The 72,089-nt window shown below is 37.5% G+C and overlaps 4 protein-coding genes across 4 annotated transcripts; all 4 read left to right on the top strand.

The window, feature by feature from the left end:
- Positions 1 to 17,415: 17,415 nt before the first annotated feature.
- LOC110301567 (olfactory receptor 8B3-like) lies at positions 17,416 to 18,393 on the top strand. The gene has a single exon (XM_021172075.1). It carries the CDS (start codon positions 17,416 to 17,418, stop codon positions 18,391 to 18,393), a length of 978 nt encoding a protein of 325 aa, XP_021027734.1.
- A 7,159-nt stretch (positions 18,394 to 25,552) lies between these two features.
- LOC110301834 (olfactory receptor 8B3-like) lies at positions 25,553 to 26,506 on the top strand. The gene has a single exon (XM_021172506.3). The coding sequence runs from the start codon at positions 25,577 to 25,579 to the stop codon at positions 26,504 to 26,506; it is 930 nt and encodes a 309-aa protein (XP_021028165.1). The 5' UTR covers positions 25,553 to 25,576.
- A 10,443-nt stretch (positions 26,507 to 36,949) lies between these two features.
- LOC110301848 (olfactory receptor 8B3-like) lies at positions 36,950 to 37,906 on the top strand. Its single transcript, XM_021172525.1, has one exon. It carries the CDS (start codon positions 36,974 to 36,976, stop codon positions 37,904 to 37,906), a length of 933 nt encoding a protein of 310 aa, XP_021028184.1. The 5' UTR covers positions 36,950 to 36,973.
- Positions 37,907 to 50,312: 12,406 nt separating this feature from the next.
- Positions 50,313 to 51,245, top strand: LOC110301343 (olfactory receptor 8B8-like). Its single transcript, XM_021171793.2, has one exon. It carries the CDS (start codon positions 50,313 to 50,315, stop codon positions 51,243 to 51,245), a length of 933 nt encoding a protein of 310 aa, XP_021027452.1.
- Positions 51,246 to 72,089: the final 20,844 nt, after the last annotated feature.

Below are 72,089 nucleotides of genomic sequence, written 5' to 3'. Positions count from 1 at the left end.
AAGGAAAAGGACAGGGAGGAGAGAGCTCTGGCAGGTTACTGAAGGGAGAAAAGAGTCTGGCTAGCTCAGGCAGCGACTTTGGCAGGCAACTTGGTTTGGCTGCTGGCTGAGAATGCAGGGAGGTCTCCCAGTGGGAGGTTAGACATGTGGGTCATTAGAGAAAGACTTGCTCCATTGCTCTAGCATTGTAGGTCCTGATGAGCAGAGATGGTCCATGGTTTTAAGGCATTTATTGTAGAAAGGCAGAGAAAAGGAAAGAGTGGGGAAGGAGGGGTTGGCCATGGCAGAGTCCGGGGAAGAGAATAGGGAGAGAGGGAGCAAGAGGGCAAGAGAGAAGCAAGCAAGTAAGAGAGCAAGGAGGGAGCAAGCAGCTCCTTTTATAGTGGGTTGGATCATCACAACTGTTGCTAGGTAACTGTGTGGAGGCGCACATCTGGCTATTTCCAGGTAACTGTGGGGGTGGAGTCCAGACAGAGTACCAGGAGCTTGGAGCATTTTCTATGTGACTGATGACCACACACCTCTTTTCAGGGGGCTGTGAAAGGCTGTAGCCAGGGACCCAGGAGATGTGGCCAAACACCTTCCATTCCTTATAGTCACAGGGGTGCCAGGCCTCTGCTCAACTGGGGACTAGGCTGTCTCTTTACAGCTTACCACCCCACAGGGTCACCCTCGTTTTCCACTCCATTCATTCTTCCCTAATTCAACCGTAGGTGTCCTTGATGTCAGTCCTATGGTTGAGTGAAACTACCTGCATCTGTCTCAGACAGCTGCTGGTTGGGCCTCTCAGAGGACAGCCATACTAGGCTATTGTCTATAAGCACACATAAAATCAGTAATAGTGTCAGGACTTGGTGTCTCCCCATGGAGTGGATCCACAATTAGGCTGAACACTGGACCACCTTTTCCTCAGTCTCTTCTCCACTTCTGTCCCTGCAGTTCTTTACACAGGAACATTTCTGGGTCAGAAATTTTGACTGTGGGTTGGTAACATCATCCCTCCTCTTGAGGTTTTGTCTACTAGAGGTGGTGTCTCCAAGTTCCCTCTCCCCATTTTGGGGCATTTCATGTAAGGTTACTCCTATTGAGTCCCGAGAGTCTATCAGCTCTCAGGTTTCTGTTACTTTCTAGAGGGTCTATCCAACTCCCACCTTCTGAGGCTGCATATTTCCATTCACTCTGCTAGCCCTCTGGGCTTCTATCCTATCCCTCCCCCTCATACCTGCTCCTGCTCCCCTTTTACACCTCTCTACCCTCTCATGTGCAGATCCCTCCCTCTCACTGCCATCCATAAGTATTTATCCCCCTAATGAGTGTGACTGAAGCAGCCTCAATTGGGGCTTCTGATTACTAAATTTCTTAAATTCCGTGGTTTGTATCCTAGGTATTTTGTACTTTTTGGCTAATCGTTCACTTGTTAGTACATACCATATATGTCCCTTTGCGTCTGGAATACCTCACTCAGGATGATATACTTTATAGTTCCATCCATTTGCCTGCAAAATTCATGATGTCCTTGTTCTTAATGGCTGAATAGTATTTCATTGTGCAAGTAAGCCCCATTTCCTGTATCCAGTCTTCATTTGAGTAACATATGGGTTTTTTTTAGCTTCTGGCTATAACAAATAAGGATGCCATGAACATTGTAGAATACTTGTCTATGGTGAGGCATCTTTTGGGTTTATGCCCAAGAGTGGAATAGCTGGATCTTCTGATAGAACTATTTCCAATTTTCTGAGGAGCCACCACATTTATTACAAGAATGGTTGTACCAGTTTGTACTCCCACCAGCAATGGAGGATTGTGGCTCTTTCTCCATATCCTAGCCAGTATGTGGTGTCACCTACACTTTTGATCTTATCCATTGTGATTGGTGTAAGGTAGAATGTCAGGGTTGTTTTAATTTGCATTTTCATGATGACTAAGGACTTTGAACACTTCTGTAAGTGCTTCTTGGCCATTTGAGATTTCTCTGCAGTGGAATTCTCTGTTTAGCTCTGTACTCCATTTTTTAAAATTGGGCTATTGGGTTTTTGGAAGTTAGATTCTTGAGTTCTTTATATATTTTGTATATTAGCCCTCTATCGGGTTTGGATCTGTGAAGATTTTTTTTGTTGTTGTTGTTCCATTCGGTAGGTTGCCAGTTTGTCTTATTGGCTGTGTCTTTTGCCTTACAAAAACTTTTCAGTTTCATGAGATCCCATTTATCAATTCTTGATCCTAGAGCCCGAGCCATTGGAGTTCTGTTTAGGAAATTTCAACACACCTGGCCCCTGCCCTGTGCCATTAATTTTGAAGATCTTTCTCACTTTCTCCTCTATTCAATTCAGTATATCTGGCATTATGTTGAGGTTCTTGATTTACATGGACTTGAGCTTTGTGCATTGATAACTATGGATCTATTTTCATTTTTCTACATACAGACAGCCAGTTAGACCAGGACCATTTATTGAAAATACTTTCTTTGTCCCATTGTATAATTTTGATTTCTTTGTCAAAGATCAAGTTTCCATAAGTGTGTTGGCTTATTTCTTAGGTCTTCAATTCTATTCCATTGATGAACCTGTGTGTTTCTATACCCATATCATGCAGGTTTTTTTTGTTTTTTTTGTTTGTTTAGTTTTTTTTTTTTTAAATCACTATTGATCTATAGTATAACCTGGGGTCAGGGACGGGGTTTCCCCAGAATTTCTTTTATTGTTAAAATTTGTGTTCAGTATCCTGTGTTTTTTGTTTTTCCATATGAAATAGAGAATTGCTCTATACATGTCTATGAAGACTTGTGTTGGAATCTTGATGGGAATTGTGCAAAATCTGTACATTGCTTTTGGTAGAATGGTTACCTTTACTATCTTAATCCAACTGCTTCATGAGCATGTGAGATCTTTTCATCTTCTGAGGTCTTCAATTTCTTTTTTACGGGATTTGAAGCTCTTGTACACATCTTTCACTTGCTTAGTAAGTGTCACACCAAGATATTTTATACTATTTGTGACTATTGTGAAGGGTTTTGTACCTCTAATCCATTTTCAGCCTGCTTATTATTTTATAATGGAAGGCTATGGATTTGTTTAGTTGATTTTATATCCAGCCAGTTTGCTGAAGTTGACTATCAGCTGTAGTAGTTCTCTGGTAGATATTTTTGGTCCCGCTTATATAAACTATCATATAATTCACAAATAGTTACACCTTGACTTCTTCTTTGCCAACTGATATATCCCCCCATCTACTTTTGTCGTCTTATTGCTGCAGCTAGAACTATGAGTACCATATTGAATAGATAGGGGAAGAGTGGTCATTCTTGCCTTGATCCTGATTTTAGTGGGATTGCTTCAAGTATTTCTCCTTTTAATTTGATATTGGCTGTTGGTTTGCTGTATATTGCTTTTATTGTGTTTATATAAGTGCCTTAAATTCCTGCTCTCTCTAGTACTTTCAACATGAAGTTGTGTTGTATTTTGTCAAATCCTTTATAGATCTAATGAGATGGTCATGTTATTTTTTTTTTCATTGAGTTTGTTTATATAGTGGATTAAGTTAATGGATTTTCATATATTGACCTATCCCTGGGATGAAGCCTGCTTGAATGATGGTTTTGTTGTGTTCAATGATTCAGTTTGCAAGAATTTTATTGAGTATTTTTGCATCGATATTCATAAACAAAATTCCTTTGACTTTCTCTTTCTTTGTTGAGTCTTTGTGTGATTTAGGTTTCAGAGTAAAGTTGGCTTCATAGAATGAATTAGGTAGGATTCCTTCTGGTTCTATTGTATGGATAGTTTTAGGATTGTTGGTATTAGCTCTAGTTTGAAGGTCTGGTAGAACTCTGCACTAAAGCCATCTAACCCTTGGCTTTTTGGTTGAGAGTTTTTCTCCTCCTCCTCCTCCTCCTCCTCCTCCTTCTTCTTCTTCTCCTTCTTCGAATATTTTAGGTATTTACTTGTTCTTGATTTAACTTTGCTACAGAGTATTTGTCTAAAAAGTTATACATTTCATCTAGAGTTTTCAGTTTTGTTGAGTAAAGGCCTTTGAACAAAGATTTGATGATCTTTTTAAAATTTCCTCAGTTTCTCTTGTCAAGTCTCCCTTTCCATTTCTGATTTTGTTAATTTGGCCATTGCCTCTGTGTCTTTTAGTTAGTTTGGCTAAAAGTTTACATATCTTGTTAATTTTCTCAAAGAACAAGCTCCTAGATTTGTTGATTCTTTGTACAATTCTCTTTGTTTCTTATTGGTTGATGTCAGCTCTGAGTTGATCATTTCTTGCCTTGGGTGTATTTGCTTCGTTTTGTTCTATTGCTTTTAAATATATTGTTAAATTGCCAATGTTAGATCTCTCCCATTTCTTTATGAGTGAACTTATTGCTACGAGTTTTCTTCTCAGGACTGCTTTCATTGTGTCCCATAAATTTGGGAATGCTGTGTCTTCTTTTTTCATCGAATTCCAGAATGTCTTTAATTTCTTTCTTTCTTTTTTCCCTGACAAAGATATCAATTAGTAGAGAGTTATTCAGTTTCCATGAGTATGTGGGCTTTCTGTTATTTTTGTTGCTATTGAAGTCTAGCCTAAGTCTATGATGATGTGATAGGATGCAAGAGATTATTTCAATCTTCTTGTTATCTGTTGAGACTTGTTTTGTAATTGATTATATGGTAAGTTTTTGAGAAGGTACTATGAGGTGCTGAGAAAAAGGTATATTCTTTTGCTATAGGGTGAAATATTCTCTCTCTCTCTCTCTCTCTCTCTCTCTCTATATATATATATATATATATATATATATATATATATATATATATTCCATTTGGTTCACAAGTCTTAGTTTTACTGTGTCTCTGTTTGGTTTCTGTTTCAATGATTTGTTCATTGTTGATAGTGGGGTGTTGAAGTATCCCACTATTATTGTGTGAAGTTTAATGTGTTTTCTAAGCTTTAGTAAAGTTTCTTTTATGAATATGGGTACCCTTGCATTTTAGGCATAGATTTTCAAATTGAGACTTTATCTTGGTGGATATTTCCTTTGATGAAGATGAAGTATCCTTTCTCATCTCCTTTGATATCTTTTGTTTCAAGAGTTATTTTATTGGATATTAGAAGGGCAACTCCAGCTTGTTTTTTGGGACCACTTTCTTGGAAAACTTTTTCCAGCTTTTTACTCTGAGATAGTGTCTGTCTTTGCCATTGAGGTATGTTTCTTGTATACATCAAAATGTTGGATCCTGTTTGTGTATGTTTTTTTATTGAAGAATTGAGTCCATTGATGATAAGAGATATTAAAAGCAGATGATTATTAGTTCCTGTTATGTTTATTGTTGAAGAAGGTATTATGTATGTTTGATTCTCTCCTTTTGGGTTTGTTGTGAGATCACTAATTTCTTTTTATCTTTCATATAGTTTTTCTTCTTCTCATGGAGTTTTTGTCTAGAATTCTCTGTAGGACTGGATTCCTAGATATTGTTTAAATCTGGCTTTGTTCTGGAATATTTTGGTTTCTCCATCTAAGATTATCGAGAGTTTTGCTTTGTACAGTAGCCTGGGCTGGCATTTGTGTTCTCTTTGGGTCTGCATGACATCTGTACAGTATGTTCTGGCTTTTATATTCTCTTTTGAGAATTCTGGTGTAATTCTGATAGATCATATTACTTGACCATTTTCCCTTACAGCTTTTAATATTCTTTTTTGTTCTTTACATTTAGTGCTTTGATTATTTCATGACAGAAGGATTTTCTTGGTGCAATATATTTAATGTTCTGTAGGCTTCTTGTACTTTTATAGACATCTCTTTCTTCAGGTTGTGGAAGTTTTATTCTATAATTTTGTTGAAGGTGTTTTCTCACCCTTTGAGCTGGGAATTTTCACTCTCTTATACTCCTATTATTCTTAGGTTTGGTCTTCTCATTATGCTCTGGTGTTCCTGGATACTTTGGGTTAGGACTTTATTATGCTTTGTACTTTTTTTTTTTGACCCTTGTGCCAACATTTTCTATGGCATCTTCTATGCCTGAGATTCTCTCTTCTATTTCTTGCATTCTGTAGGTCATGATTGTTTTTGATGGTGATGAGATTCTCATGGTTGATGATAGCTCCTGACCTCTTCTTTAGGTTTTTACTTTTCAGGGGTGCCTCTATTTGCAATTTCTTTATTGTTTCTGTTCCTATTCTTAGGCCTTGGATGGATTTGTTCAATTCCTTCATCTATTATAATGTGTCTTCATGTATTTATTTGAGGAATTTATTTGTTTTCTTTTTAAGGGCTTCTACATATTTAACTATGTTTTACTGTATTTATTTGAGTGATTCTCTCTCTATATATATATAGAGAGAGATAGATATAGATATAGATATAGATATAGATAGATATAGATAGATATAGATAGATATAGATATAGATATAGATATAGATATAGATATAGATATAGATATAGATATAGATATAGATATAGATATAGATGATATAGATATATATGGATGTAGATGTAGATAGAGACAGAGATAGAGATATGTATCCTGCATAGAATAGAGTTCTCTATTATGAAATGGGATTTTAGGTCAGCATCATGCTTTTCATTTATGTTAGGATATCCGGGATTTACTGTGGTGGGAGAGCTGGTTCTCATGGTGTCAAACTATATTGGCTTCTGTGGCTTATGATTTTATGCTTGCTTCTTGCCAACTGGGTATCTCTGGGTTTAGCAGGCCTGAGTGTCTCTGGCTGGAGCTTGTCTCCTGTGTACCTGGGTTTCTGTAGATATCCTCTGAGATCTGTGGCCATAGATGCAGCAGATCTTTCGGGAGACCTGCAGGCTGTGGGATGTTGAGAGGTGCAGACCTGTAAATCTGTCCCAGTGGAGATGCAGACAGGAGTGGAAATATGGTTCGAGAGAAGGGGATGGATATTGTGTCTGCTGGGCTCCTCAAGGGTCTCAGCTGATCTACTTATTTTGGAAGGTGTCTTACCTGCTGCCCTGGCTGTAGACCTGCAGATTTGCATTGTTGAGAGAGGGGGGCAAACATGCCAATTTGACCTGGTGCAGGTGCTACCTTGATTGCTTTAATAAAACATTTAAGCTTATCTGTATTCTTTGGTGATTTTTTGTTGATTGAGCTATTGTTACTTTAAAAATTTGAATATTTTACAGATTGAATCATATTTATACTAATGGACTGTTATAAATCCTTCCTTGATCATCTTCAGCTAGCACCATAGCAACTGTGCTTCTGTGTGGATTTTTCTATCATGACATATATACTATGTCTACCTGAACATCTCTTTCTAGATTGAATCATTCTGAGGAACAGGGACTCAGCATCATGTGTTTCTCTATTCTCCACAGCCAGAAGCCATTTCTTCCTCTTCTACAAGTGTTTTAATGCCAAATAACACCAATATCTAAGTAATCTCTTAAAGCTTTATCACTATTTAAGTAGTGTCAAGATGCTTTTGTCAAAACATATTAAAATGAGTGTTCAAGAGCAGTATTTATAATTCTAGAGCTAATATTAAATGCCTCCTGGGTTCCTAGAACTAATTAACCAGGTAAAATAAAAATAAAACCAAAATCTACATAAGCTTCAGCAATCTTATCATTTCTATGAGTCATTACTAGATTGCTTTTTAAATAAATCTTATTTGAACCGAACTGAATAAACATAGAGGTCACTGTGCAAGGTGAAATGTGAAATATATATCAATAAACAGAGAAACACTGAATGATTTTACTTGTAAACAATAACTCGAGCAAGCAAGCAAAGAGATTTGCTTGGTTCAAGTAGAGAACAGGATAATGTTTACCACATGATGAGAGATATGGACAGTAAATAGTTTTTCAATGAGTGAAATTATGTAATAGTGCTGAATGAATAACTTACAAAGATGATGCTGTATGGTATAATTTTTGTAGTTAATAATGTGATATTTTTTCTCAAAAACTTAAAGAGATAATTCTCATATTAAATATTTAGAATACAGAAATTAACGCAAGTAAGCAGAAAACATGAAACGATATGGAAAGGCTTTGGGATATGATGAAAATATTCCTATGATTATCATCATGATCTCATGATGATTTGGATATAAAAGAATGGATTATATCATAGAGACAATAAGTATTTGCATAGACTTTATGCTGTATAATTTAACAGCTGTATTCCATGGAAATAATCTTGGTGTTTTGCTAATGAACATTTGTCTATAAGATGTGTCAGAGGTTGAGATACAGGAGAAGATTTTTTAAATTCCCTACATTGCCAAAATCATGCAAATGTGCAGGCAGCTTTCTGAAAATAGGAAGCAGTAACCTTTAAAGAGTGTGCCAGAATCTGACTTTAGAAAAGGCTGGTCACCTAAGTTTGATCAAAGCTCCACAACTGATATCAAAGCCACAAAGACTGTGGACAAGAAAATGGAACTTCTGTTGTAGGATAAGTATTTATTAAGTCTTGTAAGAGGCAATAAAGAAAGAAAAGGCTAGACTCCTGTTTGCAAGCATGGCAGAGTATCATTAATGATGACAGTGATTGGCTATCTTACATTACATATGCTTTAAGTTGTGCCACTCATTTTTTAGCCATTCTCTCAATCTCTGTTCTATTTTTATCCCTGAACACCTTGTAGGCAGGAGAAATTTTGTGTTGACGATTTTATGGATAGAATGATATTCCCCTACCTCCACTGGAAGTCCTACTTGGCTACAGAAAGTATTCACTTCAGTCTCCATGTTGCCTACTGAAAAGCATCTCCTGTAGGATTACTCCCATAAACTCCCCCAAATCTCTGCTGTTCCATGTCTTTCGCTACTGCGGGAGATATCCTCCCACTGATTGCTGTTTTCACTCCCAGACCTCTCCTACAATTCCTTTCCCAACACCTGTTCCCTATCCCCTTTTCTCCTCCAAACCTTTTCCTATCCAGTTCCCTGTCCTCATATACCTCTAATGACTATTTTGTTTCCTCTTCTGAGTAAGATTCACATATTTTCTCTTGGAAACTCCTTATTACATAGTTTCTTTGGATCTGTGGACTTTAGCATGGTTAGCCTCTATGTTATGACTAATGTTCATTTATAAATGAATATATACCCTGTGTAACATTATGAGTTTTAGTTACCACACTCAGGATGATATTTTCTAGTTCCATCCATTTGGCTGCAAATTTCATGATGTCTTTTCTTTAGTAGCAGACTAGAATTCCACTGTGTAGATGTAACACTTTTTTTTTTATCCATTCTTCAGTTGAGGGACATTTAGGTTGTTTACAGTTTCTGGCTATTACAAGTAAAGCTGATATGAACATATTTGAGGGAGTGGCCTTGAGGTATAGTGGGGCACCTTTTGGGCATAAGCCTAAGAATGGTATAGCTGGGTTGTAGGGTAGAAATTGTCCTAATTTTTGAGTTTGGAAACTGCCAAATTGATTTCCAAAGTGGTTGCACTAGTTTGCATACCTACCAGCAACAGAGGAGTGCTTTACATTCTCACCAGCATAATTTGCCACTTGAGTTTTGATCTTAAATATTTTGGTAGGTGTAAGGTGGAATCTCGGGGTTGTTTTGATTTGTATTTCAGTAGTTCTTGGTCTTTAGAGATTCCTCTGTAGGTAATTCTTTATTTAGCTATGAACTCCATTTTTAATTGGGTTATTTGGTTTGCTGTTTTCCTGAGTTCATCATGTATTTTGGATATTAGCCCTCTGTCCAATGTAGGGTTGATGAAGATCTTTTTCCACACTGGACCATAACATAACTGTGTACTGAGAGGTTTCTCTGTGCAGCAGCAGATGAAAACAGAAGCAGAGACCCACAACCAAACATCAAGCAATGCTCTGATAGTCTTGCAGGAAGAGTAAGGGATACAACTGGGAGAGCTGGAGGGATCAAGGACATTACAAGAAGACCTACAGAGTCCACTAACTTGGAGTTACAGGGCTCACAGAGCCTGAACTACCAACCAAAGAGCTTGCAGGGACTGCACATAGGCTCCCCTAACCATATGAAACAGATATGCAGCTTGGTCTTCACATGGGTATCATCACAATTGAACCAGAAACTCCTCTGATTTGGTGGCCTATCATTGGATCCCCTTACCCTAGCTGGACTATCTAGTTGGACCTCAGTGGAAGAGGATGTACTTAGGTCTACTGTGAAGGGATATCCCAGGTGGAGTGGTACCCAAAAGGAGGTTCCCCTTCTTCTAAGTGTTTATATATTTGTATGTTTGTGTGTGTGTGTGTGTGCATGTGAGTACATGTATAATGTGTATTTATGTGGATATGAAAGGACAACTTTGTGGAGTTGGACCTTTCATTCAACTTTTAAGTAGGCTGCATGAATTAAACTCCAGCCATTATGCATGTGGTGTGGTTACCACCTGAACAATCACAATAGCCCATATCTATAATGTTTATGACACATTTGCTAAAATGTATTTAATGTATTTGAAAATTCATAGATTTCATAGTACAGCTCAGATTTTTACATATCAATGAGTTGTGCCGATGTTGCCATAACATACTAGAGATTCTTTTTATTACCTAAAGCCTCATAAACACATGTGGTCAAGTGACACCCCTTTCCCATATATCAAAAAGGCACTATGCTTCTTTCATATCTATGAATCTGTTCCTGACATTTTCAATACATGACACAATACAATGTATGACCCTTTTTGGTTGCATTCTCTTGACATGCTTCAGGGCATTTGGAGCAATGAAATATCTCAGAACTGCAGACTTCTTTACCATAGAATAATTCTCTATTCCATGGCTCAGTTATACTCTTCCCACCTAAGTATCACTACATGGATACTTGAATAGCTTTAAATGTGCTTTGAACTGGATGGCTACAGAAGTGCTTCTATTCATATCATGCACTAACAAATCACACACAAGTTGTCTTGTACATGCACATTTTCAGTTTTGGGATATTTTTGTTATAATTGAATAGAATTGAGTAGAATTTTTTTGTAGAATAGGTTAAGTTAAATAATTTTATTTGTAAGCTCTGTGAAACTGTTATTAACCTCCAAATGCTGATAAGCTCTCTAGCAGAAAAGGACTCTCTTCTTTCCTAATTTCTGTTGCAATGTTATATGGTGGTTACAATGGCATGTGACCATTAGGTTGTCATCTGTAACTCTATTATTTCACCAGTCTTGTGAAGCCCGTTTCTGGATGAAATGCATGAGCTTTGCTATAGCCATCTGCAGAGGGAAATCTTTAAATGCCTCTAGAAGGTCAAAGAGGGTGCCCAGAGCAGTTCTGCACTAGTCTAAGAGCTCTGGATTCATTAATGAAAGACACAGATGCAGAGATATTTTCAATATCCCTTAACTAGCTCAATAGCAGGGCCACTCCTGAACCTCCACATGGCTAACACACTCCCCTCCAATATTCCTGAGTTAATATTTGATAAATCTGTTTTCCATATCTGCTTCCCTAGGTCCAATTGTGTGAGTGGCTCCTGGAGCCCCTTCCCTAACTCTTACATGTCCTCGGGCTCTTAAGTTTGATTTCGCTACTTCCTTATCATGACATTTTGCCCCTTTCTCTTCCTCTTGCATGGGAATTCTAAAAGTCCTACCTCCATCTCTCCAACCAACCATTGATTGTTATTAACTTTATTGATTAATCAAAACCCACTTGACTACAAAGACGCTCAGAATCTGGACATGAAGATTCCCTTGTTATTTTGGGACCCTGATTAAGACAAAGCATTAGAACCACTGCATTAGAACCAGTCCCTAACATAGGACCTCTAGACTGACTTAAATGCCTTCAAAGCCTTCTTTGTGGATCTGGAACACTCCTATTTTCAAGTGAGATTTATTCATCTTCCTGGGGGAATAACTTTTGGTTAATAAGACTTAATAGTTTCAATATTTTGTGTATTTAGATTTTTAAAATTAAGTCTATTGACAAACGTTCCTGAATGTGATTTCTAGAATAAATTACCTTAGTAAAATGAATATATCTAAAACATAGTCCCTGGTTCCTACAAGTACAGGAATCTGTATTGGGGAAATGGAAACATGAGTAACACTGGTTGCATGCTTCGATTGACCTCTTGGGATGGGAACACCATCAATCATTTTTTCTGTGACCTCCTCCCTTTACTGCAGCTCTCCTGCACCAGCACTTATGTCCACTATATAAACAAACTCAAAGACAAAAAACACATGATCATCTTGCTAAGATCAAAAATTCAGGTGACAGCAGATACTGGCGAGGATGTGGAGAAAGAGGAACACTCCTCCATTGCTGGTGGGATTGCAAGCCTGTACAACCACTCTGGAAATCAGTCTGGTGGTTCCTCAGAAAATTGGACATAGTACTACCGGAGGATCTCGCAATACCTCTCCTGGACATATATCCAGAAGAGGTCCCAACCTGTAAGAAGGACACATGCTCCACTATGTTCATAGCAGCTGTATTTATAATAGCCAGAAGCTGGAAATAACCCAGATGTCCCTCAACAGAGGAATGGATACAGAAAATGTGGTACATTTACACAATGGAGTACTACTCAGCTATTAAAAAGAATGAATTTATGAAATTCCTAGCCAAATGGATGGACCTGGAGGACATCATCCTGAGTGAGGTAACACAATCACAAAGGAACTCACACAATATGCACTCACTGATAAGTGGATATTAGCCCAGAAACTTAGGATACCCAAGATATAAGATCAATTTGCTAAACGCATGAAACTCAAAAAGAACGAAGACCAAAGTGTGAACACTTTGCCCCTTCTTAGAATTGGGAACAAAACACCCATGGAAGGGGTTACAGAGACAAAGTTTGGAGCTGTGACGAAAGGATGGACCAGCTAGAGACTGCCATATCTGAGGACCCATCCCATAATCAGCTTCCAAACGCTGACATCATTGCATACACTAGCAAGATTTTGCTGATAGGACCCAGATATAGCTGTCCCTTATGAGACTATGTCAGGGCCTAGCAAACACAGAAGTGGATGCTCACAGTCAGCTATTGGATGGATCACAGGGCCCCCAATGGAGGAGCTAGAGAAAGTACCCAAGGAGCTAAAGGGATCTGCAACCCTATAGGTACAACAACATTATGAACTAACCAATACCCCGGAGCTCTTGACTGTAGCTGCATATGTATCAAATGATGGCCTATTACAAGCTGGTACTACCATTCTGGAAAACAGTCTTGTGCTTCCTCAAATAATTGGACATAATATTACCTGAGGACACTTCTGTACATAAACCCAAAAGATTCTTCAATATATGACAAGAACACATGCTTCACTATGTTCATAGCATCCACATATATCATAGCCAGAAGCTGAAAAACAAAGACAAAAAACAAAAACAGATTTTCTTCAACAGAGAAGTGGAATCAGAAAATGTGGTACATTTCCACATTGGAATAATTCTCAGCTATTAAAAATAATGACTTCATGAAATTCTTAGGCAAATGGATGGAACTATAGAATATCCTTAGTGAGGTAACCCAGTCACAAAAGAACACACATGACATGTATTCTCTGATGAGCAGATATTAACCCAAAAGCACAGAATATCCAAGATACAATTCACAGACGATATAAAGCTCAAGAAGATGGAAGACAAAAGTGATGATGCTTCAGTTCTTAGAAGGGGTAACCTAAGAAGGATTGAAGTATCCAAACTTTGGTCTTCCTTCTTCTTGAGTTTCATGTGTTTTGCAAATTGTATCTTGCAAACTGGATATTCTGAGTTTCTGGGCTAATATCCACTTATCAGTGAGTGGATATCATGTATGTTCTTCTGTGATTGTGTTACTTCACTTAGGATGATATCCTCCAGATCCACCCATTTGTCTAAGAATTTCATGAATTCATTGTTTTTAATAGCTGAGTAGTACTCCATTGTGTAAATGTATCACATTTTCTGTACCTATTCCCCTGTTGAAGGACATCTGTGTTCTTTCCAGCTTCTTACTATTATAAATAAGGCTTCTATGGACATAATTGAGCATGTGTCCTTATTAAAAGTTGGAGCATCTTCTGGGTATATGCCCAGGAGTGGTATTGCTGGTTCTTTAGGTAGAATTATGTCCAATTTTCTGAAGAACCACCAGACTGATTTCCAGAGTGGTTGTACCAGCTTTCAATCCCATCAGCAGTGGAGGAGTGTTCCTCTTTCTCCACATCCTCATCAGCATCTTCTATCCCCTTGGTTTTTGATCTTGGAGTTACAGAGATAAAGTTCAGAGTAGAGACTGAAGGAATGACCATCCAGAAACTGACACATCTGGGAATCCATCCCATAAACAACCACCAAACCCGAACACTATGGAAGATGCCAACAAAAGCTTGCTGACAGGAGCCTGATATAGTTGTCTTTTGAGAGGCTCTGCCAGTGTCTGACAAATACAGAGGTGGATCCTCATAGCCTATCATTTGAATGAGCTCTGGGTCCCCAATGAAGGAGCTAGCGAAAGTACTGAAGGAGCAGAAGGGCTTTGCATCCCCCTAGAAGGAACAATATGAAATACCACGTAACCCCAGAGCTCCCTGGGACTAAACCACCAACCAAAGAAAACACAGGAAGGGACTTATGGCTCTAACTGCATAGGTAGCAATGGAAGGTCTAGTTGGTCATCAGTGGGAGGAGAGGCTCTTGGACCTGTGAAAGTTCTATGCCTCAGTATAGGGGAGTGCTTGGACCAGGAAGCAGGAGTGGGTGGGTTGGGGAGCAGGGGAAGGGGGAAGAGGATAGGGTATTTTCAGAGGAAACTAGGAAAGGGGATAACATTTGAAATGTAAATAAAGAAATGTAAATAAAGAAGATATCTAATTTTTTTTAAAAAAAAGAAGGGGAACCTAATATAGGAAGAAATACAGAGACAAACTGTGGAGCAAAGCCTGAAGGAAAGGCCATCCAGAGACTGCCCCACCTTGGGATCCATCCCATATACAGTCACCAAACCTAGACACTATTGTGGATGTCAAGAAGTATATCACAAGAGCATGATATACCTGTCTCCTGAGAGGCTTTGCCATAGACTGACAAATACAGAGGTGAAACCTCACAGCCAACCATTGGACTGAGAAAGAGGTCCCCAATGAAGGAGTTAGAGAAAGGACTGAAGGAGCTGAAGTGGTTTTCAACCCTATAGGAAGAACAACAATATCAAACAACCAGACCCTCCAGAGTTCCCAAGGACTAAACCACCAACCAAAGTGTGCACATGAAGGGGCCCATGGCTTGAGCCTCATATGTAGCAGACGATGGCCTTGTCAGGCTTAAACAGGAGGAGGGGTCCTTATTCCTGGGAAGGCTCTTTGTCCGAGTGTAGGGTAATGCCAGTGCTGGGAGGCAAGAGTGGGTTGTTGAGTGGGGAAGCACCATCAAAGAAGCAGAGGGAGGTGGCATGGGGTAGAGGGTTTCCAGAAGGGAATCTGAGAAAGGGGATAACATTTGAAATGTAAATAAAGAAAATATCCAATAAAAGAAAAGAAAAAACAAAAAGAATGATGTGGGAAGCTAACTTACAATAAATATGAATTTGAGGCAAGCCTAAGCTACACAGTTAGATTATGTCTCAAAATTTGAGGTATGTGTATGCCAAAAAGTTTAATTCAGTTATATGGTAAAATAAAATGTCCTTTGCAAGAAAATAGATAGAACTGAGGTTCAATATATTAAGTGAAATAAGCCACTCTCACAAGGATAAGTATCAGATCTTTCTATTCACATGTTGAGTATGGGAAGAGGGTACATGAAAGAGAACTACAAGTTATACAAAAGGGAAAAATAGGGAGGGAGGTAAGAAAGTACAACGAAAAAGATGAGTGTGATGAGTGTATATGATATTTATATGTGAAAATGTTATTTAAAGCCTAATATTCTGTAGAGGTAATATTTGTTATTAAAAATAGCTGAATAAAAATTTTTGTCCCTAGAAAATAAACAGAATTTATTAATAAACAGTTCATGATGCTCAAAACATTAACTTTTATAAAAATCATTAAATAATACTTCATTTAATAAAAGTAATACACTAGAATAATAGTTAAGCACTATAAATGTCAACAAGTGTAGGTACAAATTTATGAATAACTTTGGAGACTCAATTCTTGTGTACTCTGGGGACTGTTTAATCCCTGGTGAGAACTTCACATCCATTATCATGAATCGGGACATAAGCACAAGTCATTATTTCTTCTCTTTCTACTTGATTATCTTAGAGGAAATCATAAGGGAGATGCATTTCTGGATGTGTAATGAGGTCTGAAAGACTGAAAAGCCTCAAACAAATGCAGTGTGCTGGAGGACATGGTGACGCTGAGGTCTGGTATATTGCTTTCCTTCGGATACTCTTGGTAAATTCATAACTACAAATTTGAGCTACTCTGGTACTGACTCCTGGAACATCCTGTTTTCAAGGTCTTTGATAGATTAAGGAAACAAGATTCTTTCATTGTGTTGGTTAAGCTCTGACACATCAAAAAAGTATTTCTTCAATATTTGCAGAGGTGAGTCTCAAGAGGACTCAGCACTGAGTTGATTAGGAAGAAAACAATGCAACTTCCTCTGGTCTCAATCTCCTGTATTTATCTATGTGAATTAACCATAGGATCTATGATATTCAATAACTCAAAATTGCAGCAGAGTTTCTACTCTAGTGCTTTTTCCCCCCATTTTTATCTTGGTTCATCCTCACTCTGGGAACATTATGAGTATAGCAGCTCCAGTAGACAATCAAGAATATAGCAACATCCAGAAAGGAGATATTATGTCTTTCCTAAAATGTTGGTGTGTGCTACAAATACAGAAAGACTATATAAGAATATATTTTGAAAATAATATTTACCAGCACTGATGTGTTCACTTATCTTTATTTCTCTCATACATCTTTGAAAGCCTATTTATGGGTCTGAACTAAATCTTTAATTTAGGCTGCTGTTTGAAGGGAATGTGTAGAAAAGTAGAGTATACGTTAACACGTGAATCTGAGGTTACAGGTACTCCCTTACGTGATTACCAATGACTGATTCTTTTGCTATGGAAAGCAGAACATCTGGAACCCAATAGCATGTTCCTTCTGGGAATCAAAATAAGAGTACGGCCCTTCTTCATGAATGCTTTTCTCCTGGTTATTCTGATAGAACTGAGGTGTTTGTCAAATAACCTAAGCAGGGACAGGAATCAGGACGTGAAATGTTAGATAACTAGGAACTTTAGAAGATAGCCTCAATAAGTTTGCCAGCGGGTTTTATTTGATCATTCTGTCTCTTTATTTTCCATTAAAGGGAAAAATAACTTACATAGATAGAAGTGATATTGATCTAAAAGTTGATATGTTGCTGTACTAAGTTTCAGTGACATGAAACAAAAGAGAATTTAAATCATTTTGGTCCCATTGTCATGAACAAAAGCTTAGAAACAGACCACAAAGACATCGCCTGATGAAATATTTTTGTTTGCCCAGATTTTCAATGATAAGCATGCTGACTGGAAATGGCTCCTTTGTGACTGAGTTTGTCCTTGCTGGTTTGACAGATCGTCCAGAGCTCCAGCTGCCTCTCTTTTACCTGTTTCTAATAATCTACACTGTCACAGTGGTGGGAAACTTGGGCTTGATCATCCTGATTGGCCTCAATCCTCACCTGTACACCCCCATGTACTATTTCCTCTTCAACCTCTCCTTCATTGATCTTTGCTACTCTTCTGTATCCAGTCCCAAGATGCTGATGAACTTTGTCTTTGAGAAGAATTCCATCTCCTATGAAGGGTGCATGACTCAGTTATTTTTCTTCCTCTTTTTTGTCATCTCTGAATGCTACATGTTGACCTCAATGGCCTATGATCGCTATGTAGCCATCTGTAATCCACTGCTGTATAAGGTCACCATGTCCCCACAGGTCTGCACAATGCTATCATTTGCTTCTTATGGGATGGCATTTGCTGGAGCCTCTGCCCACACAGGCTGCATGCTCCGACTGACCTTCTGCAATGCCAATGTCATTAACTTTTATTTGTGCGACATTCTGCCCCTCCTCCAACTTTCCTGCACGAGCACCTATGTTAATGAAGTCGTGGTTCTCATAGTTGTGGGTATTAACATCACAGTCCCCAGCTTCACCATCCTCATTTCCTATGTTTTCATCCTTGCCAACATTCTAAACATCAAATCCACACAAGGAAGATCAAAAGCCTTCAGCACCTGTAGCTCTCACATTATGGCAATTTCTCTGTTTTTTGGGTCAGGGGCATTCATGTATCTTAATCATTCTGGATCTATGGACCAGGGAAAAATTTCTTCTGTTTTCTACACTAATGTGGTTCCCATGTTCAACCCTCTGATCTATAGTTTGAGGAACAAAGATGTCAAAATAGCACTGAAGAAAGTTATGATGAGAGTTCACAGCAGATCCATATCCTGAGATATGGATTTTAGAGATAAAATACGAACTAAAATTTAAGTTTAAAGATTCTTCAACTTTACTGCTGTTTCCATGAAGATATTTTGTTCATACTAATGTGGCTTTAATATGCATTGCTTTTGGGTTAAATGTTGCTACTGATATCCTTACAAACTTGTGTTATAACAATGGTGTTTAACACAAAGGCTGTGCCATATCATTACTCTAGACTTTCAATAATTTTCCCATCTCTATTTTAAGGATTTCAGGTACATGTGAGTTAAAGTTATACCCATAAAAATAATGTATCTTGTTTGAGTAACAACAAACATTTACTAGTATAGCTAGCAATAAAATATCAAGCCAAAGCTCTTTCACATGCAGTCTTTGGCTTACTTCTCCGTGCCTCAAATGTATCACTGTATACACCTAGGTTACTCAAAACATATGAGTTCGTTTTCTGGTATGGACTATTCTTTTTGATAGGAGACTTCCTGCTATCCTTCCAATGGCTTTTAAAACTGTCCCCCATCTGAACTCTTACCACACAATTTCCCTGTCTCTTTGAGATATAAGATTTTCTCTGGATCTGAGGTTTCTATTTACTGATCCTACCTCAGTACATTTTATGTTTTACAAACAATTACTGCAATAAATTTCTTAAAACTGTGATGTTTTCCTGGAGTTCACTTCTTTTTTTTAAATTTATTTATTTATTTATTTATTTATTATATGTAAGTACACTGTAGCTGTCTTCAGACACTCTAGAAAAGGGTATCAGATGGTATCAGATTTCGTTATGGATGGTTGTGAGCCACCATGTGGTTGCTGGGATTTGAACTTTACAGGAAAAGCTTCTATAATATAATTTAGATAATATGACACTCACAACAGATTGATTTTTTGTAAGAATTATACAAATTCATAGGATGCAATAGAACACTCAGATTTAAAAGTAAATATGCCATTGATTCATAACAAACAACATACTAATTTAATAAGGAAAAGAAATAATTTAAAATAATTTCTTCTGAAATCACAAATATACACAAAGAAAAGCATGCAAAAGAATTGAGTCCTCTAAAATGAACCAAAATCATACAAAATTAAACAATAAATCTTTAGAATATATGTTTTGGCTGCTATGAGTTATCTTTTAGAAATCATTAAACCTAGAAGAAATAATATGTAGCAAATAAAATTCATTAAATTGAGAACATTGTAGCAATGATATACTTTCATGTTTATCAGACTAGACAAATACTTGTTGGTCATACACCAAATAAAGGCATATCCAGAATATATAAATAATAAATGATATATCAGTATCTGAAGACCATTTAATATCATTTAATAAATGAAGGCAAGAACATGGAGCTGAAGCAGAGAAAATGGAGCGACGCTGCGGCCCTCCTTTCTCCTTGGAATCAATTGATCCCATAGTTTGGTCATAAGCTAAATGAGTTTCCTCACAGGTTTTTTGAGGTTATGGGTGGGAAAGGCTGATTAGCCATAACAAAGTATCATTATCATATAGTGGGAAGAGAGTGTGGGGCTCATGTGCGAATCATGCAGCACTTGAAAGTCCTCATCAGTTAAGAGTTAATGGATCTGTTTGTTGGAAGCTTGTAGAGGAATCAGGAAGAAAGCAGATCTTAGAGAGGATGTAATCACTAGGATATGATTAACAGGACGCTCTTTGGTGCTATAAGGTCCTGAACATTAATATTCTCTCTGCCATGCAGTAGTTGGATTCTCCTATACTTCCAACATGATCAGTATGGATTAATGTTGCCTACAATGGTTTAGCACTCAAATGAAGAATTAAAGAGATTTTTATTATCTGAGTTGTAACATTCTACCTTTTAAATAGGTTCAAGTAAGTTTCAATTGATAAATGATCTCAGACAAAGTTTTTGCTGTGTGACAGAATTAGACTGTGTTTCCTTTCAGGAATAACAAGTGCCCTTTTCCCCTGAATCATCTCCTCAGTCCAGGGGTTTACATTTCTGGTACACTTTAATGATAGAGCCTAAATATAACTCTGAGTTTTGTTTTTTTGAAAAGAAAATAAGGGAAGAATCCTAAGTGATACTTATCTGTGCAGCCTCCAACCATGTTAGATGGATGAGCTCAAACAATAAAGAAAATAATAGTGATGTAGTCAATGAATCATAGATGGTTCTTGTCTGTGTAGACTATAATCATGTTAGATCATCGAGCTCAAATAATAAAAAAAAGAATACTGCTGAAAAAAAAAAAAAGAAAGTCCTCACACTTGAGCAGCAAGGGCTTTACTCACTGAACTAATCTCTCAGACTCTGATGCAGTTTTCTGAAATATAGTTCATTTTTCTCAGAGACCAGTCACATATTTATGACAAAGGTGTGCTTATGGATTTTTACATAACAAGTCATATCTAAAAGGAATGATTACTATCCCAGCACAAAATCATCTTCAACATGTCAGAATTCATATTTTTATTTTATTAAAGTCACCTCTTTTTATAAATTAGACAAATCTCCCAAAGTTTGTTTATGGTCAGTTCATGGATAGTTATAAATTCTACACAAAACACAAACAAACATTTATTTATTTTAAGTAAGTATGTATATGGGAATGGTGTTCATGGGTTTTCAATTTTTGTGGAGAACTGGTTGAAATTTTGATGATGGTTCCATTGAATCTATAAGCCGCTTTGGTATGCAGAGCTCTTGGGAGGTCTTTCCACTATTTATTATCATCATTTTTATTCAGTATTTTCAATTCCTCACTGACTGGTGTCTTTCAAATACAGAAAAAGATGACAAGAGTGTAGTTTATGCTGGCTTAATTGCATCTAGGATGAAAATTCTGACCAACAGAAATATAATCCATTGCATGCAGTTGAAAAGTGATATATGTGTAATAGTCTTGACTGAGTCTTGCATATGTGTCACATTAGCAATTAAAGGAGATATGATGCTTTCAGTTGGAGGATGTACAGAAGATGACAGATATTTAAGTTACGTTTCCAAACACTGGTTATTAGTGCAAAGTAAGAAAGAATATAAATAATAATAAAATGCAACCATAGTGTAGATTTACCATATCATTTGAAAAACTATAATCCGTAATTTGACAAAAATATATGCATGTTATAAATAAAGCTGGGGAAAACATCCAAGGATTTCATTAACATTACTCTTAAATAGTACACATTACGCAGAATAAGAAATTGTGGAAATGGTAAAATTCTGTTGTGACACAACCAATTCTGTGTAATTCAGGTTTTATTTATGAATATTTGTCCATCTGAATAAAGTGATATTGAAAGCTGTTTCTTTTGATACTCTGAGAGTGAATGTGTCTTTGTAATTTATGCAGAGTACATCTGAATATATTCATTATGAGCAAACAAAAATTTTGAGAAAGCAATATTTCATTGTCAATTCATTCTCAGTTAAGGAAAAAGACAAAGCAAACAAAAGATCTTAAAACATTTTGTCATTTTTAGTAGGGCAGCTACATACCCACTGAGAATGGTGCATTCTGAGAGGTTCGCCAAAATTGACTTTTCTTACACAGTATAATTGCAAAAATCATGAGTCCTCTCAGGTTCCAAAAGATGGAGATTCCTGAAAAAACTGAGCACACTGATAATCATGGGGACAAATCAATATTGACTTTGATAGATGCCAGACATTAACACTCTTACATAGCTATATTTCATGTAAATTTAACAGTCTGTCTCTTTGTGTATCTGGCTATTGATCCATCTTTCTGTCTATTTATAGAAAGACAATATTATTCTATGAATAGAATAAATGCCTGGTGATACAAGTGTACCCAGATAATCCATAGGCTTCTGTGATTTTATGTTAGGCTACTTAAAGATGCAGATGGTGTTAAATTGATTTTATCAATTCAATATTTTCTTTTTACATATTATACAAGGGAAATTTTGCAGCTAATATGGTTTACAACTTTTTAAAGTAGCTCATACATTTCAAATGAAAACATAATTTACATTGAAATTATTATTATTTATGCATGGGTCATCTACAAAGTTTGCAAACCTAAGGGAGTACCATGCAGGATTTGTGAGGACAGGATGTCATATCTTCGGGACCTAGTGCTGATGCATTGAAAGACAGCAGCATTTTCTGAATTGTGGTTATGGTTGGACCAAAAGGGAAACATTTCGAAGATAGTACTTTGAAAGTACTAATACAATTTTTATACATTTAAATTTCTATGTAAAATTCTTCATTCATGCATGCTGATGGGGGCACATTTGATTACTATTTAAATCAGTGGAGTTTCACATATGTTGTATCCTTATCCTCTCTCTTAACTTCAGTTCAGTCTCAAATGGATGAAATAAAGCCAAAGAGTTCAGGAAATATCCAGGGAGCAAGCTTTATCCAAACTCTAATGGAGAACATGAGAAAGAGTTCCTTGAAGAAGGATTCATAAGAGAAAAGTGATCTACCAATCTATTTCATTATTGTAATGTATAATACCTCCTGGTAGAAAGGCCACTTTTAAGTGTCACAGTTGTATTGAGTTTACAGAGACAAAAATATGTCCTTCACCTTAGAAGAAAAACCTGTATCCTGATTAAAATACTTTCATTGTATGGTTTAACTGCCATATATTTGAACCATTTCTGGCTTATATGTGTTTCTAACTGTATACCTTTCTGCATTGTTCATAATAAAAATACACACATTTTGTAAATCTGCACATTTTGAAATTTTAAAAGGCTTAATTTTGAATAATTTAAATAATTTATGTGAGGTTTTTATGTGTGAATATTTCTTGTATACTATTAAATGCATAACTTTGGTTCAACATGATTGCTCTTAAAAATTGGCATTGTATATGTTCATTTTAAATAGTAGCATGACACATAGGAGGACATGAGTACAGAACCTATAACTCATTGAGCATATTTCCTGCATTATCTTGTTACATTTCATTTCATCTCTACAAACCAATGTTTATTAGCCCTCTTTGTCCCCTACATCCCTGACATATACTAATATATAATTGCATTGTGGATATAAAACATATTAACAACAGAAAACACCCAAGGTGTTTGCCTTGCTGAGACTTGATTAATTTGCATATTTGTGCATATATATTTGGACACTGTGTGTGTGTATGTTTGTGTGTGTATATGTGTGTGTGTGTGTGTCTGTGCATGCAGCAATAAAATTAAAAGAGGTCATTAGGTAATTGGTGACTATGGAGAGCTTAGGGTAAAAAAGGGAAACTGGGAAAATGATGGATTTTATGTTCTATTTTATTTTCTTAAAACTGTTTAGAGTTTTTACTTATTTATTTTAATCTTTTTATTTTTAATAAAGTTATAATTACATGTTTTCCACTTACCCTTTTGTGTCTCCTACCTTCCAAATGCACCTGACCATGTTCTCTCTAAAATGCAGGACTTCTATTTTGCATAATTATCATATATATTTTTTATATATATTTATATGGAACGAAAACAAGCTTTCTATCCATATAATTCTTTGCATGAATTCATGGCTGACCACTGATATTTGATAATCAATTGGAGCTGTTTCTTAGATGAAAAGGAATATTTGCAATTCTGCCCAAATTCGTCAACTGTATTCAGTTCTCTTGGGTTGACGACCTTTGAGATGTCCCCCTTTCTTTTGCCAATGTGTTCAAAAATATTTTAAAAATAACATCTATAATATTTCTGGTAGCAGAGCACTGATGATGACTTTCTGAAACTAATGCTAAAATTCACTGACAGAATTTAGTAAGTCAGGAGCAAGACTTGTGGGTAATCCATTTAATATGAGGAAGCAAGAGAGGAAGAACAATAAACACAGAGTTCCCTTCTGAGCTCAGGATAACTGGGGAGGCAAGAGTCTATCTATCAGCACTGGGGATGCAAGTTCTCTAGAGTAATTGGAAAGTATGAGCATAATTGTGGGTCTCTCAGGAAACAAGGATCAAGACCCAGGTTACAATAGAATTTCCTCAGCTACTTCTCCAATCTAAATGCCCTCCTCTAAGGAAAAGCCTAGACAATCTCTGAACCCTGATTATAAGAACATGCATCCAAGAGTTAAAGGCACCTTTTCTCTTATTCCAAAAAAAAATTAGAAGCCTTAATCAGAAATATGTTGTATAATTAAAAAACTGGTCCAGTAAAACTCCGTTTTGTGCATCTCTTCCTTGAAATGAAGGATCTGAGTATTTGAATCTGAAGTATTTATTCAGACATATATAGATAAATATAAAGGTGAGAGACCTCAAATGTTTGGACTGCAAATTGTGACTTTCTGAATTACAGGTATAACATTCTCTCTCTCTCTCTCTCTCTCTCTCTCTCTCTCTCTCTCTCTCTCTCTCTCTCTGTCTCTCTCACTCTCCAGACATCTTGCTTTTTCTCTTTTTAAATGCATATTTCTTTTATTTTTATTTTGTTGAAAATGTGTTTTTTTTTCATTTAACATATTGTGATTATAATTTTCTTTTCCCCAACTCCCCTGAGGTCCTCCCAATCTACCAACTCGTCAATCCAAAGTATTTCTTAATGTATGAAGGAAATCAGCAAGCTTATTTCCTTTTCTGTGCAAAATGAGGCTAAAGTAAAATATTCTTCAGAAGAGAGACTACAGTGGGACCAAAGCATTTGAAGAGGTGGTGGGTGAAACTGGAATTGCAATGTCCCTGATAAGGTTATCCTATGTAGTCAGAATTCAAGACTTCAAGATTAATAATTATGTTATATGGTGGCAGGAGACATTCTTTCTATGATTCACTCCTTTTTCTTTAGTTTTAGAATAGGGATATGGTTTTCATTCATACTACAGCAAAGATGAGTGTTCAGTAGCAAACAATAAAATACGTTCCAGGTAGCTGCTTCCTATTTTCATTGTTGTGGGAAGGCTCTAGTGAAAGAAGACAGGAGGTGAAGGTGGGGGAAGACTGAATCTTTTTAGTGAGGTCTTCTCCTTTATTTTGTCATATTTTATAAATAATACTAAAAATTTGAACAATTTGATATCAGACTTAAGATAATTTTTTGAACATTCACCAGCTCATTCTGTAAACATAGCCATGACTAGAATAAACACTACCAACATACACTTCACAGGGGAGAAGGATCCAGCATGGAGTGTGGATTGTCCTCTAACATAGCTCTATTTTCTGTGTCCACAGATTCTCTCAGAGAAGAATGGACTCAGTAAATGTCTCCTTGGTGACTGAATTCATTCTGGTGGGATTAACTGACAAGCCTTATCTACAAATACCCCTGTTCTTTGTGTTTCTGGCAATGTACATGGTCACTGCATTGGGAAATTTATCTTTGATAATACTAACTGTTTTGAATTCTCACCTTCACACCCCTATGTACTTTTTCCTCTTTAACTTGTCTTTTGTAGACCTTTGCTATTCTTCTGTGTTCACTCCACAAATGCTAATGAATTTCATAAGGAAGAATACAACTTCTTACATGGAATGTATGGCCCAACTCTATTTCTCTTGTTTTTTTGTTATTTCTGAGTGTTATGTGTTGACTTCAATGGCCTATGATCGCTATGTGGCCATCTGTAAACCACTGTTGTATAATCTTGTCATGTCCTCTAAATTATGTTTGAACCTAATGCTTGTTTCCTACTTTATTGCATTTTCTGAGTCTGTAGCTCACACTGCTTGCATGCTTAGATTGACCTTCTGTGATGCCAACACCATCAACTACTATTTCTGTGATATTCCCCCTTTGCTTCAGCTCTCTTGTACGACCACGCGTGTCAATGAGGTTGTAATTTTTGTTGTTGGGAGCATCAATATCATTATTCCTACTTCAACTATATTTGTCTCCTATGGTTTTATTCTCTCCAGTATCTTTCGCATCAGTTCTTCTGAAGGCAGGTCCAAAGCTTTCAGCACTTGTAGCTCACACATCATTGCTGCTTTTCTGTTCTTCGGCTCAGGTGCAATCAGGTACTTCAAACCCTCCTCAGCTGGGTCTATGGATGAAGGAAAAATCTCTTCTGTCTTTTATACCAATGTGATTCCCATGATAAATCCTCTACTGTATAGCTTGAGGAACAAAGACATTAAAGTTGCCCTGAGAAAAACGCTGAGGAAAAGGAACTTTTGACTGTACAGTGTTGTCTGTGTGCCTCTTTGTTTGAGCACAAAGATCGTTTCTATTTATGGGCAATATTTCAGTGAAAGAATTTAATTTACCTCTTTTTTAAACCAAAAAGTTTTCTAATTTTTTTCAGTTTTGAACAAGCAGAACCCATTGCTGTAATTATATGAAGCCTGTTTTATTTCTTTCATAAAAATAAACTTTGATTTTACTATGTTTGGGTTTTAAATGCTTGAAGTTTTTGTCTTCTCCATTCTTTGTCACTTTCATAATTTTCTATTCTGTTTAATATATAAAATAATTTGTCTGAAACAACTTACGTATTTGTACCCACTCATTACACACTTGTCTTTATGTTATGATAAGAATGTAATTTATACTAATTTAATTATTTCTAAGTAGGAAAATTCTGACAAAAAAATAAAATAGATTGCATGCAGGTGAAAAAAAATGATATATATGTGATAGTCTTGGAGACTTGTATATGTGTCACATTAGCAATTGAAGAAAATATGATGCTTTTCAGTGGAGGATGTACAGAAGAGGACAGATGTTTAAATTTCATTTTCAAAAAAATAACATATTACTAATACCAAAAAGAAATTGCATGAATAATAGAAAAGAGGCAACACTAGTCTAGATTTATATCATTTGAAGAACCATTTCCCATCATTTGACAAATAGTATATTCATTTTGTAAATAAAAATAGGAAAAACAGCCGAGGATTTCATTAACATTTTTCTTAAATAATACACATGTTACTCAGAATAATAACTTCAGAAATGTTAAAATTGTGTTTTGAATTCATCTAGCTTTACTTTAGATTCTATTCACACATATTTGTCCATCTGAACAATGTGCTAGTAAAAGCAGTTTCTTTTGAAACTCTTAGAGTGAATGTGCCTTTGTAATTTATACAGAGGACAGGAGTATATTCACTGTAAACAAACAAAAAACTTAAAGAAACAATGTTCCAATGTCACATTCTGTCTATGTTAAGTAAAACATCAAGGCAAACCAAAGATCTTATAGGTTTTTGCACTTTTTAGTAGTAAGGTACATACCCACTGAGAATGGTGGAAGTTGTTGACTAAGCATCCCGAGAGGTCCACCAAATCTGACCTGTTTTATAAAGTATAGTTGCAAAATTCACCAGTATTGGCAGGTACCAAAAGATGGAGATATTGCCTTTACTTTACTGGAAAGACTATGTACATTGATATTCATGGGGACAAGTCAACATTGACTTTGATAGTTACCACATATTAAGATTCTAATATAACTGAATTTCATATCTATTTAACTGTCTGTTTGTGTATCTATTGACCCATTTTTCTGTGTATCTATCTATACTAAATAATATACTGGCTGCCATTGTACTCAAATAATCCATAGGCTTCTATAATTTTATGTGAGGACCCTTAAAGATGAAAATGGTGCTATTTCAATTTGGTTAATTAATCTTTTATTTTTATGTACTAAAGCAAATAAGAGTTATTTAATAACTACGGTGGTTTACACCTTTCTAAAATAGCTCACACTTTTCAATTGAAAGAAATCAATTTACGTTGAAGTTGTCAATTGTTTGCATGGAAGATCTATAACATTTGCAACTCTAGGAGAGTATCATACAGGATTTCAAGTAAGTGCAAGAGTTCAACTCTTTGGAACTTGGTGTATCCTTTAAAGACATCAGCATTCCCTGAAGTGTATTAATGGTTAGATGAAAGGGAATCCTTTTGAAGATAGTACTTTTAAAGTAATAATACAATTTGCAGACTCTTTAGTTTCTATTTAAAATGCTTCATTTGTGTATGCTGACGGGGGCATATTTGGGTACTGTTTAAAACGAGTGGAGTTTCACATATGTTGTATCCTTATCCTCTCTCTTAATTTGGTCACAGATGGATGAACTAAAGCCAAAGAGTTCAGGAAATAGCCAGGGAGCAGTTTTTATCCAAAATTAAAGGAGAAAATGAGAAAGAGTTCCGTGAAGAAGGATTCAAAACAGACAAGTGACCTGCCAATCTATTTCATCATTGTAATGCATAATACCCTCCAGTAGAAATGCCAATTTTAAGTGTCATAATTTTACTGAATTTGCAAAGACAAAAAAAAAAGTCTTTCACTTTAGAAGAAAAGCTTCTGTGTTATGATTAATGTGCTTTTCTTGCATGATTTGAGTTCCATAAATTTGAAATATATCCTGTTTGTATATGTTTCCAAGGTATATATTTTGTCTGCAATATTCCTAATAAAAATGTACTTTAAGTCGAAAAGTCCAAGTGAGTATGTTTCAATTCCATGTGGGAGGGAGACGAAAGCAATCACAGGAGGAGGGAAGGAACTGGATGGAAAAGGGAAGAGGAAGGGGAAGAGGGAACATAATAAAGTATTGAGTGGAGGGAACAGGATCAAAGTCCTGAGGGCCACCATAAAGAATGGAAAAAGGCAACCTCAGCGGGGTAGGAGGTAGGGGCACCCTCTAGAATGTACCAGAGACCTTGGAGGTGAGACACTCCCAGAATTTAAAGGGAGAGACCTTAGATGATATGCCCTACAGTGGGGAGAGGGAAGTTGTAGAGCAACTCCAGTAGAAAGACAGGGCATCAAATGAGGGAATGGGGTTGCCATTCCACAGTCAAAAACTTTGACTCATAATTGTTCCTGTCTGGATGAACTACAGGGACAAAAAAAAGGAGAAGAACCCGAGGAAATGAGGTAGAGAGACAGCCCTAAGTGGGATTCAGCTCCAGGGGAGGTCCTAAGGCCTGACACTATTACTGAGGCTTTGAAGTGCTTACAAAAAGATTATCATGACTGCCCTCTGAAAGACCCAAGAAGCAGCTGAAAGAGTCGGATGCAGGTATTTACACCCAACTAATGGACAGAAGTTGCTGCCCCCTGTGGTCGAGTTAGGGAAAAGCTCGAAGAAGCTGATGAGTAGGTTGACCCTGTAGGAGTACTAACAGTTTCAATTAACCTGGATCCCCAAGATCTCTCAAACACTGGATCACCAACTAGGCAGCATATACCAGCTGATATAAAGCCCCTAACACATATACAGCAGAAGATTGCAGGATATGTGCTCAGTCAGAGAAGATGCACCTAACCCTCAAGTTACTGGAGACTCCAGGGTGTGAGGAGGTCTGGTGGGATGGAAGTGGGGGAAGTGGGTACATGCTCATGGAGAATGGAAGTTGGGAAGAGATACCGGATGTGGAACAGTCAGAGAGTGGACAGGGAGGGGAATAAAATCTGGAGTGTAAAAAAAGATTAAATAAAAATAAATAAATAAATAAATATTGAAAGGCTTTTTTTTTTTTTTTTTTTTTTTTTTTTTTTTTTTTTTTGGTTTTTCAAGACAGGGTTTCTCTGTATAGCCCTGGCTGTCCTGGCACTCACTTTGTATACCAGGCTGGCCTCGAACTCAGAAATCCGCCTGCCTCTGCCTCCTGAGTGCTGGGATTAAAGGCGTGCGCCACCACGCCCGGCGAAAGGCTTATTTTGAATAATATTAATATTTACACTTAATAAAAATGTTTGAAGATTTTGTATATGAATATTTTATGTATACTACTAAATACATAAATTCAGGTCAAGATTATCTCTCTTCAAATTTGGCATTGCATATATTTATCATAAATAGTAACATGAGACACAGGAAGACTACTGTATAAAGCCTCTGACTCATTAAACATATTGACACCATACCTTGTAGCATCTCATTTTATCTCTGTACTACAGTATTTATAGACCCTCTTTGTCACCTACATTATTATCATATATGATATGTATATATCATATGTATATATCATATATCTAATGCATTATGGATATAGAACTTAACAACTGAAAAACACCATGGTTATTACCTTAACTTGATTAATTTACATATTTGTGTACATACATTTGAGTGTGTATGTGTGTGTATGTGTGTCTGTGTGTGTCTCTGTGTGTATGTGTGTGTGCAGCAGTAAAAATAATAGAAAGGGAGTCTATTAGTTACTTGGTGGGTATAGGAGCGCTTAGGGTAAGAAAGGGTGTTGCGGCCTGCCCGCAGTCCACAACACGAACGATTCAACTGAGAATGGTAGTTCGAACTGAAAAGAGAGGAATCTAGACGGGGCGGAAGAATGAATGGAGCCAAGACAACAAACGTTCTGATCAAGGCTCAATTTTACTATTTTCAGACACTCAGTTATAAAGGAAGGGGGAGGGAACCCAATATCCCGCCAAGTAACTCAGGGTCCAGTAGCAGGACGAACACGTGTGTGCCTCCAGGCAGCAAAGGCAGGTTCCAGCAGTAGGCGTGGCAGGACGAATGAGCAAGTAGCTCCACCCTTGAGCAAGCAGGTTCCAGGCTGGGGGAAGGGAGGCCACATTTCCTCTCATTAGTTAACAAAACAAACAAACAAACAAAAAAGGGGGTGGCCTGAGGCAGAAAAATTATCTATGTTCAATAGTTCTGCCTGAGTTCCTAGGGCCAAAGAAAAAAAACCTGTTTCCGTGGGATTCCCTAACTTTTCTAATGGTAAAGTGTATTTGGCTAAGACTGTCTTTATTATCCTAGTAAACCACTAACAACAGAATAGGCTCTGACTTTATAATGCTAATTAGTGCTGAATAGGTAGCTACCTGTTTGCATTTTAAGTAGGGCGTTGGAACCCTGGCTAAGTTTAACTAAACAAATTTAGAATAACACTGAGCTGATAATTCTCCGCAATTTTGGGTGACAGGCAGGGGAAACAGTGAGAAGGGGTAAGACCGGCTGGCTCCTAGTACAAGGCCAGTTGGCTTTTTTATTTGGGTGGGAGGCAGTGAAGGGCTTGCCCTTACGACAGTAAGGTCTCCAACCTCTCTCCCCCCTATTAATTAAGTTTAAATAGGCAATGCTTAACAGAGGTGATCAAATGATTCTTTTCATCCATAGATGAGTGGGCCTTTAACCTTGACTTGGGTGGACATTGACCTGATTCCTCCCGTGAGCATTATAACAACTCACATCTGTGGCTCTTGGTATCTTTTGGGGAGGGGAGGCAGAGCCTTAAGTATTTTTGGTTTTTAGCTGGAGTCAGATACCAACCTCTTTTAAATCAGGTGTGTCGCACAGGGAACTTAGAAACGGTCAAACTGGACCTTTCTTTTGCAGTAATCTCCTGCGCCAAGCGGTACCCATACTGTATTCATATGATTATGAATCAGTATCGCAGTTCTGAGTTATGCGCGGTCTCTATATGAGACTTGTCAACCTCAGATTTAGCAAGGCCTAGACAAAAATTATGTCAGTATTAACATCACTAATTTTGGTTAAAATAGGAGCTGAAAGTCTTTCCTCTTCATCTCTGTTATTCCCAATAGCCTGAGGAACTAAGGACACCTTGCAGTAACAGCAAGGGTGAAAAGCCAGAGGCCAGCTAAGGGACTAAGCCCATCTCTATCAAAATAAGAACTAATCTCTGTAAATATATATGAAATTTCTACTTCCCTAGCTCTCCTGGTAAATCTAAATCTTATCTCAGACTGAAAACCACATGCTGGGATGTCCTTGGAAGGGAGATTAGCAGTACCACCTGTTTGCTCTTAGGGGCGGAGAACCGGAGAATGTAGATTGACCTGCTTGAGAAAAGGAAGAATTCTAAACAATGAGAGTGTAGCAATGTAAATTTTCTGTTTGGAGAAGTCAAGGTACTTTATTTAGATGCAAATTGTAAAACTAAAGCTAATCTCCGGCCTCCTGTAGGGGATTTGGCTCAGAGGAAAACAGTTTTTCTGAGAGCTTCCACTCCCAGCTGAACTCTAAGCACAAGAGGAATTTTAGTCTTTAGAATGATACTTACGAGAAGAGACAGAATCTGTGTTTACCTGACGAATTAATCTCTCTGGTAGCCACCGTGCTTCATCTTCATCTCATGAAAAAACACAAACTGAGCCTCTTCCCCAGATTAGAACTGGATCTGGACCCATTTATTAGTCAGGGCGTCCTTCCATTTTACTAATGCATAAGAATTAGAAGTAACTGGGTGCCAGTGGCGTTCCGCTGCAGACTGACCTTTAATGTCAGTTTGCAAAAAGTTTAGGACAAATAAGGTGAAGGCAAGATGAACCTTTGGTGACTTTGGGGGAAATGCTCTGAATTAACTTTGCTAGGTAATTTAGAATATAGGAATCTCTAATAATTGAATTGAATATTAGACCAGTCTAAGATTGAGTTAGAATGGCTGGTCACACTGAAGAAGAGTGAAAAATCATTATGACTCTATTAAATGACTAATTTTACTAAGTCTGAATATACAGTCTCTGATGTACTATTGCCATAAAGTTAAAAGGCTAGAAGCTAGTCTAAACTGGAAAAATGACAAGCAAGGATTTAAGGTAAACTTCCCTTGAGAAGCATTAGTTAATAAAATACTTTCCACTTAGGAAACAATATATACTGAAAGATTAAAACTTTTGGCTTCTTGTAAAGAAGCAGAAACAATAAACATTTTTCTTACATAATGTAAAGCTATATTAGCCATACGTAGAGGAAAAATTTTTTAGTGATTACCCGTTTACTAGAAGCAAAAATCTTTGAATTTAAGCATTATTTTAAACATCTGAATAGATCTGTAACACTGTTAAAAAGAAATTTTCTTGAACACAGGAAAAAACTTTTTTAGGCATTGTTTGCAAAACAAAAGAAAGGGCCACAAGCCGCTCTGGGGCTGCCCAGAGCCCTGTATTGACTCAAAGGTAAAATACTTTTTAATCTGAGCATTAATCTTAAATTTGCAATCAAACTGCAAGCTGCAGTCAATGGAACAATGGCAGTTTTAACCATAATTTTTAAGTTTTTGTGCAAGGTTAGGATAATACCTACAACTTTGGGAAAGCAAAACCTATGTTTAAAACAATTTATCACTGTTAAAATCAATATTAGAAGCATTACTATCATATTACGAAGTTTGGATATCAATTAATACCTATGAATACCTATTAAAGCAAGCTTTAACGCGTTAATAAAGAGGCATTGCTTTATATCTTATCTTAAATTTTACTATTTAGGATAGGAACCACATTAATCATTATCTAAACTAGAAATATCTTAAGAGAGTCAGCCTCTGAAGCTTAATCTCAAACTCTAACTCGCTTAGCTGTGTGTCCCTATGAGTAGCACCTCCCGAAGTGGTGACTATAGGTGAAGCGGGAGATTTGCAAGAGGACCAATTCTCATTAAGGTAATGGGCAATTCCTCTATCTGAGTGATTTTTGTTAAAATTCAGTCCATCATCAGAGTTTCCACATTTATCAATTTTTGAGTTAAGAAGATCTTTTTCTGAGGAGGCCTTCTCTGATAGGCACTCCTCCTGAGATACCACAAGCTCCGCCTGAGGGCAATTTAGCCCTGGAAAAGTTGCATCTTTTATAGCATCATTTACAAGCGCCCAGAGACCTAGGGTAAAATTATCTGTCTGAGTGATATTCAAGGCCTCACCAACTTTCTCCCAGGTTCCACAATCTATCGTTTCTTCTTTTTTGAACCATGGACAACAGCTATCTATCTTATCTAAAAAATTTCTTACTAATTGTACTTTAAGCCTTACTCCTCTGGCCTGAAGCAACTCCTGAAAACTAAAAACAACCGCCTGATCCATGACTTTAAACCCTTCCTTCTTCCACCTAAGCAGTTTTCTAAAAAGCTGCGGCACACTGCCTGTCTCCGTATCTAGTTCCGATTAACGAACTACTGACCCCAAGCAGAAACAGTGTTGGGTCAGCACTGATTCAAACTTGATTCGTATCCTACCGCATCCTCAGCAACACTTTACAAAACTGAAATTTTAGGCTAGCGCTAGCATGTGTACCTGTCCGTTGCTCCGATGCTCCTCCGATACGAAGATCCTTTCCTTTCTTGTGGAGCTCCACACAGCAGTCGTTTCTCTTAGCATCCCTCTGACATTCTTCAGGTCCCTGTTCGGGCGCCAACTGTTGTGGCCTGCCCGCAGTCCACAACACGAACGGTTCAACTGAGAATGGCAGTTCGAACTGAAAAGAGAGGAATCTAGACGGGGCGGAAGAATGAATGGAGCCAAGACAACAAATGTTCTGATCAAGGCTCAATTTTACTATTTTCAGACACTCAGTTATAAAGGAAGGGGGAGGGAACCCAATATCCCGCCAAGTAACTCAGGGTCCAGTAGCAGGACGAACACGTGTGTGCCTCCAGGCAGCAAAGGCAGGTTCCAGCAGTAGGCGTGGCAGGACGAATGAGCAAGTAGCTCCACCCTTGAGCAAGCAGGTTCCAGGCTGGGGGAAGGGAGGCCACAAAAGGGGAACTGGAAAGATGATCTAATTGTGTTCTATTTTATTTTCTTAAAACTGTTTAGAGTGTTTACTTATTTATTTTAATCTTTTTAAATTTTTAATTAAAATATAATTATAGAACTTTCCACTTGCCTTTTCTAGTCTCCAACCTTTCCAATTCACACAAGCTCTTGCTCTCTCTAACATTCAGAGCTTCTATTTGCTTATGTGTTGGTTATATATATATATATATATATATATATATATATATATATATATGATTTAAAAAAATTTCTTTGTCCATATAAAGTTATGTTTTGCATGAGTACATGACTGACCACTGAGATGAAAAAGAATATTTGTAATACTGCCAGGATTTTTCAGTTTTCTTCAACTTTCTATGTGGGGTTCAGTTCTTTGAAGATGTCCATCTTTCCATAACCAGAAACAATTTTTACATAATATCTAAAGTATTTTTGATAGCAGAAAACTGTAGGTAACTTTCTGAAACATGGTATTTTATAAGTCAGTAGCAAGACCTTGGGCAATTCACTAATATGAGGAAACAAGGGAGGATGAATCACAAACTAGGAATTCCCATTGGAACTTAGGATAACTAGGGAGGCAAGAGTCTTTCTTTCTTTTTTCTTTTTTCCTTTTTTTTTTATTAGATAGTGTCTTTATTTACATTTCAAATGCTATCCCAAAAGTTCTCTATACCCTCCCCCTGCCCTGCTTCCCTACCCACCCACTCCCACTTCTTGACCCTGGCATTCCCCTGTACTGGGGCATATAAAGTTTGCAAGACCTAGGGTCCTCTCTTCCCAATGATGGCAGACTAGGACATCTTCTACTACATATGCAGCTAGAGACATGAGCTCTGGAGGTACTGTCTAGTTCATATTGTTGTTCTACTTTCTACACAAGGGATGTGACTTCTCTAGAGTGATTGCAAAGTATAAGTATAATTGTGGGTCCCTCAGGAAATAAGGATCAAAATCCAGGATACAATAGAATTTTCTCAGCTGCTTCTTCAATATAAATGTTCTCATCTGAGAAAACCCTAGATAATCTCTTAACACTGCTTATAAGCACATACATGCCACAATTTAAGGACCCTTTTCTCTTCTTCCAGGAAAGATTCAAAGCCTTAATCACAAATAATGCTCTACAATTCAGAAATTAGTCAAGGAAAATTAAGTCTTGTGCACATCTTCCTTGAAACAATGGATCTAAATCCCTGAATCTGAAATATGTATGCAGATAAATATGGATAAATGGGAAAATTAGAGACCTCAGATGTTTGGAATGAAAATTGTGATTTTTCTGATTTACAGGTATACTAACAGCTCTCTCTTTCCTTCTCTCTCTCCTCTCTCTCTCTCTCTCTCTCTCTCTCTCTCTCTCTCTCTGTCTCCCTCCCCCCTTTCTTTCTCTTCTCTTTTCTTTTTCAATGAATATTTGTTTTTTTATTTTTTGAAAATGTACATTTTTCATTTAATGAATTGTGATTATAATTTTGTTTCCTCAAACAGCTCTGGTGCCCTCCCAACTCATCAATCCAAAGTATCTCTTAATGTTTGAAGGAGTTCAGGGAGTTTATTTCCTTTTCTGTACAAAATGAGACTAAAATGAATTGTTCTTAAGAAGAGAGCCTACAGTAGGATCAAAGCATATTAAGAGGTGTTGCTTCCAAATCAAATTACAGTATCTCTGATGAAGTTCTTTTGCATGGTCAGATCTCAAACCTTACAGATTCATAATTCTGTTATATGGTGCCAGAAGACATTCTTTCCATGATCCACTCTTTTTCTTTTAGGTTTAGATTAAGGATATGGTTTTCATTCATACTACAGCAAACATGAATCTGCACTAGCAAACAACAATATACTTTCAAGGTATCTACTTCCTATTTTCATTGTTTTGGGAAGGCTGTACTGAAGGAAGACAGGAGATAGTAGAAGACTAAATCTTTTTAGTGCAGACTTCTTTATTTTGTCATGTTTTATAAATAATTCTAAAATTTGAACACCTTTGAATGTTCACTAGCTGATTCTGTATACCTAGTTATGGCTAGAAGAACACTGGCAACATACACTTCACAGGAGAGAAGGATCCAGCATGGAGTGTGAATTATCCTCTAACATAGCTCTATTTTCTGTGTCCACAGATTCTCTCAGAGAAGAATGGACTCAGTAAATATTTCTTTGGTGACTGAATTCATTCTGGTGGGATTAACTGACAAGCCTTATCTACAAATACCCTTGTTCTTTGTGTTTCTGGCAATGTACCTGGTCACTGCATTGGGGAATTTATCTTTGATAATATTAACTGTGTTGAATTCTCACCTTCACACCCCTATGTACTTTTTCCTCTTTAACTTGTCCTTTGTAGACTTCTGCTATTCTTCTGTGTTCACTCCACAAATGCTAATGAACATTATAACAAGGAAGAATACAATTTCTTACATGGAATGTATGACCCAACTTTATTTCTTTTGTTTTTTTGTTATTTCTGAGTGTTATGTGTTGACTTCAATGGCCTATGATCGCTATGTGGCCATCTGTAAACCGCTGTTGTATAATCTTGTCATGTCCTCTAAATTATGTTTGAACTTAATGCTTGTTTCCTACTTTATTGCATTTTCTGAGTCTGTAGCTCACACTGTTTGCATAATGAGACTGAACTTCTGTGATGCCAACAAAATCAACCACTACTTCTGTGATATTCCTCCTTTGCTCCAGCTTTCCTGTACAACCACATATATCAACAAGCTTGTAGTTTTTGTTGCTTCTAGCATCAATATCATTGTTCCCATTTCAACTATATTTATTTCCTATGGTTTTATTCTCTCTAGCATCTTTCACATCCGTTCCTCTGAGGGCAGGTCCAAAGCTTTCAGCACCTGTAGCTCACACATCATTGCTGCTTTTCTGTTCTTTGGTTCAGGTGCATTCATGTATTTCCAACCCTCCTCATCTGAGTCTATGGATGAAGGAAAAATCTCTTCTGTCTTTTATACTAATGTTATTCCCATGATGAATCCTCTACTCTACAGCTTGAGGAACAAAGATATTAAAGTGGCTCTGAGGAAAACCCTGAGCAAGAGGAACATTTAACTGTATGGTGTTGACTTTATGCATCTTAGTTTGGGCAGAAAGGTATTTACTATTTATCAGCAATATTTAAGTGCAAGATTTTACCTAGATTTTTTTCCAGCAAATATTCTATTTAGAGTGGGGCAGTGGTGGTGCATGCCTTTAATCCCAGCACGTGGGAGGCAGAGGCAGGCAGATTTCTGAGTTTGAGGCCAGGCTGGTCTACAAAGTGAGTTACAGGGCAGCCAGGGCTACAAAGAGAAACCCTGTCTTGAAAAAAACCAAAAAAATAAAAAATAAAAAAAAGAAGAGAAAAAATTCTACTTATTTCCAGTTTTGAATGGTCAGAAACACTTGTTATAATTATATAGCCTAGTCTGTTTTTTTTGTAACATAAATAGAATCTTCTGGGTTTGGCCTTATAATGTCCAGAGTTTGTTTTCATCTTTCTTTGTCACTTCTACAATTTTCTATTATTTCTTATTTAAAAATAATGTGACTGTAATAATTTACATATTTCTGTCCATTCATTGCAAACTTATCTTTATTCCCTTTATAATTTTGAATAGTTCTTTAAAAGATTAAATGAAATAAAGCTAGGATACCAGTTTCTAGTGTGTGTGTATTTCACATTTTGAATGTGAGTTTTTGAATATGTAATTTGAGTATATGATTTCTGATCTGTTTTTACATCTTCTACTGTAAACCAACATATTTATTCAACTGTCAATGTGAGGGATATGAATTATTCATTATCAATAGCTTATTAAAAACTTTATAATTTTGTAATTGCTGCAGGTTTCAATCATGCCATTAATTCACATACCTTTTTGTATGTTTGTATTTGTATTGTTTAGGAAATATGAAGGTTTGATCTTTGAAACCTTATTATCATTTGTCTGTGAAGGAGACATTTCTCAGGTTGTAGAAGTTGTCACTTTATTTTGGAATGTTCTTTCTGTTTTTTTTTTAAACAGGGGGTTGAATTCTTCTACAAAATTAAAAATGGAATAATCTGAATGTTTTGAGGGTCTAGTACTTCAAGAAAAGAGATCTGGGACAGAAAGAGAGCCAAAAGAGTCATTAGACTAGCAGCCAAGGAGACAGATAGTGAATAAATAAGCCCTTTTCTTCAAAAAATCACTGAAGGTATTCTAAAAATCATATTTCTATATAAATTTTAACTTTCTTCTGCAGAGAATTGCAAATATTTTTCTTGTTTTATTAATCTCACATTGTACTTCACACCAACAATGACTGCACATGAGTAGTGTTTTGAGTAATGAAGATTGTTTATACGGAAATGAAGACAGGCTATATTTATTTTGTTCAAGGAGCATGAGGACAGCCAGTCCAAGGAAAAAAATATCTTATAGTCATTGAAACTTCAGTTAAGAAGAAGGCTTTCAGACATTGAAGGGCAGAAAATGGAAGCTTTTTTTATGACTTTTTTTATGAATATGGATGTACATGCACACATGTGCCAGACTACACACACACACACACATACAGAACAAGAATAAATATTTTGTGTTTGGTCTTGTCTATATAGACTCAGTATAGGGTTTATATTTCTATGACTGGTTATTGAAAAATTGTGACAAGGTTTAATAATAAATGATTAATTGATTAAATGTATCTTTCAATGTGATGAATAAAGTGTGCTGTAAATGAACAGTAGTATTTCTGAAAATGGCATAATAAAAGAAAAATCAAAATATTAAGACAACATAAGAAAATTACACAAAATAAGGACCAAGGAAAGAGCTCATTCAACACTAGCTCTGGCATAAACATGGCATTGACAAATCTTTTGTAATTTCTACTCAACAGATAGAACTGTAAGTTCTCAGCACAGTCATTGGGCAAGAAAAACCAACAACTGTTACTAAATTAGCATGAAGAATATTGATTTCACTGTAAAGAGGAAATAAACCTGTGTCAAAAGTTCTAATGAATCAAACAAAAATTTTATAACAAATAGAAACATATATATATATATATATATATATATATATATATATCAGCAGACATTGCTCTACCATAAACCACACCTGTCAAAAGACCTGACAGGCTGCCTGCAGATCTTAATCATGGTGGTTGTTTGAATATGCTTGGCCCATAGAATTTGCACTATTAAGAGGTATAGCCTTATTGGAATAGGTGCAGCTTCCTTGGCAGAAATGTGTAGAAATGTTTGGAAGGTTCCTGTGCTCAATCTCTGCCCAGCAGGGAAGAGACCTTCATGCTTGGTGCCTGCAGAAGATAATTTCTCCTTCTGGATGCCTTTGGATCAAGATATAGAACTCTTGGTTCTTCCTGTACAATGTCTGCTTGAAGGATGTCAAGCTTCTCACCACAATGATAATGGACTGAACTTCTGAAACTGTAAGTCAGCCCCAATTAAATGTTGTCCTTTGTGAGAGTTGCCTTGGTCTTGGTGTCTCCTAAGAGCAATAAAACTATAATTAATGCACCCATTTTATTAGCAATCTCAGACCCATCCTTAGCACTGCCAGAGAATACCAGTTACAGGGTTTCATCTCCTTTACATCCCATTGATTCCTTAGATAATCTCTCCCAAGACTCCCTTCTCTCTTCCTCCAACAGGAAGCAGTTTACCTATGAATTTATCATTTAAGCAGGACATTAAAGTTGATGGCACTTAGCTAACACACTCTCTGAAAATCCAAAAAGAAAAATGAAAGAAAACAAAAGTACACAAACTCAACTACAACACATCCATAATTCAGCACTTAGACCTGTAATCACCCTGGACCATATGCTTAAATAACAGCATAAGAACACAATTAATATCAGGTGTGGGGAGTATGGAGGGAGAGAGTACTGGGGAATGCAACTGGAATGGGGGTGGGGATCATCTCTGGGATGGAATAGAAACTGAGGAAAATAGAATCTTCCAGGAACCTATAAAGATGACCATAGCTAAGACTCCAAGTGATGGGTGATAGAGAACATGAACTACACATTTCCTGTAACCAGACAAGACTTCTGGTAGAACTACTGAGACACCAAGCTATCCACAAAACCTTCTACCTACAATTTGCCCTGTCCACCATGATATGCCAAGATAAAAGTGGGACAGAAATTGTGGAAGTAGCCAATCAATGACTGGAGACCATGAGAGGGAACCAACCTCTACTATTACCTGAAGGATCAGAAACAAGAACCTGGACAGCTTACAAACCTAAGATAGAACCAAATATAAATGGCAAAAAAGTCAATAAAATTATTCATAATGATAGTTTACTATATTCACAGATTAGTGACTAGCCTAAATATCATCAGGGTGGATTCATCTAACAACTGATGGAAACAGACGCAGAAACCCATCCCAAAGATTAGGTGGAGCTTGGGAAATCTCATAAAAGAAAGTGGGAAGCATACCTGCCAGCAGCCACAGGTTACTGGGGTTCCAGAAAGGAAAGATGGGGTTGGATGGGAAAGGCGGCAAGAGAAATACTGAGCCAAGACACAGTTCTCTGATCAAGACCCAGTGTTTACTTATGAGTCTGAGCTTATGAAGGTGGGGAAACTCATCCCCCACTTTGTCAGGATCTGTCAGGAAAACAAGCTCAGCTGCTTAGCAGGAAACTTCTTACAGGAAGCTGCAGATGTGGCTTTTGTAGACAAAAGACTTTACCTAGGTTGGAAGACTCCACCCTAGGTGAGCTAGCAACTGTGGAAAGCCAGGTCCTAGACAGCCTGCTCAAGGCTGAGGGTAGGGCACAGGGAAGCATTGAAGAAACCAGAAGGTTCATGGACATCACAAGAAAATGCACAGAATCAACTAATCAGAGCCTCATAGAGATTGAACCAACAACTAGGGATCCTTTGTGGAACTAGGCTCAGTCCTCTGCATATATGTTACAGTTGTGTAACTTGATCTTCTTTCGGGACTCCTAATAGTGGGGGTAGGACCTGTCACTGACTCTGTTGCCTTTCTCTGAACACTTCTCTCCTACTGGTTTGGCTTGTCCAGCCTTAATAGAAAAAGGGGTATCTGGGTTGGGGAGCAGGGCCGAGGGAGGGTATAGGGGACTTTCAGGATAGCATTTGAAATGTAAATGAAGAAAATATCTAATAAAAATAGAAAAGGAGGTATCTAGTCCTTCATCAATGTGACATGCAACAACTGGTTAATATCCATTGAGGTGGGCCTTTTGTCTAAGAGAAACAAAGGAGTGGATGGGTGGGGTATATAGGGATGGGTAGAGCACTGGGAGGAAAGAGACAATAAACATATCTCAACATCAACATTAAACATTACCTTGGAGTAAAGGATGAAAAAAGATATTTCAAGTAAATAAACACAGAGGGCAAGTTGGTATAGCTAGTTTAATATCTAACAAAATATATCACAAATCAAACTTAATAAAAAATTATGTGAAAAGACACTACATATTTATCAAAGAAAAAATTTACCAAGATGACATTTCAGTCTTAACATATATGACCAAAAACACAAGGCCACCCATTTTTGCAAAAGAAACACTACTACAGTTTAAATTACAAATTGACCCTCAAATATTCATAGTGGACAAACTTCAATACCCCGTTCTAACCAATTGTCACATCATCCAGACAAAAACTAAACAAAGAGATGTTGGAGCTAACTGGCATTATAAAGTAAATGAACCTAAGAGAAATTTCCAAAATACTCCACCTACGCAAACACAAAAGAACACATCTTTGCCCAAGGAGTTTAGAGGTCTGGTTAGGTGAGAAGTCGGGGATAGGGACAGCTTTGTAGAAACAGGGGTGTGGGGAGGAGCTATAGGGTGAGGAACAGTTGGAGGGTAGACAGGGAGTCAGGGATAAAACCTGGAATGTAATAAATAAATAAATAAATAAATAAATAAATAAATACATATCAAAAAAGAACACATCTTTTTTTCAGTACTTCACTGAACTCTTCATACAATTAACAATTTACCTAGACACTAAGCAAGTCTTAATAGACAAAAAAATAATACCAATCATCATCCTATTACAGCACCATGGATAAAAGCTGTATATCAACTACAGAAACAACACAATTTTTATAAACTCATGAGCAGTGAATGATTCTCTTCTAAAAGAAAAATTCTAAAGACATAAACAAATAAGTGAAAGACATTCTAAAATTCTTTGAAAATGAATCACAACATAGGCAAACTTATGAGACACGATGAAAGCAGCACTAAAAGGAAATTCTACAGCGCTAAATTCCTACATAACAGCAACAAGAACAACAACAAATTGGAGAGCCCTCATATTAGCAACTTAACAGCACACCTGGAAGCTCTAGAGCAAAAAGAAGTAAGCATACTCAAGTGGAGTAGTCAACAAGAAATACTCAAATTAAGGGTGGAAATAAATAAAAGAACAATACAAGAAAAATCAATAAATCAGAGAGTTGTTTCTTGGAGAAAACCAAAAAGTTAAACAAACCCTGATTCAAATTAAGACACATAAAAGAGAATATCCAAATTAATAAAACAAGAAATAGGAATGGTGACATAAAAAACAATACTAAGGAAATCCAGAGAATTTTAAGAACATATTTTACTAAGTTGGGAAATCTAAAAGAAGTGGATAATTTTCTCAATAGGGAACACTTACCAACACCAAATCAAAATCAGATAAATTATTTAAATTGAACTATAAATATTAGTGAAATAAAAACAGTCAATAAAAAATCTTTCAACCAAAGAAAGCCCAAGGCTGGATGGTTTTAACACAAAATTCTACCACACTTTCAAAGAAGAGTTAGTGCCAATACTCTTCAAATTATTTGACAAAATACAAACAGAAAGCATTACCTAATTCATTTTATAAGGTCACAGTTATACTGATAAACAAAGTATCTAAAGACTCAACAAGGAAAAATCATTACAGACCGATTTTCCTTATCAAATTAGATGCAAAATACTCAATAAAATACTTGCAACCAAGTAGGCTTTATTCCAGAGATGCAGGTATAGTTCAGTATGAAAAAAAAAATCAGTAAATGTAATCCACCATGTATATAAACTGAAAAAACAAACAAACATGATCATCTCATTAGATGCAAAAGAGGCATTTGACAAAATTCAGTATCCTTTAATAAAAAAGTCCCGGAGAAAGTAGAAATATAAAAGACATACCTAAATATAATAAAATCAACAATTTACAGTCAGCCTACAGCCAACATCAAATTAAATGGAGATAAACTCAAAATAATTCCACTAAAACTAGGAACAAAGCAAAGCTGTCCACTAGTATTTGATGTCTTACCTAGAGCAATAAGAAAACTAAAAGAGATCAAGGGATTTCAAATTAGAAAGAAATACATAAAACTATCATCTCTCTCTCTCTCTCTCTCTCTCTCTCTCTCTCTCTCTCTCTCTCTCTCTCTCTCTCTCTCTCTCTTTCTCTCTCTCTCGACTTGGTTCTGCACAACTTTAATCCCAGCAATTGGGAGTCACAGGCAGATGGATTTCTGTGAGTTCAAGTCAGGTCTACATAGAAAGTTCGAAGAGAGTGAGAACTACATAGAGAGATCCTATCTCAAAAAAAAAAAAACTATAATAATTAATTAAACAAAAGAAAGCCAGAATTTTTGACAGCATAGAAGACTAGCTTCTTTAAAAAGTATTTTCTTGATTTATATTACAACCATTGTTGCCCCATCCTGCACCCCCCCTCCACAATTCCTCATCCCACTTCTCTTCCCCCTTGTCTCCAAGAGAGTATCCCTCCTCCACAAGGCCTCCCCCTTCCCTGGAGTCTCAAGTCTCTCCAGGATTAGAAGAATCTCCAACTGAGTCCAGAAAAGTAAGTCCTCTACTATTTATGTGTCTGGGCCTCCATTGTATGCTGTATGGTTGGTGGGTCAGTCTCTGCCGCTCCCTGTTGTCCTAGTTCGTTGAGACTGTTATCTTCCTATAGGGTTGCCCTCCCGTTCAGCTTCTCCAATCCTTCCCTTAATTCAATCATAGAGGTCCCAGGCTTCAGTTCAATGTTTGTGTACAGGTATCTGCCTCAGTCTTAATATATATGTTATTGATCCAACTATCAATAACATATATATCATATATATATATATATATATATATATATATATATATCTCCATAGCTTATGTCCTTGTTGTAGACATCAAGTCTGTCACAAAACCCTCAGCCTGCTATCTATCCGCATGACTGAGAAAATTCAATTAAATGACTCCTAATAATATTCTATTATACTCATACATTACTGCCTTGTCCAGTTATTTTAAGAAAGGCTTCCTAGTAGCAGATCCAAGACCATGCAGAGACCCACAGCCAGTGATTATTCAGAGAGAGAGGGAGGGAGGGAGAGAGAGAGAGAGAGAGAGAGAGAGAGAGAGAGAGAGAGAGAGAGAGAGAGAGAGAGAGAGAGAGAGAGAGAATGAGACACTAAATTAGATGTTTCCTTTAGGTGCTTCCCCTCAGAGATGGGTGACTCCACAGAATAGGTGGAAGAAAGTTTGTAGGGGTCAGAGGGGATAGAGGATAGCATGAAATCATGAGTACTTGAGCCACCAAATCAAGTACACAGGACTCATATGGGCTCACAGAGACTGAAGCAACAATCCTGGAGTCTGCAAGGATATGTAGCAGGTTCTCTGCTTAAATGTTTCAGTTTGATGCTTAGTGTAGAACTCCTAATAGTGGAAGCATGGCTGTATCTGACTCTTTTGCCTGCTCTTGGGATTTTTCTCCTACTGTGTTGCCTTGTCCAGCATTGGTATGGGGTACTTTGCCTTGTCTTGATGTATCCTAGTTTATCCCATTTGACTGTCATCTCTTGGAGGTCTACTCTTTTCTGACGAGAAAACACAAAGGGAGTGAATCTCAAGGAGAGGCAGGTGCAGAAAGCTGAAGCAATGGAGGAAGGGGAAACTGTGGTCAGATGCATTGTATGAGAGAAGAAGCTATTTTTAGTAAAAATAAAATTAAGAAAACAATATGATGGACCAATATATTTGATTTGTTACCAAAAATAGAGATTTTAATTTGTGAATAATTAAAAAACTATAAAAGTCAGAATATGAATCAATTGCAAGTTCATATACTAATAATGAATAATATGAAAGGAAAATTAAGAAAATATGCATATATATCATGCATCACAAAAAGAGCACAAAATTTTGCATAACAAAATCTACCAAACTTTGTTGAAAGATGATAATAAGATGTAGATATAAGGAAATACATCCTCATTCATAAGTTAGAAAACAATATTGTTAAGACAATAATGCCCAAATTAAGTTATACATGCTTGTCTGAGTTAAAGAAAAACATATAAGATTTTCATGGTAATTTTATGTTGCTGTTGTTTGATTTTAGTAATATTGGACTTATAAAATGAATATTGATGTCTTTGATTCTCTTCACCTTGAGGGAAGAATTTGAAAAATTAATCGTGTTTTATATGCTTGAATAGAGCACTCACTGTTTTTTGTTTGTTTGTTTGTTATACTTTGGTTTTTGTTTGTTTGTTTGTTTCAGGTGGCTGCCAGGCATTCTGAATATGACAGACACACAGCATTTGGTGTTATACTGAGTTTTTCTGAAAAAAAAAAAAAAAAAAAAAAAAGGACGGGGCAGATAGAAACTAATCTTATAGATGATTCATGAACAAGATGTGGCATAGATTGTATGTATTTGTGTTCATTACTTTACCAGGGTGTTCATCCTAATTTCGTGTTGTTATGCCAGTAATAGTAAATGGTAAGAAGGTAGCTTCTTTTTCCTTACCAGATGCAGTGTGGCCAGTTTCATGGAAGACCAGGATGTAAGAACCCCACGAATAATTTTCAGACTACTCTCAGATGATGAGTACATAATTGTGGCTCAGTTTCTGTGTTAATGAAGGATTCTGTACTTCCGGATCCATCATGTTGCTGAATTAAAGTGATTTATTTTTTCATTCTCCCTGGAGAATGTTCAATCCCTCAAGTGAAGGAAACCTTGAGTAAAACATCAACCCCCTAAGGAAATGATGACATATTAAGGCCCAAGTTGTAGCTATAAAACCATTTATCTCCCTATTATACCTAGAAACTATTCCCTAGGGGAGTGTGATTTATTAGCTACTCTACTTATAAGTGAGTGCATGATAACAGTAATATCACATTGAAGCTCTGAAATATCAAAGGTAAATATGAAAATAATTTTTCTCTGCTACTAGAGATGATCATAACTTATGATAAGCTATTAGATTTAGTTTAGATATATTGAGTATGTCAGAAATGTCTCTAGGATGAAATTGTTCTTCCAGGGCCATATAAGTTTGTAGATAATGAGGAACCACCACTTTTTTTTTTACTTAATAATTAAGAATTCTGAATTCAATTTCCATTACTGTCTACTTTGAGACTAAAGTCCAAAGAACTAAGATATGTCAGTCACTATTTTCTATACTGTGCAGTACTGAGACTCAAGTGAAATGGATATAAGAATCTGCTCAAAGTGGGACACAGAGACTGTTCAAAGACATTTAGGATCTTAGAATAGGTAGAAGTTTTAAGGACATCCTTCTTTTTGGACAGAATTACACTAGTCTTCATTCATGATTATTTTCTACCCCAAGGAAGTAACTACAATATTCTAAAAGTATTCCTTATGCTTTAGAACAATACCCTTTTCTCAAAGTCTAACCTGTGTAAGAGACCAACACACATTCTGAAGGTATATACCTCCAATCTCATCAATGAGGGGAGACTCAAGATTAGGAAAACCAATGGTCGAAACTGGTTGTGTCTTGGCTCTGCTTTCTCCTTTCTTGTCTTTGGATACTGTATGTTTTCAGAGAAGTACTGACAGACATCTATGGAATGAATGTGATATTGTATTTAGTTACTTATCTTGTTGATAATTGAGGGCAGAAATAGTAGAAGAGCCAGAGGATAGATGAATATATGGAAAAGTGTCTTTGGCACAAAGCAGGGCATTTGCACAAACAAACTCACAGTAACTCTGACAGAAAGCACAAGATCTCTGTAAGCCCAAGCCAGATGAAATCCAAGCACAGAAGTGAGTCAAGAAGCTCCACCCTTAGCTGAGAACTATTTATAATCTTAAGCTGCTGGTAGAAGAGTCAGTCTGTTTTAAGAGTGAAGCTCCTGGTAAGCCAACTGTACTGGCTATTTTTGTGTCAACTTGACACAGCTGGAGTTATCACAGAGAAAGGAGCTTCAGTTGAGGAAATGCCTCCATGAGATCCAACTGTAAGGCATTTTCTCAATTAGTGATCAAGGGGGAAAGGCCCCTTGTGGGTGGGACCATCCCTGGGCTGGTAGTCTTGGGTTCTATAAGAGAGTAGGCTGAGCAAGCCAGGGGAGGCAAGCCAGTAAAGAACATCCCTCCATGGCCTCTGTATCAGCTCCTGCTCCCTGACCTGTCTGAGTTCCAGTCCTGACTTCCTTTGGTGATGAACAGCAGCATGGAAGTGTAAGCCGAATAAACCCTTTCCTCCCCAACTTGCTTCTTGGTCATGATGTTGTGTAGGAATAGAAACCCTGACTAAGACAAATTGGTACCAGCAGAGTGGGGTATTCCTGTGACAACCTGACCATGTTTGGGGGAGGACTGTGGAAGGACTTTGGAACTTTGGGCTTGAATATCCATTCGTTGCTAAGAGCTCTGTCAGATGTTGTGTAGGAGCTTGGAAGATAATGCTGAGAACAGTGCAGAAGATGGAGGCCTGGTTTGTGAAATTTCAGGGGGAAAATTAAAGACTCTCTTCAGGGCCATTGCTGTTTTTATTGTGAAGATTTTGTAGTTCTGGTTAGCTGGGGCTGAAGAATCAGCTGTGATTAACAAGATACCAGAACTACTAAAGCAAAAACTTTGCATTACTGGGACTATTGATGCTGGTTAGCTGGAGCTAAGAAATTAGCGGTGATTAAGAAGAGACCAGCATCGTTGAGGTGACATCTTCTGGGAAGTGTTTTCTGAAAGCACAAAGAGGCTGTGTTCCAGAGATAGGCAAGGTTGTACTCCTTCTGCAGTGGGACTTGGTAATGTGTAAGGGTCACCCAGGTGGTACTGGTTTTGAAGGCATGAAGGGGTCACACAGCAGCTCAGGCTCGGCACTGTGAGAGGCCATGGAAGGCCATTGGTGAAGGTGCAGCCCCAGTTGTAATTGAAGGCCCAGGACTGAAGGGGTCATGCAGTGTTTTGGAGATTCCAGTACCACGAGATGACCACCAAGAGCAGCAGCAGCAGTGGAGTACAGGCATCTGGAGCCCAGAGGACGACGTGTGTGCTACAAAGGGCATGGCTGGAGAAGTGACCCAAGCCCTTGGAGGAGCCCAGAAGATCGTGAGTTGGATCCCAGACGTTGGACGGTTGGAGATTGATTTTTGCTTTGATTGTGACTGTGCCCTGATATTTTCCCTCTCGAAGGAAGAAACTGTTTTATTGGAGCCCACAGTTAAGAGACTTTGGATTTTAAAAGAGATGGATATTTTAAAGAGATTGAAATTTTAAGAATATGTAAAGACTGTGGGACTTTTAAAGTTATTTAGATCTTGGGGATGAATAAGAATGTAAGGGTTGAGGCTTACTAGTGATGTGTTTGTGTGTCAAGTTGACAAGGGGTCAATTGTACTGGCTATTTTTGTGTCAACTTGACACAGCTGGAGTTATCACAGAGAAAGGAGCTTCAGTTGAGGAAATGCCTCCATGAGATCCAACTGTAAGGCATTTTCTCAATTAGTGATCAAGGGGGAAAGGCCCCTTGTGGGTGGGACCATCCCTGGGCTGGTAGTCTTGGGTTCTATAAGAGAGTAGGCTGAGCAAGCCAGGGGAGGCAAGCCAGTAAAGAACATCCCTCCATGGCCTCTGTATCAGCTCCTGCTCCCTGACCTGTCTGAGTTCCAGTCCTGACTTCCTTTGGTGATGAACAGCAGCATGGAAGTGTAAGCCGAATAAACCCTTTCCTCCCCAACTTGCTTCTTGGTCATGATGTTGTGCAGGAATAGAAACCCTGACTAAGACACCAACCATCCTCCAGGAGAAGGATATACTTCAAATAATTTTTGACGAACACAAAAGAGCATGATTAAGAATAAAAAAGATAGGAAGTAGGATAGGCAGAAAAAGAGAGGGTAAATATTATCAAAATAGATATGAAATAATACTGTGTGTAGATGTGTGTGTATGTGTGTGTGTGTGAGTGTGTGTGTGTGTGTGAGAGAGAGAGAGAGAGAGAGAGAGAGACTGAGGGAGGCAGAGAGAGACAGAGAAAGAGAAGGTAAAAAGAATTCAAATGAAAGAAACACCATAATCATAATTAAAGGAAAAAGTTATGTTGGTGATACTCTATATGTTTGAAAGACTGTTTTGGGAATGGTTGTATTTTATTCTAACATAATTTCACTTGACCTGTGCTCACAGATTCCTTTAAAGAAGAATGGGTTCGGAAAATGTCTCTTCAGTGACTGAGTTCATTCTGGTGGGATTAACCAAGGACCCTGATCTCCAATGCCCTCTTTTTGTCCTCTTTTTAGTGATGTATGTTCTCACTGTATTGGGAAATCTGAGTTTGATTACCTTAATTGTACTGAATTCTCACCTTCATACCCCAATGTACTTTTTCCTCTTTAACTTGTCACTAGTTGACTTCTGGTACTCTTCTGTGTTCACACCAAAAATGTTAGTGAGCTTTATATCAGAGAAGAACATTATTTCCTATAGAGGATGCATGACCCAACTTTTCTTTTTCAGTTTTTTCTGCATTTCTGAATGTTATGTGCTGACTGTAATGGCCTATGATCGCTATGTGGCCATATGTAATCCACTCTTGTACAATATTGTCATGTCTCCTAAATTATGTTTGAACCTCATACTTGGCTCATATATAATGGCATTTTCTAGTGCCATGGCTCACACGGGATGCATGCTGAGACTGACCTTCTGTGATGCAAACACCATCAATCACTACTTCTGTGACATCCCCCCTTTGCTTCAGCTCTCCTGCACCAGCATCTATGTCAATGAGCTGGAGGTTTTTGTTGTAATAGGCATCAACATTATTGTGCCCACCATCACCATCTTTATCTCTTATGGTTTCATCCTCTCAAGTATCTTTCATATCAGCTCGAAGGAGGGCAGGTCCAAAGCCTTCAGTACCTGCAGTTCCCACATAATTGCAGTTTCTCTGTTCTTTGGATCAGGTGCATTTATGTATCTCAAACCATCTTCTGCTGAGTCAATGAGTGAAAGTAAAATCTCGTCTGTCTTTTATACCAATACAGTTCCTCTACTGAATCCCTTAATCTACAGCTTGAGGAACAAAGATGTTAAAATTGCCTTGATAAAGACCCTGAGTAAGAGAAAGTGCTGATCTGAGTGAGTGTCCTTTCTCATGTAGTTACTGGGCTTGGAATGTCAGTTTTATTAGTTCCATTTGTGTGGCCATTATAATATCTTTTTGTGTGTTTGCTTGTTTATTTGTAGGGAGAAATAAATTTGAATCTCATTTCAATAATTTATTTCTGATATTTTATAGATAATGACTTTTTTCCTTACCATTGCCATAGTTTCTCTTGTTTGTTTACATGTAAATTAACAATTCTAATGGAGAAGTTTAGGTATTTGAAAATAGGATAATTTTCACCATTTCCTCCTGTGAAGAAAGATTAATATGTGATAACCATGTCACTTAATGTGTCGAGGAAGTAGAGGGACTCAACTATACCAGCTTTCAGAAGCATGCATTTACAAGATATTTCTATTCTGGTTATTCCTTCCTTTATTGGAAGATATTTTTTTTACAAAGCTGAAATGGAAGGTTCCAGAGTAAATACAAGTTGCCTACTTATGTATTAAAGATAAAGAATTATCTTTCAGCAAAGAGTTCTGTTAATTTGATAAGTCTTTTTTTCCAGGAGTTTTAGGCATGATTTTGAGCCAGAAACATTTGGAATGGCTGACTAACATAAGATATGTAAGCTTTTTAAAAAGTATTTAGAGAATAACCTAAGTTATGATAATACCACTCATGGGATAAGATGTTTATTATTATTATTTTAAGAAAATTTCAAAACTGATTATCCTTAAGATACCAAACCTAAGGATATCAAACTGTAATTTAAGCATTTAAAGTTAACATAAATATCTTGTTAGTGTTTAATTTTTCTAAACATCATGATTTTTAATATTTTGAAATTTAGCATAAAAAATCTTTGGTCTTTTATAGTAGTCTTTTGACATTACTGAACCCTTCACCTACACTTTAGAACGTTTATGCCATTTATCTATCTGAAACCAATATTTACCTGTTTGATATATCCTTAACAAGTAATTTTACATATATTTACATATATTAGCTATAAAATATGTGTATGATTTGTAAAATATTGTCTGGTGTTTATCTCTTGATTAGCACTTTCATTTTTAAAATCTGTTTATATGTAGGTACTTGAATAAGTGTAGATGCACAATGGACATACAGGAGTTCAGAGGGATCAATAAAGCAAACAAGATAAACAGTACTATAGTTGATGAATCTTATGACCTTCCATTTGATTCAATAAAATGGACTCAGGTCTTCTGCAAGAGCAATAATTGCTTTCAACAACTGAGCCATACCTCTTGTGCTAATAAAATTATTTCCTTTGTTAAGTGAAAAGTATATCTAGTAATTAATATCTCTGCTGTCTTGTAGCTTTTAATATTTTGTAATCTTTGATCCACATATTTCCCTCTTTCCAGCTGTATTATATCTTTTTTCTTTATCCTTTTACCTATATGTCCTAAGTGCCTGGAAACACTGTTGAGTGCTTAAGACTTAAACAAAATTTTTCTTTATGTGTTTCCATTGCAGTGATTATTTTTCTTGTGTAACATGTATACAACTCACATTGAATTGTTTATGCATATGTATAAGTCTGAATAAAGTGCAACTAAAAGCTAATTCTATCTTTTTAAGTGAATTGGCCTTTGGATAGTTATAGAGAGAACTCTTGTAGATCACATGTATTATAGAAAATAAGATGAAAAAAAAAATGGTCCATTGCCATCCCACCCCACCCCCACCCCCACACATAAGAGAATGAATAAAAAAATGTTGTAACTACTTTTAAAAATTAACTAATGCAAAACAGAAACTGATAATAAAATGTTGTGCTTCCTTTTCTCTCATGATTTAGTTGGAAATCCACAATTACCAGATCTACAACATGGAAAAATTGTCTTTGTTTTCCATGGTATTTGCGAGGGAAAACAAAGATATTGACTTTGAAAGTGTATTGTTAGAGTTTCCAAGTCTTTAGATACTGACATGTTTATTTGTAATATTATCTATCATCTCTTCATATGTGTATCATCATCATTTTTCTTCAACATCTTTCTTCAAAATAAAAATCTGAAAAATCAAACAAACAAGCAAACAAAAAGAAAAATCAAATAATACACTGAAATTAACCAGAGCCAAATTTTATATATTGCAATGAACTACCTATACAGTTTCAATAGGCAAATTGAAGATGTGGATCTTCACATTAAATTTTACACGTTTCCTTTTGAGTATGGATATATTTTGATGAGCATATCCACTAACAAAATTAAGACTCTCTAACAGAACTAGTACTACAAAAAATAGCTTTATATATATCATCTGTCTTTTTAATTTATTCTTCTCTCATACAATACATCTTAACAGTACTCTCCTCCCTTTCCAGTCTTCCCAGACTACACTCTACCTCCCATCTTCCCCAGATTGACAGCTCCTCTGTTCCTTTTCTGAAAAGAGACAGCAACCCAGTAGGAGGGAAAGGGTTCCAAAAATCAGAGAAAGAGTCAGAGACATTCCTTCTCCCATTGTCAGGAGTTTCCCAGATCCTCAAGCTAAACAACTATAGCATATATGCTGAGGACCTATCACAGACTCATGCAGGCTCTCTGATTGCTGCTTCATTTCTGTGAGCCCCTATTAACCCTACTTAGTTAATTGTAACCCCCCCCCCCCACCAGTCTGAAGCAGGCTGATCCAGACCTTGACCTAGCTACCACTAAGGAGATTACCTAGGGTGGAGCCTTCCTGCCTAGATGACTCTATTGTTCAGCCACTGCAGCTGTTCTCCTTTAAGACACTGCTACCTGCTGAGAGGCCACTGAGCTATTCCAGAAACTACACCCTATCCTGCAAGTCATCACCTGCAGCTGGTTCCAGGCTCCAAGAATGGATTAGCAGGGGATGGGCCTCCCCCTCTATAAGCACAGTTTTTTTATTAAACATTTGAGCTTTGATCAGGAACCTTGACTTAGCTCCATTTTTCTCTCAACTGCCTAGTTTCCCTCTCTTTTAAGCCCAGGCTTGCCTCCCAGGTGAAACCCGGTCCATATGAGCCACTGGCCGGCTCTCAACAGTCTGGCGCCTGAACAGGGATCTGAGGAATGGCAGAAAATTGCTGGAGGAATGCTCCTTGGTGTAGAGCTCCACGGGAAGAAAAAGAAAAGGATCATATCGGGCACTGAAGCAACAAGTACACATGCTAGTACTAGCTTAAAACTTCATTTTTTAAAGTGTTGCTAGAGGTATGGGAGGATAAGTGCTAAGTTTGGAATCAGTGCTAACCCAGTGCTGGTTTCCACTTAGGTTAGCAGCGAATTATTCAGTACTAGGAACTGATCAGGAATTTATCCGCAGTTTTCAAGAACTGCTATAGGCGAGAGGAATAAGGGTTTAAATTAAATAATCAGGCAGATGTCCACAGTCAGGAGCTGCATCAGGTGGCAGGAACAGGGTTTGGAATAATAAAATAATATAGAGGAAAATGGATTTTGAAACTCTGGTAGAGGCAGAGAAAAATTGGGGTACACCCTGCCTTTTTCTCTCTGGCCCCTACAGCAGAAGTTTTCTGCCCTCTTTGTGTTGTCTAATGTCTACTCTAATTTCTGGTGCACCACGTGTCAATCCATATGTGTTTGTGTCTAGTTGTCTGAATGACTGAATGTTCTGTGTTTCATGTTGGAAAATAAAAGATGGCTAAAACTTTATTGGCTGGTTCAGCAAAGCTGAGATTCCCACACGCTTTAGCCAAGGATCAGGCACAACAGGGGAGCCACTGGTGGAAAAGCTGCTCTCAAAGAAAGGGAGTCTACAGCCTCTTAGTTTTGGGGCAAAAAAGCTGATAGATGTTTTTCCCTGGAGGGTTCTCTGCAATCTTGATTATTGTGTTTGGCAAATGACAAAGTGCTTTTTTAAAAAAATCTTATAATTATACTAGAAAAATTGAAATTCTTTGATTGGTCTAAATTTATTAGACTCATGTAGCCACTTCATTTGGTTTTTTACTGGCCTTAGAGGTGTAATATGCTCTGTGTGTCTTCATCGTTAGAGTATTAGCTTATAAGTTATTGGGTCTGATCAAAAAGGTGTAACACTGGTTACTAGAAAGTTAGCTTTAAATTGGTAACTCAGGTTTGGAGTCTTTCCAAGATGTGGCATAAGGCAGGCCAAGAGGCTGGGCCTCTAAGGTTTCTTCTAGTTGAGATAATATTTAATGTGATTCTTATCCTAGAAAGTAGAATTAAAGGTAAGATTTAAAGCAAAGTCTCTTTAATGAAGCATTAAAATTTGCACTGTCATGCATTCATAGGTATAAATTGGCAGCCAAATTTCGTAACATGATAGTGAAGTTTTGATGTTTATTCTAAGGTGATAAGTTGTTTTGAAATTGGGTTTTGCTTTCCCAAGGTTGTAATTATAGTCTAATATTGCAAAAGAAACTTAAAAATTCTAAAATATATCCTTAGGGAAAGAGGAACAAAGCTCAGAGCAGCCTCTGTGGCCTTGTGTGACTTTCTTTTGTTTTGCAAACGGTGCCTAAGGAAGCTCTTGAAAATTGCCTCTCCTTGCCTTTAGGGAAAATTCTTTTTAGCTAAAAGAACACTGTTGAAGATCTATCCTGATGTTGTTCTAAATAAAGTTCAAATTCAAAGTTTATAAAAAGGTCAATCAGGCTGTAGAATTTATCAGGAAATTGCGATTTGACTTGCCTACTTCATGTAAAGTTATTTTAGAATTAAGAGTTCAGTTTTTTTTCCTTTGCATCCAGAAAATTGTAAAGAGTTTGCTTCTAGTGAGCTTGTAATCACTGGAAAATTTTGCCTCTGGGTGAGGCTAATATAGCTTTACCTCATGTAAGAGAAATTCTTATTGTCTTTGCTTCAATGCAAGAATCTAAGTGTTTGAATTTTTCAGTGATATTGTTTCCTAAGTGGAAAGTATTTTATTAGCTAATGCCTCTCAAGGGAAGTTTACTTTAAATCTTTGTCTCACACAAGGAGCTTTTATGTTCTGGGAAGTAGCTGTTGCTCCAGAAAAGATTCAGAGGCAATATCTTTTGAATACTTAGTGTTTTAGTTATACTATAAAATTGTGGTACAGAAAAATCTAAGAATGCAAAATTGATTTGCTACAAAATTTTATTTTCAAAAGCTTCCAGATGTTAATTGGCTAAGACCTCACCTTAAACTCACCACAGGAGAACTTAAGCCTTTGTTAGGTGCTATTAAGTGAGACACAAATTAACTGACAAGGAACAAAAGGCTTTGCAGAAAATAAAGAAAGCTTTTATAATTGTTATCAATTATAATCAATGGTAATTAAATATTAGCTGCCATTTTAGTTATGGTTATTAAATGTGCCCACAGCAATTCTTTGGCAAGAGAAATTATTGGAAAGTCATTTTCCTTCTCCTCACGACCGACCGTTGGCCTATGTGGAGTGGGCCGGCTGCTGGCTGCTGCAGGGTGGGGCAGCTTTCCCTGAGTGCTGGTGGCCTCCAAAAAGTGAGTTCCTTTGTAGCCAACTCTGGGAAGGGCCTGAAGCGCTGGTCACGTGTGCCATTTCCCCTATGAGCATCCGCCTGTCTCTGCTGGGGGTGGTCGTATTTTTCCTGCTAGGACTTGGGGTGCTCTGTTGCCCTTGTTCGGGCTTCCTGGCCTACAACAGATTCGACTGCTTCAGCCTCTATGGCCTGGGAGGAGAGCCGGAGGCAGGCGAGGCCAAGGTGGCATTTACCTCAAAGCACAGTTTTAAGATCCTATTAAGGCTGCTGTGGTGTTAATAAAGAATTGTAAGATAAATTCATATATTTTAGAAAACCTATAACAAAAAATGTCTCTTAAGACCTGACAAAGTGTCTGTTTCTTGTTCCAAACAGCAATTAATTTGGTTATTACAGAATATTAATATTTGTTCTATTGCATACCATCATTTTAAATAAAAATGACAATCATTATCCCATAGATAAGTTAAAAAATTGTTTTTATGCATGCTTCTGTATCTCCTATAAATTCATGCATGCATACATCCCATTTACTGTGTTTAAAAACAGTCTTTCTATTGGAGAAAAGTATATGTGAATTGGACCACACACTTATTCTTTTGAGTTTCCTCCTGCTTCATCACAGATTATTAAATTGTGTGCTGTAGATGGTGTTTTAAAATGTTGAATAATCAAGCTTTAATTTGTATATTTATCAATATATATCTCAGAGCTTACAATTGCTTAAAATTGTTCATCCCTCAGATGCTATTAATTCTCAAGTTTGTAATTACTTATGCAACTCATAAGAAAAAATGTTGTTCCTTTAAGGAGACTGTTTTTGAACAGTTAAGAATTTGTCCAGGGTTGCCTGGAAAAGATTCTCAGGATTTGCTTTTGTGTTATAGAGATTTACAAAAAGCTTTAGCTGCTAAAGGATTACAGATATCTCCTGAAAAGATACAATCTCAGGATCCTTATAATTATTTGGGTTTTAGACTTACTAATCAAGCTGTTTTTCCCCAGAAGATAGTTATTTGCAGAGACAACTTAAGGACTTTGAATGATTTTCAAAAATTGTTAGGTGATATTAATTGGCTTCGCCCCTATTTAAAGCTTACTACAGGGGAGTTGAAACCTTTATTTGATATTCTTAAAGGGAGTTCTGATCTTACACCCCCCACCCCCAGATCTTTAGCCTCAGAAGGATTGCTGGCCTTGCAACTAGTGGGAAAAGCTATTGAAGAACAATTTGTCACTTATATAGATTACTCTTTGTCATTACATCTGTTAATTTTTAATACGATTCATATGCCTAAAGGTTTGTTATGGCAAAAGTCTCCTCTAATGTGGATACATTCGAGGATTTCTCCTAAATATAATATCTTGCCATATTATGAAGCAGTAGCTCAGATGATTATCCTTGGAAGGAAGCAGGCACTAACTTATTTTGGCAATGAGCCAGATATTATTGTTCAACCTTACAGTGTAGATCAAGACACTTGGCTGAAGCAGCACAGTACAGATTGGTTGCTTGCTCAAATAGGGTTTAAAGGAACTATAGAAATCCACTACCCTCAAGATAGGTTGATAAAATTTTTAAATGTATATGAGGTGATATTTCCTAATATGACCTCGTTACAACCCTTACACAATGCTATTCTGGTGTTTACTGATGTCTCCTCTAACGGGCGAGCTGGATATCTTATAAATAATCAACAGGTAATCATAAAGACTCCTGGCCTCTCAGCTCAATTAGCAGAATTAACAGCAGTACTAAATATCTTTCAGTCTGTGAATGATGCTTTTAATATTTTTACTGATAGTTTATATGTTGCACAATTGGTACCATTATTGGAGACCTGTGGTACTTTTAACTTTAATATGCCAGCAGAATCCCTATTTTCACGATTGTAAAACATCATTCATGCTTGAAAATCCATTCTATATTGGCTACATACGATCTCATTCTGGTCTTCCTGGACCTTTAGCAGCAGGCAATGATTGCATAGACAGAGCTTTAATAGGAGAGACCTTAATTTCAAATCCTGTTTCATTGGCCAAACGTGATCATGAAAAATTTCGTCTCTCTAGCCATATCATAAGGCTCCGACATAAGATCACTAAGGAGAAGGCAAGAATGATTGTAAAACAATGTCCTAAATGTATTACATTATCTCCAGTGCCACATTTAGGAGTTAATCCACGAGGTCTTATGCCTAGTCATATTTGGCAAATGGATGTAACTCATTATGCAAAATTTGGAAAATTAAAATATATACATGTTTGTATTGACACTTGTTCAGGATTTCTTTTTGCTTCTCTGTATACTGGAGAGGCCTCTAAAAATGTAATCGATCATTGCCTACAAGCCTTTAATGCTATGGGATTGCTTAAACTTATTAAGACAAATAATGGGCCATCCTATTCTAGCAAAAATTTTACTTCATTTTGTAAGGAATTTGTTATCAAACATAAAACTGGAATTCCTTATAACCCCATGGGACAAGGAATAGTTGAACATGCTCATCGCACTTTAAAAAAAAATGGCTTTTAAAAACAAAACAGGGGCAGTTATATCCCCAAAGGTCACCAAAAGCACATCTTGCTTTTGCTTTATTTGTTCTAAATTTTATGCAAACTGATGTTAAAGGTCAGTCTGTAGCAGATTGTCACTGGCATCCAGTTACTTCTAGTTCTTATGCCATGGTAAAGTGGCAGGACTCATTGACTAATGAATGAAAGGGTCCAGACCTGGTCCTAATCTGGGGAAGGGGCTGGGTCTGTGTTTTTTCACAAAAAGAATATGGAGCATGATGGCTGCCTGAGAGATTAATTAGTCAACTGGACACAGATCCTGAATCTCCCAGTAAGTATGACTCTGACCTTGATTATGGCTAAAAATCCTCTTTAGCTGAAAAGTTCATGTGGAGCACTGCCTCCTCTCCCAGAAGAGTTACAGCCTTTCTGTGATTCTCAAAGCCACCTCCCCCATATGAGCTCCCCAGGAGCTCATAGCTTAAGCTTGATTGTTGCTTATTTGCAATTGAATGGAGTACCTGGACTTCCCCAAAGAAGCTTTTGTACTGTTTCTTTTCACTGTCTCTCATTGTTTTTCAAGCAGGTTAGTCCATGCCCCTCAACCTGACTGCCGCAGGTGTGCAGCCTTGCCTCCAACAGCACAGATGGCAGTTATTAATCTATATGAAGAAGCATTTTAAGTACATACTGTGGCTTTGGTCTGAATTGGGAATAAGGTGTGCCATGAGGGCTGGACTGTCAAAGACGGGCACCCAGATCTCCGAACCATTCCAATCTAAGACAGAGGTACATGCCAAGAAGCCATGGCTGTTAATAACACCACAGAGCCATGTATTGTGTGAAATAATACACAAACAAGCTGCATGTAGCCTCCATGACAGAATTGGATGGTTCGGGAAGATCTAAAATTTCCTAAATCAGGCGCAGCCACCAGCCACCATAACTCCCAGGCAGGACTATAGAGCATAAATAAATTTTATGCCTCAGTCCAGCTTTTTAAAATATTAATAATGGGGCAGGGGGGATGTAACCCCCTCCCCAGCCTGAAGCAGGCTGATCCAGACCTTGACCTAGCTGCCACTAAGGAGATTACCTAGGGTGGAGCCTTCCTGCCTAGATGACTCTATTGTTCAGTCACTAAGGCTGTTCTCCTTCAAGACACTGCTACCTGCTGAGAGGCCACTGAGCTATTCCAGAAACTACACCCTATCCTGCAAGTCATCACCTGCTGCTGGTTCCAGGCTCCAAGAATGGATTAGCAGGGGATGGGCCTCCCCCTCTTTATAAGCACAGTTTTCTATTAAACATTCGAGCTTTGATCAGGAACCTTGACTTAGCTCCATTTTTCTCTCAACTGCCTAGTTTCCCTCTCTTTTAAGCCCTGGCTTGCCTCCCAGGTGAAACCTGGTCCATGTGAGCCACTGGCCAGCTCTCAACAGTCTGGCGCCTGAACAGGGATCTGAGGAATGGCAGAAAATTGCTGGAGGAATGCTGCTTGGTGTGGGCTGGTTCTCAACAAGTTATAATGTGGACCCTATTCTAGTGGTTTCCTCAACCCTTCTGGCTTCCATAATCCTTCTCCATCCTCTTCCCCTCCATTTAATGTTCAGTTGTGGGTTTCTGAATCTGCTCCCACCAGCTGCCTGAAGAAGCCTCTTTGATGACAGCTGGGCTAGGCACCAATCAATTAAGTTGTCAGGTTATCTTTAGGAATCATTTCATTGACTTTTATATTTTTATTTTATTACTTAATATTTTATTTATTTACCTATTTAGCATGAATATTTTTAATAAATCCTGGCATGGGGTTTCTTCCAGCCTTAGACCATCTATGCTCCTGGATTAAAGACATACACATAGCCTTATATTTTAATGTGCCTTAAGAATTACAGTGGCTGGGCAACTGCCTAACTAGAATCAACTTTCCTATCTGTAACTCTGAATTACTACTTACTAATTTCTATGTTCACAAGGAAGGCATGGCCACTTCCTTCTTTTCTTTCTTCCTAGTCCCAAACCTGGTATACCTAAATCCTGCCTTTTTCTCTTCTCAGCAGTTGGTTGCTGGCATCTTTATTTACCAATCAGGTCCCTAGACGCTATCTCTTGAGGACACTTTTGGAGGTCCTAAATTAACATTAGAATAGAAGTAGGTTCTCTCTCTCTCTCTCTCTCTCTATATATATATATATATATATATATATATATATATATATACATATACATATGTGTCTCTGTGTGTGTGTGTGTGTGTGTGTGTGTGTGTGTGTGTGTGTGTATTTGCTGTTGTGTTTGGTTCTAATATACAAAGGTCTCTGAGTCATTCAGATTTTGATTCTTGCCAATTTAGGCAGTGTAGGGTATGAGGTCCCTTCTGTGGCTTTGGCCTCATGAGACCAATCATTAATTGACCATTCTCACAGGCAAGACAGGTTGTAGATCCAAGTGTTTGTGGTTGGATTGGTGTCCTATTTCTAGCACTGGGAGACTTACCTAGTTACAGAAGATTGATGGTTTAGGATACAGAATCCAAAATATTTCAGGATAAAACCAAATTCAAATAGTATGTATCTACCAATCCTGTCCAATCAAGGAGCCTAGAAGGAAAACACCAACACAAAGAAGGTATCTGCAACAAAGAAAGGACAAGATATTAAGCATCTCACAACAAAGCCAAAAGTAGAGAACCAGAAGTACATAAAGCCACCAACAAAATCAAACATATCAAGAACCAACAGTCATCTGTCTTTAATAACTCTCAATATAAACGGACTCAACTCATCTATAAAAAAACACAAGCTAAAATATTGGATATACAAACAAGATCTATCATTTTGCTGCATACAAGAAACACACCTCAATAACAAAGAGTTAAACGATGTAAAAAGGACTTCTGAGCAAATAGTTCTAGGAAAAAAAGCAGCATTTGCCATAATAATATCCAATAAAATAGACACTGTGCCCCTTCTTAGAATTGGGAACAAAACTCCCATGGAAGGAGTTACAGAGACAAAGTTTGGAGCTTACAAAAGGATGGACCATCTAGAGACTGCCATACCTGGGGATCCATCCCATAATCAGCCTCCAAATGCTGACACCATTGCACACACTAGCAAGATTTTGCTGAAAGGACCCTGATATAGCTGTCTCTTGTAAGGCTATGCTGGGGCCTCACAAACACAGAAGTAGATGCTCATAGTCAACTATTGTATGGACCACAGGGCCCCCAATGGAGGAGCTAGGGAAAGTACCCAAGGAGCTAAAGGGGTCTGCAACCCTATAGGAGGAACAACAATATGAACTAACCAGTACCCCCGTAGCTCATGTCTCTAGCTGCATATATATCAGAAGATGACCTAGTCGGCCATCACTGGAAAGAGAGGCCCATTGGACTTGCAAACTTTATATGCCCCAGTACAGGGGAACGCCAGGGCCAAAAGGTGGGTGTGGGTGGGTGGGAGGGTATGGGGGACTTTTGGGATAGCATTGGAAATGTAAATGAAGAATATACCTAATTAAAAAAAAAGAGAAAAAAGAAAAAAAAGCAGTTTGGAAAAAATAAACCTGCCTTTAGTCTCAGAATTAACTGGGGTCATGCTACAATGTTGTTTGCCTTTTTTCTTTTTAATCCTCACTCCTGTGCTGGAGAACCTGTTGACTGACTGAGTGGGCTTGGTCAGTAAGGTATTTTTTTTAACAACATTAATTTCCCCATAATGAGTATGGAATGTCTTTTCATCTTTTAAATTCATCTTCAATTTTTTGAGTATTTCATAGTTTTGAATCATAAAGTTGTTCACATACTTTTCACACTTGGTCCAGGCTTATTTTTGTAATCATAAATAGCAATGCTTCTTGATTTATTTGACAGCATGTTAATATTAGGAAAGCTACTGGTTTTTTGAGATAATTTAGTATATTGTCTGTTCATAATACCTAAGCATTTTTTTTTCAATCAAATCAAAGAATTTTGTAGGATTTTTTATAATCTTTTTTGTTTAGAATTATAACAACATCAAATAGTAAGGACAATGAAATTTTCTCCACTTTTATTCCATTTATTTATTTATTTATTTAGTCCTGTCTTATTGCTTTAGATAAGATTTCAAGCACTATACAATTTAACAATGGGTAAATTGCTAACCCTATCCACCAACTATCTCTGGCCTAGTTCTAATAATGCACCTGTCACGGACCAAACCTAGCACCCTATAGTGTCATATGTTACACAAAGATAAAAAGGAAATCATATCCCCAGGTCTCAATGCAGTACCACAAATGATATGAAAGTCCATGACACTATGTACCCACAAAACCATTAATACTACAGAAATGATCTCCAATGATAATTCCATACATTAACTCAAAGACAGAAATTTGAAAAAGAAAACCCATTAATTTACTTCATCAAATAACTCAAGGACATGTAAAATGAACTAAAGAGGATAAGAATAAACACCTGAGTGATGCTCAAGAAAACACTGATATATTTCTGACTGATGTTTGTAAGTATTGATGGAGGACACTACAAAAACACAGCCCTCAAAATCAACATTATAAAAGCTCATATGAACTCACAGATAGTCTAAGGAGAAGCTCAGTGCTTCTCCAATGCTAGAAAAAATCCTAAGGTCAAAGTCCTGAGAGCAAGGCGAGAGAGAGAGAGAGAGAGCAAGGTATTTCCAGGAAAGAAACTGGCTAATTGGCTACCTAATGTGAACAGATAATCCTGTAAACATACATATAAGTAACATTATAAGCCAGGGTGTGTGTGTGTGTGTGTGTATACAGATACATATATGTATATATACATACGTATGATTAACAGAGATTCAGAAGTACTGAATTTGAATAAAAAGCAAGACAGAATATATTAGAGGAGGATTTGGATGGAGGAAATGAAAAGGAAATGATGAAATTAAATCTTAAATGTATTTAAATAAAAAGTAACTTGGTAACTTTTTCCTTCATTTTACAGTTCCAAATGAAAATATATTACTAAGAGAAGTAAGGGAAGGAACCTGGAAGTAAAAGCTAAAGCAGGGGCCACGGAGGATCACTGTTTACTGACTTGCTTCTCATGGCCTAATTTCTTTCTTTAATTTTTTTTATTAGATATTCTCTTTATATACATTTCAAATTTCAAATGCTATCCTGAAATTTCCCTATACCCTCCCCCCGCCCTGCTCCCCTACCCACCCGCCCTGCTCCCCTAACCACCCACTTCTGCTTCTTGGCCCTGGCATCCCCTGTACTGGGGCATACAAAGTTTACAATACCAAGGGGCCTCTTTTACCATTGATGGCCAACTAGGCCATCTTCTGCTACATATGCAGCTAGAGACACAAGCTCTGGGGGTAATGGTTAGTTCATATTGTAGTTCCACCTATAGGGTTGCAGACCCCTTCAGCTCCTTGGGTTCTTTCTCTAGCTTCTCCATTGGGGGTCCTATGTTCCATCTCATAGATGACTGTGAACATCCACTTCTGTATTTGCCAGGCACTGGCATAGCCTCAAAAGAGATAGCTATACCAGGGTCCCTTCATCAAAATCTTGCTGGCATATGCAATAGTGTCTGGGTTTGGTGGCTAATTATGGAATGGATCCCCAGGTGGGATGGTCTCTAGATAGACCATCCTTTTGTCTTAGCTCCAAACTTTGTCTCTGTAACTCCTTTCATAGGTATTTTGTTCCCTATTCTAAGGAAGAACGACGTATCCACCCATTGGTCTTCCCTCTTCTTGATTTTCTTGTGTTTTGCAAATTGTATCTTGGGTGTTCTATGTTTCTGGGCTAATATCCACTTATCAATGAGTGCATATCTAATGACTTCTTTTGTGATTGGGTTTCAATGTACCCATAGGATGGTACTGCCCATGATAAATTGTGCCTTTCTACATTAATCATCAATACAAAAGAAAAAAAACAATTCCAGTAGGATTGTCCACTGGCCAGTCCACTAAAGGCAATTTCTCAGTTGAGGTTTCTTCATTCCAAATGACTCTAGCTTCTTTCAAGTTGATATACAACTAGCCAGTACACTTCAAGTAGAGTAATGATTTTCATTTACTCAAAGAACCCACATTTGGTGCAGAACTTCATATGTGCTAAAAGGAATATTTCATACCCTGGTACAATCTAGTTCTCTAGTGTGTTTCATCACTGTGTCATTACCAAGATGATACATTTATACTTGGAAAACAATCCAAAATATTAACAGAATAAAGAGAGGAGAACATCTGCTACTTGTGCCTGAATAGCCTCATCCTATTGTTGCAATACCTCTGGTGTGGGATTTATCCAGAAACTGTGCTCAACTGGAGACAGTTTGTGTATCAAAAATAAGAGGCATGACATAGGTCACTCTATACTGTTCTCATTTATTACCTAGACCAGCTGAAGTTATGAATCCATTCAAACACTTTCAGTTAAATAATCAAGATGTAAAATATTAAATTTGGAAGATAGTTCAACTTTTTATATTCAGGATTTTGCTCTTATGGGTTGCTTTCTGTATATTTGTTCCTACAAACCAATCTTTATCTTGTAACAATTTTTTTCATAGTAAGTAAATTTTGTACAACCACTGTCTACCAAGAGCATGCTTACTAAGCCAAAAGCCCCTAAAGTATTTTAGAACATTTTTGTGTGAGACAGCAGATTCTTATTTAAGCCAATCACCTACTGGCACAGCAGGTATATTCTTTTCCCTTAAAATGAATCATTAAAATTTTGTTGGGAGGAAATAATGATGGTACCAAAGCCCAATGAATTTAGAGATCCTAAAGCAACACACAACATATAAGCCTCAAGATTGACATGCTGCCTCATACTTCATTCCAGTAATAAACACAGTAATTTCAATATTGCTGAATTTCAATTCAGTAATATAACCAGAAGTATGGGGATGAGAGGAAATGATAGTCATGAAATCAAATGCCTGAAGATTTATCCTCTGAGTAAGAATCCTTGAATCATTTTGTAAGTTGTGAACTTACATGAGGCTCAGTATACTATTCATATAATGAAAATATTTTTAAAATGCAAATGTGTTAGTTTATAAATTAAAGTCATACAGTGATACAGATACCAAATGAATGTTTACTACATCGCATTTACATATGTAATACAGGTGTTTTAAAAGTCAGTGTAGGAGTAGGACCACAGGCCTCATCCCGCTGGATCAGCGCCGGGGTAGCGGGAGCGCAGGGTTGCCTGACACCCGCCAGCTACCCACGACCCCCGCCGCAGGATTTTGGGACTGCTGGTGAGTGGAACACAGCTTCTGCTCCAATCCAATTGCGCGGGACCTGAGACTGCATTAGTTAGGGAAGCAGAAACCGGCCTGAGTAGGGCCACAGGCCTCACCCGGCCGGATCAGCGCCAGGGTAGCGGGAGCGCAGGGTTGCCTGACACCCGCCAGCCACCCACGACCCCCACCGCAGGATTTTGGGACTGCTGGTGAGTGGAACACAGCTTCTGCTCCAGTCCAATCACGCGGGACCTGAGACTGCTCTGGTTGGGGAGAGAGAAATCCGGCCCACACAGGGCCACAAGCCTCTTCCGGTCAGAAAAGCACCTGAGCAGCTGGGGCGCAGGGTCTGCGGACACTCGCCAACTGCCCACAACACCCGCCACAGGATCTTAAGACTTCTGGTGAGGGGAGCACAGCTTCTGCTCCAATCCAATTGCGCGGGACCTGAGACTGCATTAGTTAGGGAAGCAGAAACCAGCCTGAGTAGGGCCACAGGCCTCACCCGGCCGGATCAGCGCCAGGGTAGCGGGAGCGCAGGGTTGCCTGACACCCGCCAGCTACCCACGACCCCCGCCGCAGGATTTTGGGACTGCTGGTGAGTGGAACACAGCTTCTGCTCCAATCTTTAAATAGTGACAACGATAACAACTAACCCCAGAGATTACCAGATGGCGAAAGGTAAACGTAATAATCTTACTAACAGAAACCAAGACCAGTCACCATCATCAGAACCCAGCACCCCCACTTCACCCAGTCCAGGGCACCCCAACACACCGGAAAAGCTAGACACGGATTTAAAAGCATATCTCCTGATGATGATAGAGGACTTCAAGAAGGACGTTAATAACACACTTAAAGAAATGCAGGAGAACACTGCTAAAAAGGAAGAAGACAATAAAGAGGAAGCACAAAAATCCCTTAAAGAATTGCAGGAGAACACTGCTAAAGAGTTACAAATCCTTAAAGAAAAACATGATAACATAATCAAACAGGTAGAAGTCCTTACAGAAAAACAGGAAAACACATCCAAACAGATGATGGAAATGAACAAAACCATACTAGACCTAAAAAGGGAAGTAGACACAATAAAGAAAACCCAAAATGAGGCAACACTGGAGATAGAAACCCTAGGAAAGAAATCTGGAACCATAGATGCAAGCATCAGCAACAGAATACAAGAGATGGAAGAGAGAATCTCAGGTGCAGAAGATTCCATAGAGAACATCGGCACAACAATCAAGGAAAATGGAAAATGCAAAAAGATCCTAACTCAAAACATCCAAGAAATACAGGACATAATGAGAAGACCAAACCTACGGATAATAGGAGTGGATGAGAATGAAGATTTTCAACTCAAAGGACCAGCAAACATCTTCAACAAAATTATAGAAGAAAACTTCCCAAATCTAAAGAAAGAGATGCCCATGAACATACAAGAAGCCTACAGAACTCCAAATAGACTGGATCAGAAAAGAAATACCTCCCGACACATAATAATCAGAGCAACAAATGCTCTAAATAAAGATAGAATACTAAAAGCAGTAAGAGAAAAAGGCCAAGTAACATATAAAGGCAAGCCTATCAGAATTACACCAGACTTTTCACCAGAGACTATGAAAGCCAGAAGATCCTGGACGGATGTTATACAGACACTAAAAGAACACAAATTCCAGCCCAGGCTACTATACCCAGCCAAACTCTCAATTAACATAGATGGAGAAACCAAAGTATTCCACGACAAAACCAAATTCACACATTATCTCTCCACGAATCCAGCCCTTCAAAGGATAATAACAGAAAAAAACCAATACAAGGACAGGAACCACGCCCTAGAATCAACAAGAAGGTAATCCCTCAACAAACCTAAAAGAAGACAGCCACAAGAACAAAATGCCAACTTTAACATCAAAAATAACAGGAAACACCAATTTCTTTTCCTTAATATCTCTTAATATCAATGGACTCAACTCCCCGATAAAAAGACATAGACTAACAAACTGGCTACACAAACAAGACCCAACATTTTGCTGCTTACAGGAAACTCATCTCAGAGAAAAGGATAGACACTACCTCAGAATGAAAGGCTGGAAAACAATTCTCCAAGCAAATGGCATGAAGAAACAAGCTGGAGTAGCCATTCTAATATCTGATAAGATTGACTTCCAACCCAAAGTCATAAAAAAAGACAGGGAGGGACACTTCATACTCATCAAAGGTAAAATCCTCCAAGAGGAACTATCAATCCTGAATATCTATGCTCCAAATACAAAGGCAGCCACATTCATTAAAGAAACTTTAGTAAATCTCAAAGCACACATTGCACCTCATACAATAATAGTGGGAGACTTCAACACACCACTTTCACCAATGGACAGATCATGGAAACAGAAACTAAACAGGGACACAGTGAAACTAAGAGAAATTATGAATCAAATGGATCTGGCAGATATCTACAGAACATTCTATCCTAAAACAAAAGGATATACCTTCTTCTCAGCACCTCATGGTACCTTCTCCAAAATTGACCACATAATTGGTCACAAAACAGGCCTCAACAGATATAAAAATATTGAAATTGTCCCATGCATCCTATCAGATCACCATGGACTAAGGCTGATCTTCAATAACAAAATAAATAATAGAAAGCCAACCTTCACATGGAAACTGAACAACACTCTTCTCAATGATACCTTGGTCAAGGAAGGAATAAAGAAAGAAATTAAGGACTTTTTAGAGTTCAATGAAAATGAAGCCACAACATACCCAAACTTATGGGACGCAATGAAAGCATTTTTAAGAGGAAAACTCATAGCTCTGAGTGCCTCCAAAAGGAAACTAGAGAGAGCACACATTAGCAGCTTGACAACACACCTAAAAGCACTAGAACAAAAGGAAGCAAATTCACCCAAGAGGAGTAGACGGCAGGAAATAATCAAACTCAGGGGTGAAATCAACCAAGTGGAAACAAGAAGAACTATTCAAAGAATCAACCAATCAAGGAGCTGGTTCTTTGAGAAAATCAACAAGATAGATAAACCCTTAGCCAGACTCACTAGAGGGCACAGGGAAAGCATCCTAATTAACAAAATCAGAAATGAAAAAGGAGACATAACAACAGACCCTGAAGACATCCAAAACACCATCAGATCCTTCTACCAAAGGCTATACTCAACAAAACTGGAGAACCTGGATGAAATGGACAAGTTCCTAGACAGATACCAGGTACCAAAGTTGAATCAAGATCAGGTTAATGATCTAAACAGCCCTATATCCCCCAAAGAAATAGAAGCAGTCATTAATAGTCTCCCAACTAAAAAAAGCCCAGGACCAGATGGGTTTAGTGCAGAGTTCTATCAGACCTTCAAAGAAGATCTAATCCCAGTTCTTCACAAACTATTCCACAAAATAGAAACAGAAGGTACTCTACCCAACTCATTCTATGAAGCCACAATTACTCTGATACCTAAACCACAAAAAGACCCAACAAAGATAGAAAACTTCAGACCAATATCCCTTATGAATATTGATGCAAAAATCCTCAATAAAGTTCTTGCTAACCGAATCCAAGAACACATCAAAACAATCATCCATCCTGACCAAGTAGGTTTCATCCCAGGGATGCAGGGATGGTTCAATATACGGAAATCCATCAACGTAATCCAGTATATAAACAAACTCAAAGATAAAAACCACATGGTCATCTCCTTAGATGCGGAAAAAGCATTTGACAAGATCCAACACCCATTCATGATAAAAGTCTTGGAAAGATCAGGAATTCAAGGCCCATACCTAAACATGATAAAAGCAATCTACAGCAAACCAGTAGCCAACATCAAAGTAAATGGTGAGAAGCTTGAAGCAATCCCTCTAAAATCAGGGACTAGACAAGGCTGTCCACTTTCTCCATACCTATTCAACATTGTACTTGAAGTCCTAGCTAGAGCAATTCGACAACAAAAGGAGATCAAAGGGATACAAATTGGAAAAGAGGAAGTCAAAATATCACTTTTTGCAGATGATATGATAGTATATATAAGTGACCCTAAAAATTCCACCAGAGAACTCCTAAGCCTGATAAACAGCTTCGGTGAAGTAGCTGGATATAAAATTAACTCAAACAAATCAATGGCCTTTCTCTACACAAAGAATAAACAGGCTGAGAAAGAAATTAGGGAAACAACACCCTTCTCAATAGTCACAAATAATATAAAATATCTTGGCGTGACTCTAACTAAGGAAGTGAAAGATCTGTATAATAAAAACTTCAAGTCTCTGAAGAAAGAAATTATAGAAGATCTCAGAAGATGGAAAGATCTCCCATGCTCATGGATTGGCAGGATCAACATTGTAAAAATGGCTATCTTGCCAAAAGCAATCTACAGATTCAATGCAATCCCCATCAAAATTCCAAATCAATTCTTCAACGAATTAGAAAGTGCAATCTGCAAATTCATCTGGAATAACAAAAAACCTAGGATAGCAAAAACTCTTCTCAAGGATAAAAGAACCTCTGGTGGAATCACCATGCCGGACCTAAAGCTCTACTACAGAGCAATTGTGATAAAAACTGCATGGTACTGGTATAGTGACAGACAAATAGACCAATGGAATAGAATTGAAGACCCAGAAATGAACCCACACACCTATGGTCACTTGATCTTCGACAAGGGAGCTAAAAACATCCAGTGGAAAAAAGACAGCATTTTCAACAAATGGTGCTGGCACAACTGGTTGTTAACATGTAGAAGAATGCGAATCGATCCATTCCTATCTCCTTGTACTAAGGTCAAGTCTAAGTGGATCAAGGAACTTCACATAAAACCAGAGACACTGAAACTTATAGAGGAGAAAGTGGGGAAAAGCCTTGAAGATATGGGCACAGGGGAAAAATTCCTCAATAGAACAGTAATGGCTTGTGCTGTAAGATCGAGAATTGACAAGTGGGACCTCATGAAACTACAAAGCTTCTGCAAGGCTAAAGACACCATCAATAAGACAAAAAAACCACCAACAGATTGGGAAAGGATCTTCACCTATCCTAAATCAGATAAGGGACTAATATCCAATATATATAAAGAACTCAAGAAGGTGGACTCCAGAAAGTCAAATAACCCCATTAAAAAATGGGGCTCAGAACTGAACAAAGAATTCTCACCTGAGGAATACCGAATGGCAGAGAAGCACCTGAAAAAATGTTCAACATCCTTAATCATCAGGGAAATGCAAATCAAAACAACCCTGAGATTCCACCTCACACCAGTCAGAATGGCTAAGATCAAAAATTCAGGTGACAGCAGATGCTGGCGAGGATGTGGAGAAAGAGGAACACTCCTCCATTGTTGGTGGGATTGCAAGCTTGTACAACCACTCTGGAAATCAGTCTGGCGGTTCCTCAGAAAATTGGACATAGTACTACCGGAGGATCCAGCAATACCTCTCCTGGGCATATATCCAGAAGATGTCCCAACCGGTAAAAAGGACACATGCTCCACTATGTTCATAGCAGCCCTATTTATAATAGCCAGAAGCTGGAAAGAACCCAGATGTCCCTCAACAGAGGAATGGATACAGAAATTATGGTACATTTACACAATGGAGTACTACTCAGCTATTAAAA

Source organism: Mus caroli, unplaced genomic scaffold (genome assembly GCF_978045245.1).
Source record: "Mus caroli unplaced genomic scaffold, Mus_caroli_1 scaffold_11, whole genome shotgun sequence".
NCBI lineage: Eukaryota > Metazoa > Chordata > Mammalia > Rodentia > Muridae > Mus > Mus caroli.
Note: the sequence above shows the minus strand (reverse complement) of the source record. Positions and strands in the feature narration are given on the sequence as shown.

What these genes read in the sequence shown, in the direction of transcription:
- LOC110301834 (XM_021172506.3), top strand. Translation starts at nt 25,577, where the DNA reads ATGGACTCAGTAAATGTCTCCTTGGTGACTGAATTCATTCTGGTGGGA.
- LOC110301567 (XM_021172075.1), top strand. Translation starts at nt 17,416, where the DNA reads ATGAAATATTTTTGTTTGCCCAGATTTTCAATGATAAGCATGCTGACT.
- LOC110301848 (XM_021172525.1), top strand. Translation starts at nt 36,974, where the DNA reads ATGGACTCAGTAAATATTTCTTTGGTGACTGAATTCATTCTGGTGGGA.
- LOC110301343 (XM_021171793.2), top strand. Translation starts at nt 50,313, where the DNA reads ATGGGTTCGGAAAATGTCTCTTCAGTGACTGAGTTCATTCTGGTGGGA.